Source organism: Dermacentor variabilis, chromosome 4 (assembly GCF_050947875.1).
Source record: "Dermacentor variabilis isolate Ectoservices chromosome 4, ASM5094787v1, whole genome shotgun sequence".
Lineage (NCBI taxonomy): Eukaryota > Metazoa > Arthropoda > Arachnida > Ixodida > Ixodidae > Dermacentor > Dermacentor variabilis.
In genome coordinates, this window is record NC_134571.1 from 142,839,599 (window position 1) to 142,911,687 (window position 72,089).

General features: G+C 45.2%; 1 protein-coding gene across 1 annotated transcript; it reads right to left on the reverse strand.

Annotated features, from left to right (window-relative positions):
* Nucleotides 1-3,669: 3,669 nt before the first annotated feature.
* On the reverse strand, nt 3,670-57,334 carry LOC142577994 (glutamate-gated chloride channel alpha-like). The gene is made up of 8 exons (XM_075687421.1): nt 57,276-57,334; nt 49,923-49,987; nt 44,337-44,474; nt 36,835-36,968; nt 29,252-29,334; nt 23,009-23,143; nt 10,100-10,332; nt 3,670-3,843 (listed from the first exon to the last, which is right to left on the reverse strand). The coding sequence occupies exons 2-8, from the start codon at nt 49,971-49,973 to the stop codon at nt 3,733-3,735; spliced, it is 885 nt and encodes a 294-aa protein (XP_075543536.1). The 5' UTR covers nt 49,974-49,987; nt 57,276-57,334; the 3' UTR covers nt 3,670-3,732.
* Nucleotides 57,335-72,089: the final 14,755 nt, after the last annotated feature.

Here is a 72,089-nt window from a genome sequence, read left to right on the forward strand (position 1 = left end):
GCAAGAACGACACAGCCACGCATCCCGCAGTCGGCCTGGCAAAGAGGCCGACTGCATCCTCGTATACGGTACGTGTAGGAAAGGGACGAGTACAGTGCACGAGTGAAGCGTGCTGTGGTGCATGTCAGGCTCGCCGTATCAGTCCATCGGTAATGTAAAGAAATTTTCACGAATTCGTCACCATGCACTTCGTTGTGTGCGCATCTGGGACACTGATTCGCGACTACGACGACAGCCACGGCATGACGTTGTCGTTGGTCTTCATCGGAGACTTTAACGTCGGCATACGAAAGCCGGAGAATGGCTGGTTACCCACTTTTATGAGAAAAGTCTTATATAGGGGTGCGTCTGTGCCTCTTTCCCCAGACTTCACGCGCAAAGAGACAAGGTAGCTTCACTGTCTGTTGAAAAGGCCACCTCAGAATCCATGGTTGTTCGACCATAGCAGTTGAACGTCTAAAGTCACAGTGCGAGACATAAATTCGTTTAATCGCCTTCAGTCCGCGCAGCACTTAAAAGTCGAAATGGTGAGTGTTAAATGATGGTGTAGTTGAAGTCACATCTACGATTACGAACGATGACGCGAAATACGAAGGAACTGTGTTTTGCGAGTGGTGGTAGCGATATGCAGCGAAAAAGAGCAGGAGACGCGTGCGTTACATCTAAGGTATTTAAAACGTACATTAGTTTGTATCGCGTTAGAACGGACGCCTCACCTACATCGAAACGTATGCATCATTCTGTTACATTCGCGTCATCGCGTTGCACATGCAGAAACGTTGTATTGCATTTGTCTCGTCCTGTGGAAAACATTTGCGTCTTTATCGTTATGTTTCCACAATATTGTTATGGGTGGCGATCCTGTGGTTGCTGCTTGAATGATGACGACCACGACGATGTGGCTATCTGGTCTCCACGCCCTATAGCCCTATCATTGCTGCAGCGTTGTGCGCCTTGCCTTGTAAATATATCCTAGTTTCTCCCCTTAACATTTTTCGCGTAACATCGACGACATTCTTCGTTCCTGCTCGACCAATCACAAGTTCATTGCAGAGAAACGAGTTTACAGATCGCCTTAACCGTACAGTCACAGACGTGCTCGCTTTGTACGTGTGTGAGGACGACCGGGACTGGGGCAGCAACGTGCTTTTCGTGACGTTCGCCTACCACGCTTCCCGTCACAACACAGCTTGCCACTCACTCTGTCTTTGCTGCAGCCTGAAGCAACCTTGCCTTGTACACATATATTTTTGTGAAGAGGTTTATTGGCCGCGGACTGAGAGCGGCGAATGCGGCGGCCATGCAGCAGCAAGAGTCCCAGCACGAGTGGTGAACCCCGTGCCAAACGCTGGTGATGATGATTGGCCAGCGTTCCTCATCTTCACTAAAATTGGTGGAAAGTGCTGGGTATTTTGAAAACGACCACGCTGGATCTACGTTCCCGCGCGCTGCTGTCTACCACGCCTGACGACGCATTTCTGCAGCTGCCTTCTCCCCCATCAGGCTCAGGAAACTGCTGCAGTGCTTACTACATCAGCCGGACGGTTATTCAGTTTGCGGGAGCATTTGAGTGACTAGCAGAGAAGCAGGTGAGTGCTCCGAAAATATCTTGAAGCAAACGGCAGGCGCCCTGGAACAACATCTAGATACACACACCGATGACAGCACGTTGATGGGGAAGCGCACGATGCTGTATTAGGTGGAGCGTCGATCTGCAGATGAACATGCAGAAAAGTAAACGTTGGGATGATAATGCACAACTGCTCATGTGCGTGCCTTTTGGTCTGCGATGGTGCACGGACCGTAATTGTACAGCTGTCACCATCTGTTGTTATCGTGCGGGAGGATCAAATGGGGTCAGACGCTGGGGTATTTGCCCTCTGATGTTGAAGAGAGAAAGAAGGATGGATTTATTGCTGCATGCAACACGGGAGGTTCGGAAGTTCCTGATGCACGTGTGGCTGGAAGTCCGACGTTTACCTACACACGATATTATTTGGGCTAATAGTCCGGGCGGTCGGTACTCTGTCACATGAAAAGATCGGTCAACACAAACATCGTAAAGCGGAGGTGTGATTTGGGAGAAATAGAGAAAATAGGTGCCATGATCGATACGGATGGGTTACGAGGTTGAAATGTTCTGGAGCGGAAAATGTGGGCCCGACAGTCGCCGCCCTTCACCAACAGGCTTAGCGTCTATGTGTGACTGGTTACCGGGTGCGAACCCGCGTCACATTTCATACACGGTGTTCGTTGCTGCGGACCTCTCAAGAGTTCAACGCGACTTGAATGAAGTGCCCTGAATGATAAATATACGCATTCGTACCACATAACTTTCTGCGCTCTTAGAGCAGTATCTCTCCACAAAAGCTAACGTTTTATGAGAGAGGTTCGCTGTCCCCAAATGATTTGCCGCCAAAAGTGGCGCCAAGATGTAAATTTCGCACTACAATGAGCGTCCGTCACTATCAAACCCAGACCAGAAAACGACGATATTTTATGGAGCGGTGTTCCCAAATGGTTCACGGATATCACATTACATCTGAAGATGTTCGAGAAAATTTGATGGATATTTAGAAAATCAGATGTGCGGGGTGGCATTGAACGGTGGTTATAGCCCGATGCAAATATATAGGGTGATGGAATGGGGTAGCTCGGTTGTGCTATTTCTTAAGTAGTCGTATCTCCCGAAGTCCTGACAAGAGAAGCTAAATATTAGTAACGTGCGTTTCTGCTGTGAAACGTGCAATGAACGAAGTGCTCTTCGCACAAATCATGACGGATCACGGAAAATATTTGAAATCCGGGAATTGAATTTCAAGTTGTATCTTGTGGTATAAGGAACCCGATGAATATTTTTCTAAGAATCGAGTAATCAGGCTTCGGATGATCAATGCACGCAAAAATATACGAGTATGTTTATCATGTTGTGCAAGAAACGCCAATTGATTTGTTGCTATCACAATAAGTATAAAATGTTTGATACCCGGAAAATGACCTGCCGACCGGAGAATATTTGCTGGCCATGACGCCGTGGCGTAGTGCCGCGCTAGACGTGCCCTGTGGCGACGATCGCTACGAGATGGCGCCAGAGTAGCGCGCCTCGTCGGTTCTCCGATGACGCCTCGAAAAGGCATACGGTGAGCGAGTTCACCGATACCATATATGAAAACAAAGCGCTTCATGAGAGGAGCTTTCTCTGCGGCGGTTGCTCTGAATCGCGCGCACGCGTCACCCACGAGCTGCCTCTCGTCATCTCCCGATAGCGAGGCAGTCGCACGAAACAGGTTGTCCACGCCAGCCAATATATCATGAAATTAGAGTACGTGAAGAGCTGCGCTCAAATTTCGCATTAGAGAGAATCTTAATCGCCGGTGATCTTTTTTTTTTGGAGAAAGAATGCTGTGGGTACTTTTCACAGCAAATTCTGCGGTTGTTCGTGCCTCGGCGAAACTTCTTAAGCTTTCTAATTTGATATAGTTGTCGGCAGTTTTCGGAATTTCAGTTTTTCCGTCCGCATTGATATGCACATGCAAAAGCCCTGAAAGTAAGGAAAGGAAAATCGCCTTCGCAGGGTCCTTCTTGCTTCCTTATTGCTTTCATGAGTATTTTGGTGCTTCAAGCAATTTTTGAGATCGCGCAGAGGAACGTCACCTTTATTGTGTGCCAACTCATGATTTTTGCTTTTTTTCTGTTGATCTTTTCTTCGGTGATGTAAAATGCCTAAAGACCTTAAAAGCTCCGTCGCCTTGCTGCTCTTTCGGTTATGTGATGAACCACGGTAGACTCGACGAGAGACCCGAATACGAAACTGAAGCAGCCAAACATCCATACGTCTCCTCCCTGCAGAAAATAAACATAACAACATAGAGTTGGAAGATCCTCGACAGGGCCAGCAAATACAGCAATGCCTATCTGTTTGACGCTGCCCGTAAAGGAATGCCTGTATTAGCATTTTCATGTGCAGATGTTTCGGTCAGGATGCGAGGACAATCAAATTATGTTGGTTCGCTGTAAATCTAAGCACATATGAACATTTGCGCAAGTGCTAGCTTCGCGATCTCCAAAGAAAACGCGACATTAGGTTTACTTTGGTAAATTTTATGACAGGGCAATTTGTTACGCATGGAGTATAGGCTGGTCGACGTAAGTGGCAAGAAATTGCGTACGAAAGTGCGGTATACCACATGTTTTCTACACACACACACATATATATATATACCAGAACAAAAAGCAGTACTGGGTCCGGGTAAATATTCACAGTGAAGTTGACGCGCGTATGAAGCGGTTTATTGACGTTTTGGCCAGGGTCTGGCCAATGTATTCTGATGAAGGCCGGACCCTGGCCGAAACGTCAATAAACCGCTTCATACGCGCGTCTACTTCACTGCATATATATATATATATATATATATATATATATATATATATATACATACATATATCATCATCATCATCAGCCTAGTTACGCCCACTGCAGGGCAAAGGCCTCTCCCATACTTCTCCAACTACCCCGGTCATGTACTAATTGTGGCCATGTTGTCCCTGCAAACGTCTTAATGTCATCCGCCCACCTAACTTTCTGCCGCCCCCTGCTACGCTTCCCTTCCCTTGGAATCCAGTCCGTAACCCTTAATGACCCTCGGTGATCTTCCCTGCTCATTGCATGTCCGGCCCATGCCCATTTCTTTTTCTTGATTTCAACTAAGATGTCATTTACCCGCGTTTGTTGTCTCACCCAATCTGCTCTTTTCTTATCCCTTAACGTTACACCCATCATTCTTCTTTCCATAGCTCGTTGCGTCGTCCTCAATTTCAGCAGAACCCTTTTCGTAAGCCTCCAGGTTTCTGCCCAATATGTGAGTACTGGTAACACACAGCTGTTATACACTTTCCTTTTGAGGGATAGTGGCAACCTGCTGTTCATGATTTGAGAATGCCTGCCAAAAGCACCACAGCCCATTCTTATTCTTCTGGTTATTTCAGTCTCATGATCCGGATCCGTGGTCACTACCTGCCCTAAGTAGATGTATTCCCTTACCACTTCCAGTGCCTCGCTACCTATCGTAAACTGCTGTTCTCTTCCGAGACTGTTAAACATTACTTTAGTTTTCTGCAGACTAATTTTCAGACCCACCCTTCTGCTTTGCCTCTCCAGGTCAGTGAGCATGCATTGCAGTTGGTCTCCTGAGTTACTAAGCAAGGCAACATCATCAGCGAATCGCAAGTTGCTAAGATATTCTCCATCAACTTTTATCCCCAATTCTTCCCACTCCAGGTCTCTGAATACCTCCTGTAAACATGCTGTGAATAGCATTGGAGAGATCGTATCTCCCTGTCTGGCGCCTTTCTTTATTGGGATTTTGTTGCTTTCTTTGTGGAGGACTACGGTGGCTGTGGAGCCGCTATAGATATCTTCCAGTATTTTTACATATGGCTCATCTACACCCTGATTCCGTAATGCCTCCATGACTGCTGAGGTTTCGACTAAATCAAACGCTTTCTCGTAATCAATGAAAGCTATATATAAGGGTTGGTTATATTCTGCACATTTCTCGATCACTTGATTGATAGTGTGAATATGGTCTATTGTTGAGTAGCCTTTATGGAATCCTGCCTGGTCCTTTGGTTGACAGAAGTCTAAGGTGTTCCTGATTCTATTTGCGATTACCTTAGTAAATACTTTGTAGGCAACGGACAGTAAGCTGATCGGTCTATAATTTTTCAAGTCTTTGGCGTCCCCTTTCTTAAGGATTAGGATTATGTTAGCGTTCTTCCAAGATTCCGGTACGCTCGAGGTTATGAGGCATTGCGCATACAGGGCGGCCAGTTTCTCTAGAACAATCTGACCACCATCCTTCAACAAATCTGCTGTTACCTGATCCTCCCCAGCTGCCTTCCCCCTTTGCATAGCTCCTAAGGCTTTCTTTACTTCTTCTGGCGTTACCTGAGGGATTTCGAATTCCTCTAGGCTAGTCTCTCTTCCACTATCGTCGTGGGTGCCATTGGTACTGTATAAATCTCTATAGAACTCCTCAGCCACTTGAACTATCTCATCCATATTAGTAACGATATTGCCGGCTTTGTCTCTTAATGCACACATCTGATTCTTGCCTATTCCTAGTTTCTTCTTCACTGTTTTTAGGCTTCCTCCGTTCCTGAGAGCCTGTTCAATTCTATCCATATTATAGTTCCTGATGTCCGCAGTCTTACGCTTGTTGATTAGCTTAGAAATTTCTGCCAGTTCTATTCTGGCTGTAGGGTTAGAGGCTTTCATACATTGGCGTTTCTTGATCAGATCTTTCGTCTCCTGCGATAGCTTACTGGTTTCCTGTCTAACGGAGTTACCACCGACTTCTATTGCGCACTCCTTAATGGTTCCCACGAGATAGTCGTTCATTGCTTCAACACTAAGGTCCTCTTCCTGAGTTAAAGCCGAATACCTGTTCTGTAGCTTGATCCGGAATTCCTCTAGTTTTCCTTTTAGCGCTAACTCATTGATTGGCTTCTTGTATACGAGTTTCTTCCGTTCCCTCCTCAAGTCTAGGCTAATTCGAGTTCTTACCATCCTATGGTCACTGCAGCGTACCTTGCCGAGCACGTCTACATCTTGTATAATGCCAGGGTTCGCGCAGTGTATGAAGTCGATTTCATTTATAGTCGCACCATTCGGGCTCCTCCACGTCCACTTTTCGCTAACCCGCTTGCGGAAAAAGGTATTCATTATCCGCATATTATTCTGTTCTGCAAACTCTACTAATAACTCTCCTCTGCTATTCCTAGAGCCTATGCCATATTCCCCCACTGACTCGTCTCCAGCCTGCTTCTTGCCTACCCTGGCATTGAAGTCGCCCATCAGTATAGTGTATTTTGTTTTGACTTTACCCATCGCCGATTCCACGTCTTCATAAAAGCTTTCGACTTCCTGGTCATCATGACTGCATGTAGGGGCATAGACTTGTACCACCTTCAATTTGTACCTCTTATTAAGTTTCACAACAAGACCTGCCACCTTCTCGTTAATCCTATAGAATTCCTGTACGTTACCAGCTATTTCCTTATTAATCAGGAATCCGACTCCTGGTTCTCGTCTCTCCGCTAAGCCCCGGTAGCACAGTACGTGCCCGCTTTTTAGCAGTGTATATGCTTCTTTTGTCCTCCTAACCTCACTGAGCCCTATTATATCCCATTTACTACCCTCTAATTCCTCCAATAACACTGCTAGACTGGCCTCACTAGATAACGTTCTAACGTTAAACGTTGCCAGGTTCAGATTCCAATGGCGGCCTGTCCGGAGCCAGGTATTCTTAGCACCCTCTGCAGCGTCACAGATCTGACCGCCGCCGTGGTAAGTTGCTTCGCGGCTGCTGGGGACTGAGGGCCGGGGTTTGATTGTTGTATTCATATAGGAGGTTGTGGCCAAGTACTGCACCAGGGTGGCCAATCTTGCTCTGGTGAGAGAGTGCGTTACCGGTTCTGGTCACCGGGATCAGGCCGCACTCCAGGCCTGTTTGTGCAATTTTCTCAACACACGGTTTTTTTTTGTATTTTCCGGTGGAGAATCGCGCGGCACCGGGATTTGAACCATGGTCCTCTTGCACGGGAGGCGGATACTCTACCGCCCCCGCAGGAGTTAAAAAATTAAATTATGGGGTTTTACGTGACAAAACCACTTTCTGATTATGAGGCACGCCGTAGTGGAGGACTCCGGAAATTTTGACCACCTGGGGTTCTTTAACGTGCACCAAATTCTAAGTACACGGGTGTTTTCGCATTTCGCCCCCATCGGAATGCGGCCGCCGTGGCCGGGATTCGATCCCGCGACCTCGTGCTCAGCAGTCTAACACCACGGCGGGTCCCACAGGAGTTGTGCGCCTCATTTCACCTACAGTAGTGCCCTATTTGATCAGTCAAGGTGGACCAATCGGAGCTCGGTTATACCGCACGGATGGCACTCGGCTAGAGAACCTGGTATTTATGACCTGCAGATGTGTGGCCATATATAATTGACCATACATATCTTTTTTTTTGAAGGAGGGTTCCCGTACAGTGATAAAATAAAGGAAAAGACATTAAAAAGAAAAAAAGAAAAAAATTTTTTGGGAAAAGAAAGGAACATAAGAGGTGATTTGAACTCGTGACCCTTGGATGTTGCCCGGAAAGATAGCTCATTCGGTTGGTTTGTCAGGCCCCAGGCTACTTTCAAGCGCCATAACTCCTGCTCCGAGCCTCATACTTACTTGAGAAGGGACTGATGTTGTCCGCGAAGGTCGATTTTTGGTTGGAAGGTATGCTTTCTTGGAGAAATGGCCGCCCGAGGAGAAGAGCGAACTTGAGCGGCTTTAGAGACCAAGAAAACTGCCTTAAAATATTTAGGCTTGAGGGAAAGCTTCGTTAACAAACTATAACACGGCAATCAGCACTCGAATACGACGAGAGAAATTATTGAGACGTGGAAAACTCCCTTGAAGTAAATATGGTTTGCGAGACAAATGCGTGTAAGTATTGAACCTCTTAAAAAATGAGGGGAAATATGCGCTCACCGAGAGGTCATCGTCCGCACGAGACCACCACCAGGCACCTTACTGAGACGTGGAGGGCCTTGCGGCCGGAAACAAAGCCCCCCATTCCCGTCGGCCAAGAGCAGAAAACGTGTTTTTCCGATCGCTCAAGGTTGCGCGTACATAGTGTAACTCTAGCGTCTAGGAAAAGCTTAAACAGGTGCGAGGGCGGCACGCATAGCGTGGGAAGCTAGCCGCCAGAATAACTATCTCAGGGACTGCTGCTGACGAGAGCGAAATACCTTCGTGTAATTATAATACCCCTAATAGGACTATTTCCGAAAAAAAAAGGAAACGGCCCAGAGGGCTATACTACGAGAGCTATGACTGATAATTATATATATATATATATATATATATATATATATATATATATATATATATATATATATATATATGGGAGCGCATGCGCGCGCTGTTGCTTTGTCTCTGCGTGTAGTAGTTAAGAGAGCCAGTTTAAGGGCGGAGAAGAAGGAAGGAAAGGAAAGTCTCTGAAGCAAAATTGCAGCGCCGTGGTTTTAAAGCGCACCCGGGGTAGAGAAACGGAAGGCGATATAAGCGTGCGTGGCCATAATACGCACACAACAAACTGCCTTAACATATTTAGACTTGAGAGAAAGCTTCGTTAACAAACTATAACACGGGAATCAGCACTCGAATACCATACGCAAATCTATATACGCAAATCTGGATGGCCAGATGGCTTATTAAAATCATGTACTAATAACTTCTCTCTTAAGTATTCGCTTCATTTACCATGTTGCAATTGCAAAAGTAAAGCCGAGCAGTAGCTAAGTCGTACTTTCTAGGCAGGAACTGTAGCATATCTTTTAGCGACCTGAAAGTATGCTACGAAATACGTTGGCATTCCAGTTAAACAGTCTACCAAAAGCGTACGCCAAGCTGGTTGGGGTGATTTTACTCGTAACGCCCATGCATGTTTTAGCATAACGAATGAATTCTGGGGTTTTACGTTCCAAATCCACGATTTGATAACGAGAAACGCCGTAGTGCGGGACTCCGGATTAATTTTGACCAACAGGGCATCTTCAACGTGGCCCCAATGCACAGGACACGGGCGTTTTTGCATTTCGCCGTCTATGAAAATGCAGCCGCCGCGGCCGGGATTTCATCCCGTGACCTCGTGCTTAGCAGCGCCACACCATAACCACTACGTCACAGCGGCGAGTCTTTAGCAGAATTTTGGGACGAATATCTCGAAAGTGTCGCTAGACTTGCGATTTATGCTACGCAAACTTGGCTTCACTGATACACCCAGGCTACTACTTCACGATGAGGATCTGCGCCCTAAAGTGAATAATTAGTAGGTAAGTTAACGTATCCTTCTTATTTAGCCACGAGAACATTGCGATCACTCGCGAAAGTGACGTTCGAATCTTCAGGTAATCCACCTGAGCAAGCCTAAAATCTCCATCTGTCGCAAGAGATTTCTTTTTTTTTTCAATGGAGCCAGAAAAAAACACACGGGGTATTGGTGCTATAGATGGAGTTTCAATAGGCGATCAGCGTGCGCTTACGGTTAGGTAGTTGCTGGGCGGCAGAGACTGTCTCACAGCGGACATCTGGGCGTAGAGGGCGAGCAGCAGCATGAGGGTGAGGGAGATCCTCTCCGGAAGGTGTCGAGGCCGCATCCACAAGACGCACCAGGAGAGGCAGACGAGCAGCGCGCTCGGCAGAAACGTCGACAGCAGAGGCGGCGCGAGCCTCCGCAAAAGTCGCAGCTGCAAGTGCACGCCGGTGAAAGGGGCGGCTGCGAAAGAAAAAAAAAACAGAAAAGAAAAATGCTGACGTGTAGTTGGTGTTCAAAGTAGGGAAGAGACCGACGAGTGTATAACTGCGGTTCGGTGTCTTTCTATATAAGATTTGTGACGTCACAGTAAGGGCGGACCTTTATTGAGCCCGAGAGACGCGGCGAAGGAACTTCGGCACAGTTCACTATGAAAATGCGACTAGCCGCACGATGAAGAAGGAGGGCACACACATGATGATGATTATATACAGATGATGAAGAAGTGCACAATAAATGCCCACAGACTCAAGGAAGACGAGGTCAGGCGATGCCACGAGCAGCGAGGGACGTGACTTCTTATGCCGTTCGAGCTGCCGAACGCGCTGCTAGCCTCGACAGAGCGACCGTGTCGTTGACCTGCAGTGGTGTTTTGGCTAATTATCGGGTGGTTTCAGGTGTCTCACTAATGTTAGTTTAGCTCCTGGTTTATTGACATTCCTTGCGTCAGCCGTCTTGGACTGATGTCGATCCGCTCTCCTGGGCAGGCGCGATCCGCCTAGTCAGCGTCCCTGCCACGTTATGAATTGCCTATAGATTTATTTTTTTCGCAGTGGCGTCAGCACCGTTCCTGTGGCGCTTGTGCCTACCAATGGAGGTTCTATCAGGATCACGAATCCACAAGCTGTCCAGGATGCGCTTAAGATTACGTCCAAATACTTCCAGACCATCACTGACGTTCCAGCCTACGGACGGGGAGGTATAGTGTGTCGTTCACCCGACCAAAACTGTGTTGAAGACCTCTTGAAATGCACTTCATTCGCTTCCACGCCGGTGAGGGCTTTTATTCCGCCTCACCTTGCGTGCACCAAGGGTCCTGTACGTAGCGTAGACTCCCGATTAAGTCCTACTGAAACCCTGGACAAGCTCTCCGCAGCAGGCGTGATTGCTATCTACCGTTGCAATCGACTGGCAAATAACGAGAGGGTTCCGACGGAATCTGTAATTGCAACATTTGTGGGCACATCATGTCCATCTAGAATAAAGGTATGGCCTCTTGTGTTCCGTGTAGAGCCACTTGCGTCACGTCCACTCCAGTGTCAGAATTGTTGGAGATTCGGGCACAGCGCAGGAGGATGTAAGTCAAGCTTGCATTGCCGCACCTGTGGGGATAGTCATTCTTCAAGTGAATGCTCTGCTCAATCTCAAAAGTGCTGCCTCTGCGGGGGAGCACACCTAGCAGACTATTCGAACTGCTCAGCTCGCGCTTAAGAAATACAAATTCTTGAAATAATCGACCGCCGTCGCTGTTCCAAAGAAATGCAGTTTCAGTTATCAAAGACAGGGCCTTCGGATACTCTGGTGTTACAGCGCGCAACACTCCAAGCATGGATCTTAATCTCTCAGAAGCAATTGACTCAGCTGTGGAAAAAGCAATGGCTAAAACTAGGGATAAATTGATATCCAGTCTCTCTGATTGCTTAGCGCAAATCATTTCGAGTGTCATAATGCAAATAATGCAGACCAGTAAGACACCAATGTAGTCCCCAGTATCTAACGCCGCACCTCGAATGCCTAGCAACCAGTTAGAGACGCCTTCCACAGTTGCAGAAAATTCCACAAACACTACTCCGCTAGCCCAACCAGGCGAGGATGAGCCCTCTTATTAAGACACTGTTAGTGTCACAGATATGAAACTTGACACTCGAGCTCCCAAACGTATGTGATCCCCAATTTCAGAAACTATGAAGCCAATATATAAAAAAGAGTCAACTATCTCCTATGCTTACAGAAAGTATTCTAAAGGTGGCAGTTGCCGCTGCTGTGCGTTCAACACCATTGGACAGTAGAAGGTACTGCAGTCGAACTGTCGCTCCATATTTTCAGTTTTAACAGATTTATCTTGCCTATCTATTCAATTCCATCCAGATATCTGACTTCAAGAAACTTGGCTTTCACCACAGAAAAATTTTCACTTAAAAGGTTTTCGGTCTTTCCGATGAGATTGAGACTCGCGAGGTGGAGGATTAATACTTGTTTCCAGTAAAATTTGTCACAAGGCAAAATTTTTTTTTCAAATCATGGACTCCGACTGCGAAATTTCGGCCATAGATTTGTGTCTCCCAGGTTACCATCCATTTTCAATTCTAAGTGCTTATTTCCCCACCAGTCTGCAAAGTACACGTCAACTTGATAGGGCTCTGGCTGCCTGTAGAGAAGAAATTTTGTTTGTAGGGGATTTTAATCCGCATCAAGTGTCGTGGGGGCTAAAACAGATTTGCTTGGTAAGCGGCTATGGGAGTGGACTATGGATAGCCAGCTTTCAAGTCAGAACCCAGGACAAGTAACGTTTGCTAGATGTCCCTTTCATTCGATTTTAGATTTAAAATTTTGTAGCGCTGGCATCAAGGTTTTGTCGTGGGTAGCGGTTGACTCAGCAACCAACAGTGATAATCTTCCTGTGTCATTTGAAATAAATTGTCCAATAACATCTTTAGAATACCAGGCATGCACATTTGTGGACCATATGAAATTCAAGACTTTCTACCCTTAAGCCGTTTCGAAACTTGCCAATGCCAATGATAAGGAAATCGCTTCAACCACTTGCACAATTCTAGCGGATTACCGGAAGTAAGGTGAATTTGTCATCCCTTCGGCTAAATGCACCAATTGTCGTTGGTGGAATAATGAGTGTACGCGGGACTATAGAAAAAGAAAGGGCGCTTGGAAAATGCTTCTGCATAATCAGTGCCCGACAAAGGGGAAAAGTTATCACTTTCACGCTGGTGTACTTAAACGTACTGTTAATCGAGCCAAAGAGGAATACGATATTAGGCCATTACGATTATCTATCTAATTCAAAACATAAGCGTGCTTTATTTGCATTCCTTCGTGCTAGGAAGGTGCTACCAACACCCTTAACATTACACTCAATTGTTTTGACCCCGCAAGAACTCAGCGCCTGCCTAGAAGGGATAGCCAAAGGTTTAGAAAATCGATTTACGGCCCGGCTTCCGGCTATTATTTCTACATTAGATCCTTCGGATGGCTTTACTCTAATTTCCTTATCTGAGCTAAATGAGACTGCACTATGTTTACTGAATTCCGCCCCTGGCCCTGACGGTGTCACAAATGCCATGTTAAAAATATTGTTACAGGAATCGCCTAACGTTCTTTTAGACCTAGTGAATTATTCAATTAAATATGCTTGGATTCCGTTGCAATGCAAGCTCGCCAAAGTAATATTGATGCTTAAGAAACAAGAAGGAAGTTATGTATTGGAGAACATTAGGCCCATTGCGCTTACATCAAACGTAGTAAAATTCATTGAGAGGCTTCTTCACCTTCGTATCATGAAATTTATTAATGATAATTCCATTCTTAGTCCCTGTCAGATTGGTTTCAGGGCCGGCTGCTCCATCTGGCATGCCCACGTCGACTTAGAAAGCCGAATACAACTTGCTCGACGTCATAAGCAATACGCTGCCTTAGTGATGCTCGATATCGCTAAAGCATACGACACTGTGGAGCACACTGTATTGACCAATCAGTTAACATCCTGTGGTGTTCCTGGGTATATAGTAGCACGGATTCAGTCATTATTAGGTGACAGATAATTCTATTGCTACGAAAGCGGCGTTTCTTCTTCTAAGCACAAACAAGCGAGAGCCGTACTGCAAGGCTCATTCCTTTCCCCGGTGCTCTATAATATTCTCATGAGCATTCTACCGTTTCATCTAGAAATAACTACTTTCGTTTATGTAGACGATATTGCGTTTTTTGCATCTTCAAACGACATCCACACGCTATACCAATGACTGCAAACTTACCTCTATGATCTGGAGAGGTGGTTAGATGTTAGTCACTTCACACTCAATGCCAGCAAATGTGCTGTTCTCGTTTTTCCGATACGTCACATAGTGCACATTTCATTGTCTTACCACCTTCAAGACATACCACAGGTGGAATCCGTTAAATACCTCGGAATTATTTATAACACCTCTCTCAACTGGCGCTCACACATAGATCATGTGACTGGGAAAGGTACCCGTGGAATTGCCATATTGCGTAGGCTGAGCAGTCGTCGAATAGGATTGAGAAGAGATACACTTCTAATGATATATTGTATATAAGTTCGCGTGGTATTATAATTTGGTTGCATGCTCTTCTCTGGAGCTCCAGCCTATATGTCCCGTCCTCTAATCCTATTATAAAGAGAAGCATTAGGTCTGTGTTTAGCTCTTCCTAAATTTCTTGCAAATTCTATTCTTTATCTAGAATCCCGTGTACCTCCCCTTCCGTGCAGGTTCCGGCTTTTGACAGTGCAGACGTTCTTAAGGATTTATGGATCACCACTGGGTCATCCCCAAACAATCTTTATTTCACAACCTGCATTGTTTTTCGGTGTCATCTGGCCGCGACTACATACTCCGCAAATTATATTCGTGCAAAAATTACTTGACTCTTTGGGCGTGCGCATATGCGATGTACTTCCTATTACCGACAGAGCTGTTGGAACGGATATTCAATTCGATGACATTTTTCCTAATGCAAAATTACTTCCATACCGTATTCTAGACGGTATATTACAAGATCATCTGAAAGACCTTCAAACAAATATTGTAATTGCGACAGATGCTTCACACTGTGAAGAAAAGTCAGGTGTAGGAACAGCTTCCCCGATTCTCGATTGGACATTTTCTCTTCGGCTGCCAGATTCCATACCGACCTTTTTAGCCGAATTCATGGCCGTGGTGCTGGCATTACGCAAATTAGGACCATCAATTACGTCAGCCGTAATAGTCACTGATTCGTGATCATTGTGCTCATCCCTTACTGCTTGTAGTAATTCTCGCGTGATGATGTTTCAGTCATTGGTACCTAGCTACTTGAGTTACGTGCGTTTGATTTGGGTGCCTGGCCGTAAAGGACTAATCATAAATGAAATTGCAGACTCTCTAGCCAAGGCATCGATAAGTGGCCCGATTCTCCCTTGCTGCACTTTGACTGCTCATGCTACTGTTGCTAGATTTCGCAGGAGTATCATTATGCAGGCAGTATCAGGCTCCGCAATTACCAAGTCTGTGGATTGCCGCCATCTAGTATACCCTTGGCACAGAGATTTTTGCCGAACACGCAAAATTGAAGTGTCCATCTCGAGGCTGCGCTGCTGTATACCTGCCTTGAACTTCTACCTCCACAGGTCTGGTCTGGTCCCCTCACCATTACGCTCATTCTGTGGCGAAGCGGAGACAAGAGACCATTTCTTGTTGTCTTGCAGAGGTTTTTCTATTATAAGAAAACTACTACTCGAAATCCCGCTTCGCTTTATTGTTCTAAATTTATCAGTGCCTGTGATCTTATCTTTTGGAGCCTCCATTATTGGGTTCAGTCACAGAAATGTTTGCTTAGCAATCCAAAATTACCTAATTGAAACCAATCAATTTCCATGTTAGACTAATCGTTCTCCCTCCCAACTATAGCTTTCTTTTATTTCTGATCTATTATTATTATTATTATTATTATTATTTACTTATCTTACAATACTGCAGCTGTCAGCCGAGAGCCTAGCAGACGGGCATGAACACTTTCTTTTCCGTACATAAATACACGTGCGAGCTACACAAAGAATGAAAAAGCAACGATATTCAACAAAATACAAAAGATAAGGTAGACAAGGTATACAAATAGAACACTAAACAACGCAGAGTAAAATGAACAACAACCGGGGCACATCATAGACAAAGCAAAATCGTGAAATATTTGGGAACAAGCAAGTGTATACAATTTTTTTTCTAAGTACTGTCAGTTTAACATAAAGAGAGTAGGGAACAAACATTAGAAGTCGTTAATAATCTCTTGTGATGAGCTCCAGCTCTGAAACGGACAGGGATAAAGAGTTTATTGCTGTTAATGACGAGTTAAGTTCATTCCATTCTCTGATTACGCGAGGAAAGAATGAGCTCCTGAATGCGTCATTAGAAAAGGAATACTCGGTTAGCGTATGCTCGTGTTGATGCCGTGTTATTCTAGATTGCGAATATGAAATGTACTGGGTGATATCAATTTTATACTGATGATGCAGAACTTGAAACAGGAATTTTAGCCGACCTTGTTTTGCTCTCGTCGATAATGTGTTGTGGCCTGAGGAAGCTAAGAGACGTGAAGGTGAGTCAGTAGAACGATATTTGCTCTGAATGAACCTTGCGGCTTTTCTCTGTACGGCTTCAAGTTTAGCTATGTTAGTTGCAGTGTAAGGAAACCAAATTGTGTTAGCGTTTCTAAAATGGGTCTCACAAATTTTTTGTAGGCCAGAAGCTTAATGTTCGTTGGAGCGATCTTTAGGCGTCTTTTTAGATAAAATAGCTTTCGCAGTGCAGTAGTTGTAATATTAGTTATGTGTGTTTCCCAATTGGAGGTTTGATGTAAGCGTTATTCCTAAATATTTCTGTTGCTCAACCTTCGAAAGAGGCGTGCCATTGACGATATAGGTGAAATGAGAGGGTTGCTTTTTTCTTGTTATTGTCATTGCCACTAATTTATTGATGTTAATAGACATTTACCACTGGGAGCACCACTCAACTAGTGTGTTAAGGGAATCAGAAAAATCGAGATGGTCGTTATGGCTGTTAATTTCTTTATATATCACGCAATTATCCGCGGAGAGTTTGATTTTGACGCTATATTATTGGTTATATTGTTAATAAAAATCAGAAATAACAGCGGCTCGTGTACCGAGCCTTGTGGTACTCCAGATGTGACAGGAACGACATCAGATGGCATATGGTCAAACATAACAAATTTGGAGCGGTGCGTTAGAAAAGCTGTTATCCAAGCAGAAACTTCTCCCTTCCCGATAGCGTGCTCCACTTTTGCAATTGGCTTAGTGTGACTCACGCAATCAAAAGCTTTAGATAAGTCAAGTAAAATCATGTCAATTTGAGAAGGATTATTAATACTAAAAGCAAGGTCATGAACTACCTCTGTTAGTTAAGTGAGGGTTGATAAGCCAGATCGAAAACCGTGCTGGGGAGGCGATAGGATATTTTCGCGCTCTAGAAACACTGTCATGTGTTTTAGAATGATGTGTTCTAGTATTTTGCATCAAGTGCTTGTTGGAGATATGGGTCTGAAATTAGCAACATTATTTTTGTCTCCCTTCTTGTGAATAGGTATTATTTTAGCCCTTTTCCAGTCGTGTGGTAGATTAGCAGTTAATGACTTACGAAAAACCTGTCCCAGATATCTACTGAACCACTCAGCATATTTTTTTAGGAATTCGTTTGGGATTTAATCAGGGCCGTTTGCTTTCATAGGGTCGATGTTGAGGAGAAGATTCTGGATTCCGGTGTCCGTTATTATTAAGGGATCAAGCACTGAGGTACAGGATGGTGGAAGAGGGGGAAGTGTACCATTGTCTTCCGTGAAGACTGACTTGAAGAAATCGTTATATTTATTTGCCGTTGCATTTTTTCCCTCTTCAGTTAGTTTGGTTGTTGTCTTCTCGGTACTGCGAAGATGTTTCCAGAATCTTTGTGGGCTATTTTTTAGGAAGCTAGCAAGAGTGACACTGTAGTAGTATTGTTTCGAATCTTTCAGTTTCTGCTTGAAATGCATAACTGCAGATTTTATTTCACGGTTTCTAGATAGTTTTCGGTTATTCGTGTTTGCCTTACGAAGCCGATTTGCGCGCCGTTTAGCATGGATGACTTCGCGTGTGATCCATGGATTCTTAAGGGGCTGTTTTTTCTTTTGCATTGGAATATAATTAGTTATACAGTGCAGGACAATGCTTTTAAAATGTAGCCACAATGCATCTACATCAGTAGATTCCTGAGATGCTTTTTCCAAGAAAGGATTCATGCGACAGATAAGTTAGTTGTAGCCAGGCCAGCAGTTGGGCGAACAATGAGCTTATTACGGTTGCGCAAGTTACATATATAGAGAAGCCAGTGTGACGTAACAGATCACGGGATTACTGGTGCGCCGTGACGACTGCAGATTCAGCCGTGCTACATCTCCCCTTTACTGGGAGACAAATTAATGATGCCTTTCAGGCTGCGGGTATCGAGAGGGCTTGTGGCGAGTCCTCGCGCTTCTGCGTACCTCTTGGGACGCGTGGTATTTAGTGGAACCTTCTCCGGGAGCCTTTGCTGGACTATCTTCGCGATGGATCGCAAAGTGCCGCAGGTGTGTTCTCTTGTGCGTCTGATTTCTCGACCATCTTCCGTTCTCAGGATCGCTGAACGGGGCGCGTTGGCTGGCCTCAAAAGAATAGCAGGAGACCAGGTTCGCTGGAGGGTGTCGTATGTAGGGACTGGCTGACCTGGAGAGAGGGGTGGTAGCTGCCTCGTTCCGTGGTTATAATAGACCTTCTGGCGTTGACGGATCTCCTGGAGCCGGCTGTGAACGGCTTTGCTTGATACTGCCTCTGGTACTAGGTGGCTGGTGGGCACAGGCAGCAAGGTCCTGGTTTGCCGTCCCATGGTCTCTGCACAGGTGACTTTAGAATATCATCTCTGGGGGTGTTGCGCCATTCGAGCAACGCCATATGAAAGTCAATTCGGTTATGTGAACATTTCTTTAGAAGCTTTTTGGCCTTTTGTACTGCTCTTTCCGTCATACCATTAGAGCGGGGATGATACAGACTTGACGTAACATGGACAACGCCTAGCTGCTGCAGGAAATCTTTGAAAAGCCGGCTGGTGAACGGTGGTCCGTTATCACTGCAGAGCTTAAGCGGTAAGCCATGTGTGGAGAACAGCTCTGCGCACCATGACGCCAGAGCACTAGCAGTGCTCTGACGGAGTTCGCGGATCTCAAAAAAGAAAGAATAAAAGTCCACAATTACGGCAAATTCACGACCCTCATGGAAGAACAGGTCCATGCCAACGAATTCCCAGGCCAGCTTTGTGATGTCGTGGCAGTAAAGAGGCATTTTCGCGTTTCGCGGCAGGTATTTCTGGCAGACAGCGCAATTTTTGCAAAACTGCTGTATCTCATGCGACATATTTGGCCAGTACGTGACGTCTCTTGCCCGTGCCTTCATCTTTTCCGCTCCCGGGTGCGCAGTGTGAAGCAGCAGCATAATTTCTCGCTTTTTCGAAGATGGTATGACTACCTTGTTGCTGCGAAAAACAAGGCCGTCTTGCGCGTGCAGCTCTTCTTTGTAGTACCAGTACCGACGCACATTTTCGGGTACCTCGCTTCTTTCTGGCCAACTTGTTACGGCGTAACCTCGAAGCGTGACGAGAGCAGGATCTTCTTTGGTGGCCGCAAGAATATCTCTCAGGCACTGTTGCGAAGCTAAATGTAATCAAGCACGTTTACTTGAAATTGCTCAGTTTCCTATTGCAAGAATTGCTTGCTAGGGAATCTAGATAAGGCTTCAGACGAAAACAGCCCTTTTCCTGGCTTGTAGATCAGCTTAATAGGATATCGCTGCAAAGTCGAACGCATGCGCTGCAGGCGAAGTGGACACTGATACAGTGGTTTGCTGAATATCGGCACCAAGGGGCGGTGATAAGTTTCGGCAGTTACGCTTTCCTGGCCGACGATGTCGTCGTGAAACTTGATGCAGCCATGCACAATTTCCGATGTTTTTTTCTCAATTTGTGCGTAGCGTTGCTGCGCCTCTGTTAGTGAACGTGACGGGAAAGCGACGGGGTGGCCGTCTTGAATAAGCACTGCACCAACTCCCATTTGGCTCGCGTCGACCGAAAGGGTGACCGGCTTAGTTGCATCGAAAAAGGAAAGGATTGGTGCGTTAACTAAGCTCTCACGCAACATTTGATAACTTCGTTGCTGAGCCTTGGTCCAAACCCAGGCAATGTCCTTGCGCAGCAATGTTCCCATTGCTGGCGTCATCTGCTTTATGAAAGTTAAAAAAAAACTTTTACTGTATACAGGGTAGTAATACAATGATCAAACTGGAATGTGCACATAGGTATACTGTGATCAGATATCCCTTCAATAATTTCCATTTGTACTTGACTTGTACAAAAATGGCTGCTAAGAATTATGAGGTCGAGGATATTTTTCGTTGAGCCTTGAACGCAAGTAGGACGAGTGATAAGTTGATGTAGGTTAAAATTTGGCATTAAGTCTATTATCACTTCTGAGGCTTCTGATGCGTGATGCATTGTGGGCCAGTTTATGTCAGCAAGGTTAAAGTCGCCCGAAAGAATAATCCTGGATTGATGGACATGACGCTGCATATATTCTTGAATTGCTGAAAGGCACGCAATGTCAGAGGAAGGGCTCCGATAAACGCAAACGGTTACAATTGACGTCCCGTCGCATAAAAGTTTGCAGAAAACGGCTTCAGCGTTGTCCACCTCGGGAACAAGGACAAAGCGGAGACAGTTTTTTTATCAGTTAGGCCACTCCTCCTCCCCGTGAAGGTCGGTCTTTTCGGATGATTGTGTAGTTTGGCGGAGCAATCTCGTGGTCGAATATAGCGGGTGATAGCCATGTTTCCGTGATGACTACAATATCGGGCTCGTAGTCGACTAGAAGGCTTTCCAAGGCTTCTGTTTTATGCAGGATACTGCGGGCGTTTATATTTATCAGTTTTAATCTTTTGATTTTGTGGCTTTGAAAAATTAAATTATGGGGTTTATGGGTAATTATGGGTAATTATGGGTATATATATATATATAGATTATTTTATACTCGGTTTTCTTCTGAATGTTTCTTTTTTCTCCAAATAGAAAACGTTTACTCTTAAACTCCAACGCTCAAATTGCTAACTCCCTTGTTATTATTATTATTCTTATGCACCTAACTGAACCACCCGATTCATGCCCAATCCCCCGCTTCTATGTGCCGTGGCCACTCAGGACAACAACAACAACAACAACAACAACAACAACAACAACAACAACAACAACAACAACAACAACAACAACAACAACAACAACAACAACAACAACAACAACAACAACAACAACAACAACAACAACAACAACAACAAAGAGTTGTGGAGCCCGCCCGAATAGATTACGACACTCATTTCTTTAAAAAAATGATGTGATACAAAACAGGACGTTTATTACTTGTGGTCCCTTTTTCGCCCTCAATACCTACTATGAACAAATCGAGGAGCGCTTCTAAAAAAAGGGAAATAAAAACACTCCGGCAGCATGGCTCTCCTGTAGACAAGGTGAATCAAGCTTCTTAAATAAACGACGCTCACATTGAGGAGCTAAAAGACCGTTTTCATAATTATGAAGCCACCATTCGTGCGAGGCAGTTTCCTTAACTAATGGGGAAGTAGAGCAAGTAGTAATTTTTTGCAGGAAGGAGCGTGTACAGGCACAGTTTGCTCGTATTGTAACATCATGGAAAGAAGTAGTCGTGACTTTCGTGACGAAACCGCGCGCAAAACACAAGCCCCAAAATGTGCAGCTAGGACTCCACATTCATTTGTAGAATCACCACCGCCGCCATCAGCTGGGCAAAGGTGCGATGCAAGGAAATGCATCTGCGAATTATGAAAAGGGCCCCATACTGCTTTCCATAGTCAAGGCTCACAACTCGTAGCTAAAGAAGTGCGAATATAGCTGTAAAAATGATAGCGGTATTTAAATGTAAATGTAGAATTATCTGTGTTTCACATTCTCAGCGCCATCGCAATTATTCTGCTGAAGCGATAGCAGGCAATAGCATAAGCTAAACAAACATAAGCTAATAATATATGTGGCTACAATCTTGTGCAATTATATTAGAGCGCTGCAATGCAATATTATCAACATATTTCGTATTTATGCTGCTTTTTAGAACTTGACTTCTGCGAATGTTCATTCAGGCTGCTTGCGTGACCGAAGGCGGGTGAGAAAGTGTATTATGCAGCATGCAGCAATAATTGTTGCTTCTGTGGTTCTTTCATGCTTGCTTTGTAGCCGGCATAGTTCGATATCAACTGTCGATAAACGTGAATATGCCATCGATGGTTCTATCGGGAATTAAATCAGGGAAACATTAGGTTTTATTGGCATGACAATTACATGTGGCCAACCTGCCCGAGTCCTGGTTGACCTCCCTGCCTTTCGTTTATCATTTTCTCTTTCTCTTCTCAAGAACACTTTCGCCAGCGGCGCTGGCGTTGACATGGAGCCTCGCACATATTTAGGTATATGTATGCTATATATTTATGACTGCTATATATACCGTATATGAATGTCACATTGTTCAGCCGCCAAGTTGCTCTAATCGGGTCGTACCTTCTTGACTACACTACTCCTCAGAATTTTCAGAATGGCAGCCCGTAAGGAAATAAGAGCAGACATACAATTCACATCACTTGATCCTTTATCTTAAACCTTTTCAGCCAAATGAAAATTGAGAGCGCAAATAACATTAGTTCGCAAACCTGAAAACAATGTAATTTTACAGGTGCGGCTCCTTACGGGCGGCGTAGCGGCGCTTGTGTGGCGTCATTACAGGCGCTACACGGCGAGTTAAAGGTTTCGAGGGTGCCAGAAATTTTGGCTTACTCGCGTATGTCGCGACCGCGTTAGTCGAATCTTCGATCCCTAGACATTTTTGCCAATTTTTATTCACCATAGAGCTAGACTGTTTCGACAATATCTCGATCTGTGACTTGATATTGAAACTGATGAGGTATTTGGCCATTTTGATTCTGGCATCTTTTCCGAAATGACAAGTTCGTCACTGTTTGCTGAAGCAGTGGACTCACATTCCGCGTTCCAGTTGCGCTTGTACTTTCGGGTGAGTGGCTGCACGTCGTACTCGTGGATCTGCATGGTGGGTTTCATCCGGATCGCGCCTACGTTATTCCATGTAAATCTCGAGTTCGGCTCCAGTTGGAAGTCTGTTCAGAAAACGAAAGCAGTACCTTTACACACACACACGCCCGGCGCTTTGTTGTAACACGAAGCGCAAGTCCAAGGAGGATCTAAGAATTATTGCACAGGGTGATTTTATGTGATACAACTCGGAGATGTTATACTGCTTCATGGCCGATTTTCGTTCGAAATTCTCCATTTTTTTACGATCCAAATCCAACCCGCGTAGTGGCTCATCATGGCAGCATCAGAGGCGTGGTAGTACTGTATCTCAACTAGAAGCCCGAAAACAGCGAAAAACTAAACAAAGTGGTACTACGGCTCTAGGTGCTGAAATTAAAGGCGAAGGCTTCCACTTTGACATGCTAATAATATGAATGAACGTGATGATTTGTCGGGATCCGAATTATAAGAATAGTAATAGCATGCGGAACTGCTGCAATCATTTATATACTTATTTATCTTTTTACTTATTATTGCGATAAGCATCCTTTGCCAACATTAGGCACTTTAGTGTGTCTGTCTGTCTGTCTGTCTGTCTGAGTGAGTGAGTGAGTGAGTGAGTGAATAAACTTTTATTTGGTCCAGCAAAACGAGATAAAACGCGCACCCGGCTAATCCCAGGACGGGATTGACAGATCTAGCCTGCTGGCCCGATCGCGGGCGCACTGGACGGCCAGGATTAGGTCCTCAAAGACGGGACTTCGCAGGAGCGCGTCCCACTCTTCCTTGGTGAACTTCGGGCCCACCGACCCGCACTCCCAGAGCATAAGAGGCAAAGTAGCAACCTCACCACAGACCACGCAAGAACAATTCGAATAAATCTCTTGATATATGCTGTTAAGGGACGCCGGACTTGGGTAGGAGCTTGTTTGCAAGAGTCTGAGCCAGACCGCCTGCGGCCTGCTTAGCTTGGAGTGAGGCGGAGGGAAAACCCTTTTTTCCAAGTAAAACAATTTAGTAAGTTCATTGTGCGTGACAGGAGCGTCTCTGTGTCCGGGGAGAGAGTCGCCCGATCCGAGAGCAGCGCGGTCGGTAAAGTCACGCGGAGCCTCGTGGGCAGACTCGTTGAGGTTCAGACGAACCCCCTCAATCGCCCCGACGTGGGCAGGAAACCAAAGGATGGAGTGTATGGAGGTGTCGCCGTGTTTGGCGCCTTTAAGAATTGGAATTACCTGCCGGGCTACCCGGCCTTTCTGGAATGCCCTGACGGTCACTTTCGAATCGCTGTACACCCTCTCCGACCGTCTTGCATGGCGAGTACAATGGCCACTTGCTCGTCCACCTCGGGTTTCGTCGTCCGGACGGAAGCACAGTTTACGACTTTGCCCAGTGTGTCCACAACGGAAACCGCAAAACCTTGCCGTCTCGGTATGCAGCTGCGTCCACGAAGCTTGCTTTGATCTTGTCCTTGTTTGTTTGCTTCAGTTAATTCAATGCTCTTGCCTTGCGACGACCTGTGTTGTGAACGAGATGAACGTTGCGGGGCAAAGGGCAACCCCGATCTTCTCCCCTATTTCTCTGGGGATTTGGGTGTTTTCAGCCAAGTTCTTGGTGGGTGCGAGTCCGATCTCCTCGAGGATACGCCTGCCGGCCGGCGTGGTGGACAGCCGAGTTAGCTGGGCCCGTTCTTGAGCCTCGGCTATCTTCTCCATGGTGTTTTGTATGCCGAGTCGAAGGAGGTCCTCGGTATGCGTTCTGACGGGCAGCCCGAGGGATCTTTTGACGAAGTTTCTAATTAGGGCATTAAGCTTTTGCCACTCGATTCTAAGCCAGTTGTGCATGGCCACCGTGTAGGTGAAGTGACACAGCACAAAGGCGTTGATGAGCCGAATCAGGTTGTCCTCCTTGAGGCCACGTTGTATGTTCGTGACCATTCGCACGAGGCGATAAGCATTGTCAGTCTTCGCAGTTATCTTGCGCAACGCAGTGCCGTTGCCGCCACGTGATTCGCTGAACATACCCAGGAATCTGATGGCGTCGACCCTGCGTATCGCGTCTATCGCGTCACCGCTCCGAGTGAACAGGTGAATGTCACTTTCCGAGACCGGTTTCCAGCCCTTCGGTCTGCCGCCTTTTTCTTTCCTATAAAGCAGAAGCTCAGATTTTTGTCGGGGCGCATCTGAGTCCGGTGGGTAGCAGGTACTGCTCCGCGACGTCTACCGCCTCTTGCATGGCGCTTTCCACTTGCCCTTCGCTACTGCCGGTGCACCAGATCGTGATGTCTTCGGTGTAGATGGCGTGTTTGCTACCTTCAACTTGGGCCAGATTCCCCGATAGGCCGACCATATAGATGTTGAAGAGAGCAGGCGAAATGACCGAGCCTTGCAGCGTGCCCCGTGGGCGCAGGAGTACCTCGTCGGAGACAAAGTCGCCGATCCGCAGCTTCGCTTTCCTCCCCGTCAGGAACGAACTGATGTAGTTATATGGTCTGGGGCCAAGCTCGAGGTCTGCGACGGAGGCCAGAATGTATTCGTGGAGAACGTTGCCAAACGCTTTCTCGAGGTCGAGTCCGAGCTGGGCCCTGGTGTCCCTGGTGCTGCCGTCGATGATTTGATGTTTGATCATCTGCATGGCGTCCTGCGACGAGAGGCCGGCACGGAAGCCAATCATATTGTGCATATACATGTTGTTCTCTTCGAGATATCTGTTTAGTGTGTTGACGACGACGTGCTCCGCCACTTTCGCGACGCAGGTGGTGAGAGAGATGGGTCGGAGGTTGTCCACGTTCGGAGCCTTGCCGGGTTTGGGGATCAGGACGACATTGGCGGTCTTCCATTGCTCTGGGACGCTGCCGTTTTTCCACGTCTCGTTGATCTTCTCGGTGAGGTATCCGATCGAACGGTCGTCAAAATTTCGCAGCATCTTGTTTTTTGATTTTGTCGGCACCTGGCGCACACTTGCCGTTGAGCTGTCTGTCTATTTATCTTACGCGGACCTAGTGGGCCAAGTTTTCTATTACTTTGAGCCAGTTCGTAATTTGCTCGTGAGAATGATACCGGTCGTGGTTTTTCTGTCATCCTTTCAGCTTCGTCATCCCAACCTCGTCATCTGTTGTCATCACGCTTTTCAAGTTGACCCAGTAGCTCAAGTTGTCTAATAAGTTGGACCATTCAGTCTGTCATGCTGATTGTGATGCCCTCGTGGTGTGGTCGTCATTTTAGCGTCGTCATCCAATTCTCACCATGCCGTTGCCGTCACGCCATCGTCGTCAAACATTCGTCATGCATTTGTTATATTGTCGTCGTTGTGCCATTGTGTTCGTTCCATCGTCGTCACTTGAGCTTCGTCATCCGATTCTCGTCATGCCATCGTCGTCACTTGTCGTCATCCGGTTGTCCTCATTCCGTTATCATAATGTCGTCCTGATGTCGTTGTCTCGTCGATTTGCCGTCGTCATTCTAACTTCGTCATGCGACTCTTAGCATGCCGTCGTCGTTGTGGCGCCGTTGTCGTCATGCCAATGTCATCATGCTTACGTCACCGTGCTGTCGTCTTACCATCGTCACCATTTCGGTAACGCCATCCCATTGTCATCATGCCGTCGTCGTAATACCGCCTCCGTCGTCCCGTCGACCTCATATATTCTTCATCAGTGCATATTAATCATGCTGTCTTCATTCAGTCGTGACTATACCCCTCTTCCCGAAAGCTCTCGTGGCCTGCAGGACCTTGAATAAAGTTGATTTCTTTCCGTCCTTCCATACGCCTCTTGTTAGGTCATCGTCGTCTTTATGTCCTTGTGATGCACTCGTTGTCATACTGTCTTCATGATGCCATTGTGTTGTTCCATCGTCGTGATTCTAACTTCGTCATCCGACTCTCGTCATGCTGTCGTCATACCATTGTCGTCACACATTCGCTGTCATGCCATTGTACTCATGCCGCCGTCGTTACGTTGCCTTCGTTATGCCGTAGTCATTTTTTCAGAATCGTCCTTTCAGTGTCTTAGCGCCGTCGTCATCGTAACGCGTGTCACACAATCATACCGTGATGTCGTCGTCATTCCATCAGCGTCACTGCATAGTCGTCATAGGTTCGCATCATGTAATATTGCTCATAATGACTTCGGCAAGCGAGTGTCATAGAAAAGTGGGTCGATATTGGAGTCAGGGTATTTTTCTAAAAGCCGAAGCAACAGAAACTTAAGAATGACAACAACAGATTCTTAAAAATAATAACCTGTCTGTGGTGTGTCGCTACCTTTCATAAATGCTAATCGCGTATTCATTCCCATTCATCGCAAGGTCGGTTTTGCAGGAAGTTTTTTCGCATTTCTATTTTCGTCTTACGGAACCGCAGTAACCGGATGACTGCAACATAAATACTTCGTCGCACTTAAACAGCACACAGAATAACATAGAGGTCATGTCACAATACATTCAACATCACTGAAAACGAAAAGAATAGTTCATGGCTTAAACATCGTCAATGCATATGCTCCTTTCTACGTAACAGATTCTGCAGGTATATTCGATAGTTTTCTGAAACAATTTGCGTGTTTGAGCGTCGCTTTCAGCAATTCTATACACTAGCTTCGGGGACGACTTTCAAGCAATTGAGTTCGACAGTAGATTCATAATTCTTTCATTCATCGGTCTTTCCAGAAGTTATTTTTTCTTTGCGTTGGTTATAAGAGTAAAATTTCCGTAAAACCAATAATTATGCTGCCATTTTATCCCATATGCTGAACGCGGCATGGTGTATCGCAGCTCAGTACCAGTGGTTAAGTGTTCTCACGTTTAGTTCTTAAACTCACAAATGTAGTGTAACTTCTTCTTTGTAGATTCGGAAATCGGAAGTAGATTTACAGCTTAAGCTAAGTGGTCGTTCATTAGGCGAAAACGTGAGGAAGGCGGGAGTTGGAAATTCAAGACGATGAGCAGAATGAGAACAAGGTAAAAGTGGTAGCCAACGTTTCGGCATGGGAATTTATCTTTTTCAAGGCGATATATGCCTTCTTCGGCGCAGTACATAAGACCTTTGCCTCGCCCACACGCCTTACCCCCTCCCCCATTTAGAAGAACACTACCCTTATGTACTGCGCCGAGAAAAGCATATGTCACCTTGAAAAATTCACGTTCAATTGCCGAAACGTTGGCTCCCACTTTTACCTTGTTCTCCTTATTCTCATGGTCGTTTCTTAACAGCATCCTCGCAGTTCTTTTTTTTTTTCGTTTCTTTTGAAAATTATAGGAGACTTACGCGTACGTCTGCCATAACATTGTGCGTAGGGAAAGCGAACGGAAAAATGGTAGGCAACCATAATCGGTGACTTAGGTGCCTCTTAGTGGCGCTCGCTCCTCCGCCTTGGTGTTCTTTAGGTTAAGCAAGCGAATGTATTTCCCCTGGCTCGATATGCGGGTGAGGAGCGAGGGAGGGGGAAGAGGAAACGCAGCGTGCGCCATCTGGCAGGGCGTAGCCCCCTAACGAGCGACGCACGAAGCGCACTTTACGCGCCCTCTCCGGTGCTGACGTCAGAGCGTGTAACGAGCTCGCGCATTCAGGTGTTGCGAGCGAGTGAGCGAGCGCCGGGAGAGAAGAAGCGACAGTGGAGGAAGGGACGTCACAACCGCTCTATTAGACAGGTATTCAATCCATGCCATTCAACTGTTTTCCAATAATTAGCCGGTTGAATATCACGCCACCTTCTTGTGTGCGACCTCATTAATGACGTTATTACTTCCGCTTTCTGCATCAAGGGTTCCAGGAATTTCGCCAAAATCGTGCTCACGTGGCAGGTCTTAAAGTTTACGATTTTGTGTTTTGGTTTGTGGTAATCAGTGATTTCTAACTAATTTTTATTATTCCAGACATTACTTGTGACTAAACTTACGCTCTGATATCATATCTATAATGAAACCCATGAATTTTCTACTGAACTATTTTTTTCTATTTTTTTTTCTGATTTATATTGAATTTCGTCCCCGGTAGTCTAAGGAGGTGAACTGGAACTGCTGCGCAAGAAACTTAGAGTGTCACTCGATACTCGGGCCACTAATAATAACTTCTGACTCGGTCACATACTGTTCACAGACCAGTTTAACTCACGTAACTGCAACACAGAGGTACTCGCAAGATTTGCTGTGTGTACGTGCCTGCATTGCTACAGGGTCATGGCTCTGTGTACTCACGGCTGCGGATGAATAAGCTGCAAAGTTGAACGTCCAACGGGTACAATCCAAAGTGCATAGCACAAGGGAGCTGTAGAATGTAGCTGTAATGGTAAAAGGTTGCTGAATTTTATTGGCGTTACATATTTCGTTGTAACATATCAAATACTGTTAAAGGGCCACAGCGAGAAATGCGCGGGCCGGTAACATACAAGTGAAATCATCATCATCAGCCCAATTTTAGGTCCACAACAGGACGAAGACCTCGCCCTGTGGTCTCCAATTGCGCTTGTGCAGCGCCAATCGATTACAACTTGCGCCCGCAAATTTCCTAATTTCATCACCCCACCTAGTTTTCTGTCGTCATCGACTGCGCTTCCCGTTTCTTGGCACCCATTCTGTAACCCTGATGGTCCACCGGTTATCTACCCTACGCATTACATGGCCTGCCCAACTCCATTTTTTTCTCTTAATGTCAATTCGAATATCAGCTATCCCTGTTTGCTCTCCGATACACACCGCAGTCTTCTTATCTATTAACATTGCGAGTAACGTTCTGCGTTCAATCGCTCTTTGTGTGGTCTTTAACCTCTCTTCAAGCTTCCTTGTCAACCTCCAAGTTTCTGCCCCATATGTTAGCACCGGTAGAATGCATTGACTGTGCACCTTTCTTTTCAATGATGGTGGAAGCTTCCACTCAGAATGTGGCAATGTCTGCCGTATACACTCTAACCTTTTTTTTTAAATTCTTCTGTAGATTTCCTTCCCATGATCAGGGTCCCCTGTGAGTAACTAACCTAGATAAACGTACTCCTTCACAGAGAGGCTGACTGGCGATGATGAACTCGTGTTCTCTTGCCTGGCTATTGAGCATTATCTTTGTCTTCTGCATGTTAATCTTCAGCCCCACTTTTACACTTTCTCTGTTAAGGTCCACAATCCTTTGTAGTAACTCGTCCCCACTGTTGCTGAACAGGACAAAGTCATCGGCAAACCGAAGGTTGTCGATATACTCGCCGTTGATCCTCACTCCTAAGCCTTCACAGTTTAATCGCTTGAATTCTTCTTCCAAGCATGCAGTGAATAGCATTCGAGAGATTGTGTCTCTTTGCCTGGCTCCTTTCTTTATAGTTATTCTTCTACTTGTGGGGAGTCAAGGTAGCTGTGGAATCTTTCTAAATATTTTCCAAAATACGCGTAAGCCTTCTGTACTCCTTTTATTAATTTTAATTTTATTTATACATACTGCAGTCTCAATGAGGCTATTGCCGGACTGGGATGAACAACAAACATACAAACATTTATAAACAAGCTTGCGTGAATTGTTTAGTGGAAGTGAATGGATGTTGCCCGGTAGTGAATTCCCGACTTCAATTGCTGATGGAAAGAAAATAACTCTGTGTAAAGGAATCAGTGCGGACAAAAAAGGTTGAGATACTTAAAGCATATTGACTGCTTTGACTGCATATTGGCCGCCATTGGAATATGAACCTGGCAACGTTTAACGCTAGAACGTTATCTGGTGATGGGAGTCTAGCAGTGCTATTGGAGGAATTAGAGGGCAGTAAATGGGATATAATAGGGCTCAGTGAAGTTAGGAGGCCAAAAGAAGCCTATACAGCGCTAAAAAGCGGGCACGTCCTGTGCTACCGGGGCTTAGCGGAGAGACGAGAACTAGGAGTCGGATTCCTGATTAATAAGAATATAGCTGGTAACATACACGAATTCTATAGCATTAACGAGAGGGTGGCAGGTCTTGTTGTGAAACTTAATAAGAGGTAAAAAATGAAGATTGAACAGGTCTAGGCCCCTACATCCAGTCATGATGACCAGGAAGTCGAAAGCTTCTATGAAGACGTGGAATCAGCGATGGGTAGAGTGAAAACTAAATACACTATACTACTGGGCGACTTTAATGCCAAGGTAGGCAAGAAGCAGGCTGGAGACAAGGCAGTGGGGGAATATGGCATAGGCACTAGGAATAGCAGGGGACAGTTATTAGTAGAGTTTGCGGAACAGAATAATATGAGGATAATGAATACCTTCTTCCGCAAGCGGGACAGCCGAAAGTGGACCTGGAGGAGCCCGAACGGCGAGACTAGAAATGAAATAGACTTCATACTTTGCGCTAACCCTGGCATCATACAAGATGTGGACGTGCTCGGCAAGGTGCGCTGCAGTGACCACAGGATGGTAAGAACTCGAATTAGCCTAGACCTGAGGAGGGAACGGAAGAAATTGGTACATAAGAAGCCGATTAATGAGTTAGCGGTGAGAGGGAAAATAGAGGAAATCCAGATCAAGCTACAGAACAGGTAGTCGGCTTTAACTCCGGAAGAGCACCTTAGTGTTGAAGCAATGAACGACAATCTTGTGGGCATCATTAAGGAGTGTGCAGTGGAAGTCGGTGGTAACTCCGTTAGGCAGGATACCAGCAAACTATCGCAGGAGACGAAAGATCTGATCAAGAAACGCCAATGTATGAAAGCATCTAACCCTACAGCTAGAATAGAACTGGCCGAACTTTCGAAGTTAATCAACAAGCGTTAGACAGCTGACATAAAGAAGTATAATATGGATAGAATTGAACATGCTCTCAGGAACGGAGGAAGCCTAAAAACAGTGAAGAAGAAACTAGGAATCGGCAAGAATCAGATGTATGCGTTAAGAGACAAAGCCGGCAATATCATTACTAATATGGATGAGATAGTTCAAGTGGCTGAGGATTTCTATAGAGATTTATACAGTACCAGTGGCACCCTCGACGATAATGGAAGAGAAATTAGTCCAGAGGAATTCGAAATCCCAAAGGTAACGCTGGAAGAAGTAAAGAAAGCCTTGGGAGATATGCAAAGGGGGAAGGCAGCTGGGGAGGATCAGGTAACAACAGATTTGTTGAAGGATGGTGGACAGATTGTTCTAGAGAAACTGGCCACCCTGTATACGCAATGCCTCATGACCTCTTGCGTACCGGAATCTTGGAAGAACGCTAACATAATCCTAACCCATAAGAAAGGGGACGCCAAAGACTTGAAAAATTATAGACCGATCAGCTTACTGTCCTTTGCCTACAAACTATTTACTAATGTAATCGCAAGTAGAATCTGGAGCACCTTAGACTTCTGTCAAGCAAAGGACCAGGCAGGATTCCGTAAAGGCTACTCAACAATAGATGATATTCACACTATCTATTAGGTGACAGAGAAATGTGCGGAATATAACCAACCCTGATATATAGCTTTCATTGATTACGAGAAAGCGTTTGATTCTGTCGAAACGACAGCAGTCATAGAGGCATTACGGAATCAGGGTGTAGACCAGCCGTATGTAAAAATACTGAAAGATATCTATAGCGGCTCCACAGCCACCGTAGTCCTCCATAAAGCAAGCAACAAAATCCCAATAAAGAAAGGCGTCAGGCAGGGAGATACGATATCTCCAATGCTATTCACAGCGTGATTACAGAACGTATTCAGAGACCTGGATTGGGAAGAATTGGGGATAAAAGTTAATGGAGAATACCTTAGTAACTTGCCATTCGCTGATGATATTGCCTTGCTTAGTAACTCAGGGGATCAATTGCAATGCATGCTCACTGACCTGGAGAGGCAAAACAGAAGAGTGGGTCTAAAAATTAATCTGCAGGAAACTAAAGTAATGCTTAACAGTCTCGGAAGAGAACAGCAATTTACAATAGGCAGCGAGGCACTGGAAGTCGTAAGGGAATACATCTACTTAGGGCAGGTAGTGACGGCGGATCCGGATCATGAGACGGAAATAATCAGAAGAATAAGAATGGGCTGGGATGCGTTTGGCAGGCATTCTCAGATCATGAACAGCAGGTTGCCATTATCCCTCAAGAGAAAAGTATATAATAGCTGTGTCTTACCAGTACTCACCTACGGGGCAGAAACCTGGAGGCTTACGAAAAGGGTTCTACTCAAATTGAGGACGACGCAACGAGCTATGGAAAGAAGAATGATAGGTGTAACGTTAAGGGATAAGAAAAGAGCAGATTGGGTGAGGGAACAAACGCGAGTTAATGACATCTTAGTTGAAATCAAGAAAAAGAAATGGGCATGGGCAGGACATGTAATGAGTAGGGAAGATAACCGATGGTCCTTAAGGGTTACGGACTGGATCCCAAGGGAAGGGAAGCGTAGCAGGGGGCGGCAGAAAGTTAGGTGGGCGGATGAGATTAAGTTTGCAGGCATGGCACGGCCACAATTAGTACATGACCGGGGTTGTTGGAGAAGTATGGGAGAGGCCTTTGCCCTGCAGTGGGCGTAACCAGGCTGATGATGATGATGATGACTGCTCGTACATGAGGGTTTGGAAAAACCGAAATAGTTATCAAGAGAGGAGAGGCGAGGTGAATTGATCAACGTGGGAAGGAATTATAGGCATTCAAGTTTGCGACGCTCTGCGAGAGGAGTGGGACCAAGTAGGGGAAGAGAGTTAGACGGTGAAAATTCCTTGTCATATCCTACAAACAAAATGTACTGCCTTTTTTTGCACTGATTATAGTTTTTTGACGGCACACCATTTGTATGGATTGCATAAAACGCAGCCATGTCAGCCCTTGATTATGCAGTGCCTCTATGACGCCTGGTATCTCTAATGAACCAAATGCCTTTTCAGAATCTACAAAAGCCATATAGAGAGGTTGATTGTACTATGCCGACTTCTCAATTACCTGATTGATGGCACTGATGTGATCCATTACAGAGTGTCACTTCGTGAAGCCAGCCTTTTCTCTTGGTTGACTGAAGTCAGGTGTTGTCCTTATTCTATTGGAAATTATCTTGGTGAATGTTTTTATACAAAACTGAAAGTCAGCTAAAGGGCCTGTAATTTTCAATTCTTTAACACCTCCCTTTTTGGTGGATTAGTCTAATATTAGCATTCTTCCGGTTATCTGGAGTACTTGAAGTCATGAGAAATTTCGTATAAAGGGCCAAAAGTTCCACAAGCATGAAATCTCCCCCATCTTTCATGAAATGAACTGTTATTCCATCTCTCGCTGTTTTTCCCCGGTTCATATTTCGTAAGGCCCTTCAAACTTCATCGCTAGTTATAGAAGGAGCCTCTGTATCCTGTTCATTACTACTTCAAATGGAGGTAGCGTGGCTGCTCGGGGTACTGTACATGTCAGTTTTGATTTCTTCAGCTGTTTTTACTATATCTTCGAAACTGCTGATGATCTTTCTCTGCTTATCTTTGAGTGCAATATCTTGGCTTGTCTTACGCCAAGTTTTCTTCTCACTGATATTATGCTGCGCCCATTTTTTATTGCTTCCTCAGGCGTTATAATTTAGAATATCCCTTGCTTTTTCTTGTGGATCGATTTTGACAGTTCAGTGAATTTTATCTGATCTCTTCAACTAGACGCTTTAATACTTTGTGGTTTATTTATTAGGTCATTCGATATTTGGGAGAGCTTACCTACTGGCAGCCTTGGTACATTACCTCCCACTTCAATCCGGGCTTCTGAATATAGCATAGCAGGTAATAACCCTCAAAGGATACAACCTCCGTAGACTACAACGACTCCTCATAATGCCTGCATTTGCTACCAAAAATTTAGTTGGCCACAAATGAAGTAAAACGCTAATAAGCAGGTCGGCAGGGATGGCCAATCGAATGGAACAATAAGATCGTACTTGGAATTCGCTGTACAAGAATAAACTGTTTCTCAGCAGACATTGCGGTTTAAAAGAAATTAGCCACGCAATGAGCAGAGCAACAGATTTGTCAGATGTCTCAGTTTGAATAACCTCCACTCCCTCCACTGACACCCGTGACCAAAAGGTATAGCTTCAAAAGATGAAGTGCCCACAGAGACAGCACGCTAATGAAGAACAGTGGCAGGACAAGGAGCCTGTCTGTCTCTGTTGGCGTTTCATCTTTTGAATACTATAAACCAATTAGCCCCACAGCGTGTTATACTGCAAAATGCATCATCATCATCATCATCATCATCATCATCATCATCATCATCATCATCATCATCATCATCATCATCATCATCATCATCATCATCATCATCATCATCAGCAGCAGCAGCCTGGTTACGCCCACTGCAGGGCAAAGGCCTCTCCCATACTTCTCCAACAACCCCGGTCATGTACTAATTGTGGCCGTGCCATGCCTGCAAACTTCTTAATCTCATCCGCCCACCTAACTTTCTGCCGCCCCCTGCTACGCTTCCCTTCCCTTGGGATCCAGTCCGTAACCCTTAATGACCATCGGTTATCTTCCCTACTCATTACATGTCCTGCCCATGCCCATTTCTTTTTCTTGATTTCAACTAAGATGTCATTAACTCGCGTTTGTTCCCTCACCCAATCTGCTCTTTTCTTATCCCTTAACGTTACACCTATCATTCTTCTTTCCATAGCTCGTTGCGTCGTCCTCAATTTGAGTAGAACCCTTTTCGTAAGCCTCCAGGTTTCTGCCCCGTAGGTGAGTACTGGTAAGACACAGCTATTATATACTTTTCTCTTGAGGGATAATGGCAACCTGCTGTTCATGATCTGAGAATGCCTGCCAAACGCATCCCAGCCCATTCTTATTCTTCTGATTATTTCCGTCTCATGATCCGGATCCGCCGTCACTACCTGCCCTAAGTAGATGTATTCCCTTACGACTTCCAGTGCCTCGCTGCCTATTGTAAATTGCTGTTCTCTTCCGAGACTGTTAAGCATTACTTTAGTTTTCTGCAGATTAATTTTTAGACCCACTCTTTTGCTTTGCCTCTCCAGGTCATCGGAGAGGCATAGTACGTCACAAACCGGAAACAAGATGATTCACTAGTGGTACATTCGATAGCCGAATCGACAGGTTCCTACAGCGCTACTAGTCTGTAGCGATGCGGAGTCCTCTCAGGATTGCAGTCAGAGAAAGCTTCCTCAGCCGAACGCGCTAGCTGCTCCCAGAACAATCAGGTTAACCACGTGTTTTTGCCGGGTCTCGGTCGCGCGCCCGGCTCGAAGGTGAGAGCTTGAGCACGGCGCTTTGAATGAACCAGGGGATTGTGTCCCATGCTTTCGGTGACACGTCGACATACGTAAACCGGAACTCGAGAGCGCTTTAGAGCCCGCGAAAGCAATAAGTCGAATGTACCATGACAATACGAGATTTGGGCCAAGCTTAGCTCCCAAAGTAATAGTTGTATAAAAGGAAGAAGCTTCCAATTAAAACGTTGCAGATAAAACGAAACCAACAGGCTTCAGTCGTTCCTCCAATTCAGAATTCATTTTACTGCGATATGAACAGGCTGGCGCTGCAGACACCGCGTTATTCTCAAAGTCTAACACCACAGATCGATACTACGGCTATGAGAAACGCCGTAGTGGAGGCCTCCGAGCAACTGCTACCCCGTGCGGCGCTCTACCGCGTGCCTAAATCTAAGTGCAGGAACAGTTTTGCATCTCGGCTCCGTTAAAACCGGTCCGCGTGGCAAATCACAATCACAAAATTGTGCCCAGAAGAACGCCATAACCTTGCCGTCGTGACAGCTATACCAATTTTTTCAATGCACACGGCGTCGTTCGCCTCCGTTACAGTATTGTCTGCCCCTGACTGTGGGCTGTATTCCTTACCTTCCAGTAAAATAAATGAAGCATGTTTGATTTTCATCATCCTTTTGGAATTTCACCGCTTGACTGTACTTGCCTAATTTGGAGGCAAGTGTAGGTCCTTGGAAATAAATGTCAGGATAGTAGATGCCACGAAGCTAAAACAAAAAAGAAAGGCACTTTTTTAGGGAGATTTATCGGCACGCGAACTATGAACACTTGATCGTAAACAACCTGTAGCCACCACATAGGCTAAAGGATCGCCAGAATTCCTGGGTGTAAGAAAAGATTTTTTTTTGAAAATTTGGTAATAAAATAGAGACATTGATTTGGCTAGACAACCACGAAAGCGGTTCCTTAAGAGCTTTCAGACATTATACAGAAACCTACATCAACGCTAGTCAGTGGCGCCATGAACATCGGATCCAAATGCTATTCCTACTCGCGTCACATGATTTACAACAATGAAAACGTTAAAGGAAAAACGAAACTGACAGAAAATACGCAGATGTATTTATGGTGCTGCTTATGCGTTGCTTAACCTTTTATTTACTGCCGGAAAACATTGTGCGTTATTCGGTCAAACCACTAGCATGACTTGCAGTCATAAGTGCTTTTCTTATTTATTTATTTATTTATTTATTTATTTTACCCTCAGGGCCGAAGCATTACAGAGGGGAGTGGGTATAGAATAAACACAGTGCATAGTAACATAACAAAATAATAATGAACATAATAAACATAATATCACAAAGCATTCCAAGGTATGGTAAATCCTAATTATACAATGTTAGCTAAGGCATGTTTAAATCGGGTATTATCATTAATGGAAACAATGTCGGAAGAAAGGTGATTCCAATCTTGTGAGGTTCGAGGTAAAAAAGAGTAAAGAAAGGTTTTAGTATGACATGGCTCGATACCAACCTTAAAGCGATGGTCAAGACGGTTAGATATATAATGTGGCTGAAGAATGAATTCGTCACGGAGGGTAGGGTGATAGTAAAGCCGATGGAAAAAGTTCAAGCGAAAATTTTTTCGCCGGGATGCTAGGGATCGAAGAGATATATCAGATTTCATAGAAGTTATACTAGCAGTGCGGTTATAACAGGAACAGATGAAGCGAGTAGAGCGATTCTGCACCATTTCTAGTGAGGCAACCAAATTGTTAATGCTTGGATCCCAGACTGGAGTGGCGTATTCTAATTTAGATCGAATGAGTGTTTTATATAATAAGAGCTTTAAAGACGAAGGGGCTGCAGAAAAGTTACGGCGTAAGTAACCTAACATGCGGTTAGCGTTGTTAATTATCTTCTCAATATGCAGAGACCAACTTAGATTAGAAGTGATATGAACGCCTAAATACTTATAGGAGGAAACCGCGGCAAAAGGAGAGTTGTTCAGGTTATATGGACCAGGACTGCTGGATGCGCGAGAGATACGCATCACTTTACATTTGTTAATATTTAATTCCATTAGCCAAGTATTGCACCACTGAGATATAGAATTTAAATCTGACTGGAGAATGTTAGCATCGTTATCAGTAACTATTTCACGGAAAATAACGCAGTCGTCAGCGAAAAGATGAATATTAGAAGAAACTAAAGAAGGAAGGTCGTTAATGAAAATGAGAAAAAGAAGGGGGCCTAATACTGATCCTTGTGGGACTCCAGATTGAACAGGACATTGGTTAGAAAAAAGTTCGTTGGCTACAACAAATTGGGAACGGTTTGAAAGGAAATCTTTGATCCACAAATAAAGACTATTATCGATATTAAGTTGACTAAGTTTATGAAAAAGAAGTATGTGGGAGACCTTGTCGAATGCTTTAGAAAAATCTAAGTAAATACAGTCAGCTAACGTAGAACGATCAAGAATACGGTGCAGTTTATGAGTAAATGATATGAGCTGCGTTTCACACGAAAATGATTTCCGGAAGCCATGTTGAGCTGGTGAGAAAAAGGAGTTAGATTCGAGAAAGGCGACAAGGTTCGAGTATATAATATGTTCTAAGAGTTTGCAGCATGTGCTAGTAATGGAAATGGGTCGATAATTACATGGTGAACTTTTGTTGCCTGATTTGAATATTGGAATCACCTTCCCAATTTTCCATTGGGTTGGAAGAGTTGATGTGTCAAGCGATTGCTGAAATATTTTTGTTAGTATGATTGAGCTGTAGACACAAGTATTTTTAAGAAATTTGCAATCAATAGAATCATAACCAGGGGAGGAATGGTGCTCTAAGTTATTGATGAGTTTCGTAATTCCAGCCGTGTCAACACTAATGGGAGGCATGAATGGGTAACTGTAACGAAAAGTGTCTGGAAGATTAGTATTTGTAGCGACGGAGAAATTTTTGGAGAAGGTGTCATTAAGGATAGTAGCACATTGGTTAGGTGGGACGGGGTTGCCGGCTGTGTCTACCAAGGCAATGGAGTTATCAAGACAGGGGTTAATCATACGCCAAAACTTTCGAACATTAGAATTGAGAAGTTGGGGTAAGGTATTCGACATGAAGTTATCTTTAGCTTCCTTTAATGCTGCAATGTAAGTATCAGATGCAGTTTTATAGGCCGTCCAGCGTGAGTTTGAGGATGATAATTTGGCCAAGCGATACAGACGTTTCTTTCGATTAGAAAGCCGTTTGATATGGGAGTTATACCATGGTGTTCGAGGATTAGATGTGATAATACGAACAGGGATGTATTTTTCAATTAATTTGTTTACTTTAGTTGAAAACATGTCCCCGTTATGTTGAATAGAACGTTCATCAAAGTTAGTCAAAAATGTGTTAGTGAAATCTGCTAATTCTTTGTTGATTGCCTCAAAATTAGCTCTAGCATAGTCACGAATTGTCTTGCGTATTTTGCTGTTTTTTGGAACGTGTGCATCAATATAAAAGGAAAGTAACGAGTGGTCGCTTATGCCTGGTAAATAAGAAATACTAGAAACAAGGTCAGGTCTAGTTGTAAGGATTAGATCAAGGGTGTTGGCTGAGACAGGCGTGATTCTAGTAGCTTGAGTGGTTAACTGCGATAATGAAAACGTAGAGCATAGTTCTAAAAAATCGTGGGCTTGAGAGGAAAATGGTGACACAGCAGCTGGTTCTGTGTTCCGCATTATGTTAGGAAAGTTAAAGTCGCCGAATAAAAATATGGGAGATAAAGGAAAACGTGAGAAAATGTCATTAATACTGTCATGAAGTTCCGGGAGAAAAGAATCAGTGTATGTGGGAGGACGGTAACAAATGCCAATGACTATATTTTGATGGTCAATTATTAAAGACACCCAGATGATTTCCAGGTTACTGTTGACGTCAATGCGCGATGATAAAAAATCTTTAGAGACAGCGACGAGCACACCGCCACCACGGCGCGCATCTATTCCTGCAGAAGCAGTAGAAGGAACCTTTGCATGTACTTGAACACGGATTTTTCTTTCTTCGTCAATTTACTGATAGCTCGATCACTTCTTCTATATATTGCTAAGGCTTTATAACTCTAATAGCGATGTACCACGGCGGATTTCTTATGTGTCATGATGGGTCAGTGCTGCTGGCATAGGTGAAGACAAACTCATTTTATTGTTAACAAGGCTGTGGCGGAGAAGCAGATAAAGAGGGCCTCCAGTTCCATTTAGAAGACTAACTTTAGCTGTAGGAATTGATGTTCAAGAGAAGACCAATATAACCGATGAAGTGATAGCACGTCTGAACCTCACGCTTAGCAACACGCTCTTTGTGTCATTGCATGTCAAGTGGATTCGAAAGCGAGTCTTTCATTTCTATGCGTAGCTTTATTTTTTGGCGTGATACATTGCGCCAAAAATACAAACAACAGCAACCAGCAGCTTTCACTAGTAAGGGCTGTGTGTGTCCTTTACTGTATTATTTTGTTCCAGTTTCTATCATTGCTATTAATTAGACCACTCGAGACTACTAAAAACGCGTCCTGCGACATTGGTTATGCCCGAAGTCCTGCTGAGCGGTAATCTTGAATACTTCCTCAGAGGATAAAATAAGTGCTCGCCTTCGAGCTAAGTCTTCATGAAGTGTATCTACTAGTGGTTTTCGCTTCGACTCATGGTCGGTAGCACGCAGCTCATCTCCTCCTTGATCACCGTGACGCCTTTCTTTATTATTATTATGGGAGCCTAGCGCTATAGTAAAAGATAAGCAAATTATAGGACGTGGTATAAGCAAAGGGTAACATAAGAAAGGAACCGCGAAATATAGAGTAAAAAAATGTATTTGAAAAGTGTACGCCGTAGGCTTTCGTGCTTTATTCCTGGGCTTTTTCTCTGCTCACATCTGCAGAATGGTTGCTCCGCACTTGCCGGCGAATCGTGCGTGTCCCGTACACAGAAATTGTGGTGGCACCTTGTCTCCTCGTGAACTGTCGTGTGAATGCGGGAATGGCCAGAGCGTTGAAGCAGGCTAGCGGGTGCATGTCGGAGTCGAAACAGTGCGAAAGGACGGGAAAAGGCAAAGGTATGCCTTAGCACGCCTTCGACTGCAATCTATTTGACAAATAGCTCTATTTGACAAATAGGACAAATGAGTGCATCCATGCACGCGGCTTCGTTGGCGATATTTGATGAGAAATGATATGTAAGCGCCTTGTCAAGCTTCCTGCTGGGTTTGGCTCACTTTCTAATGTATCTATATTCCGTGTGCCGCACACCATAAACGCTAGTCTCTGGTCCGCGCTTTGTGTTCTTGCAGTGTCCTGTTACTTCGCGCTCTTGGACACCGAATGAATGACGACTAGTGACTTTCTTTATACCGTAACTCTTGTGGCACTGCTCCTATCGCATTGCCAAACTTGGTGTTGAATTCGTTCTTTTGGTCGGAACTTTTGCTATAATTTTCCAACCGGAGCTACAGAGCTCATTAAATCTTTCGTCACGGACGCCCTTCTTGTCTCGCTTTCAGCTGCGGCCATTTCATTTGGACTGACCGTTTCTCGTTTTCCAAATGAAAAGTTCACTCCGTTCACTCGTTTTGTAGAGGTGTCGAGACACCTTTTTTTTTTGTTTGAGAATAGGTGAACGGCCAGGTTTTCCTGCAGCGGCTTAGCACTGGTACGCGGGCGCAAACTCTCGTTTAAACATGTGTACACGCTCAAAATCTGAAAATGTTGTTGGCTATATTAACAGCGAGTGGAACTTAGAGGTTCGCACACCGTAAGAGGGTATTGTGCAGCCAGGAGTGAAACAGACAGCGGCAGTGGTGACACAAACACGGATTCTTACGTGGGGTAGCTCATTGCGTGAACAATTGCATAGAAAAACACCTGAACAAAACGCGTTTTGCCTTGCTTACATGCCTGACAGAGAGCTCCATCCACGCCAGCGTCTTGTTGTTCTTCGTGTGCGCACGAGGTATGGCAGGCGTATTTTCGAATACTACATCCCGATCCTTCTTAATGATTAGCCTGTGGATGGCCGCAAAGCTGTCAAGCGTATTGCATGTCTCCAGCTGCCGGCAATTGCCCCTCAAGCCATCCTTTGCCTTTGGCAGGCCAGCTTTTGTGTACTGCTTGAGATATATATAATAAAAAAATTTGTTACCGTTAAAGCAGGCCTGTCCAGAAGGTGGGCGGGTCTGGTTGCAGCTGCGCTTCTGCCCAGATCGGTAAAATCAAGACGGCCTTTCGATTTTCCCCCGCATTCAGCTGCGGGGGAAGCTGGGTTTCCCACTTTATGCCGAGGCTGTCGCCTCCGAATGCAAAAAATAAAAATAATGATATAGCGTAATTGGGCTCAAATTTCATAAGGCATGCCTTGGAACACTGGAGCTCTAGAAAAATAAAACAAACTGGAGTTGTCTTCCACTACAATTGTCTTCAAGTTTTTAATGTTAACGCATACTAAGATCGCGACATAAAATATTGAGCTATTGACTTGAATTGTTCGCAAAAGTTGAGTTCGCAAAAGTGTATAAAGCACCTGTTGAAGACAGTATAGCCTTTTTATTAAAATTTCTCATACTTTAACTTTCCGTATTACAACTTACAGTATAACTTACAATATACTGAAGACAACAACCTTTTCTACGCGAAGCAGCACGGTTTTCGGAAACGCTTGCCAACTGCTACCGAGATTTTTGAAACAATCCACACCTTCACCACTGCAATTAATTGTAGAGAACAAATTGATATAATCGCAATAGACTTGCCAAACGCACTTGAGACGCTTTGCCATGTTAAACTTTTTGAAAACATGCGAGAGCTTGGTGTTCATTTGGAGATTATCAATTAGGTTGAAGCCTATTTGCGCAACAGGCATCAGTTTGTACAGTTTTCTGGTGCAATTTCACTTACGTCGCCTGTGACGACCGGAGTACTACAGGGTTCGGTCTTGGGACCTATTTTTTTCTGCTACATATTAACAATATTGCAAAAGATGTTCATTCTTCTGTTGATGTAGTACTGTTCGCGAACGACCATGTTCTATTTACTCGCGTGAAAAGCGTCACTCACAAGGTGTTGCTAAATTCTTCCTTGAGAGCTATTGAGGAGTGGCGTGAAAAATGAGAAATGAAAATTAATTTTGATGAAACCGCATGTATATCTGTATCAAAGAAGAAAGAGCCACGGGTATTTACATATAAAATCAAAAATAAAGCAGTTAGGCGATCTTGTCAGCTAAAATATCTCGGTGTCACAATTACGTCGAAATTAAATTGAAGCAAACACACTGAAAATTGTTGTGGCTCAGCTGGACGCAAGCTGGCCGTTTTAAGGCGAAAACTAAGAGATGCCACGCCTGAAATAGAACCGATAGATCATAAAGGAATAGCACGTCCAACCATAGATTGTGCTAGCATAATCTGGGATCCGCACAGTCAAAAGTAAGTTGATGAGTTGGAAGGGATTCAGCGATTAGCAGCCAGGTTTATTTACTCATGTTACCATGGGACTCAGTCAGTGACCGCGTTACTCCACAGGGCTAAGCTCCAAAAACTGTCTATTCGTAGACAAATCGCACGCTTGAAGTTTTTCTACCAGCTGTATAATAAAACACTAAGCTTAGATTCTAGTTTGTATTTGCGCTCTCCGGCACGATTGTCAACGCGTATTAATTACCCTTAGGCTATCTTACCCTACACTACAAGAGTAGATGTGTTCAACTTTTCTGACACGTACAATTTCCTATTGGAATAAACTCGATTGTGGTGTGTTTGTGGACTGCCAAATACCTGACGCATTTCAGCGACGTTTAGAGCTACTTTATACATAATATTGCATAATGTTTTCCCCACTCCTGTAGCAGCCCCCAAGGGCTTGCAGTATTGTAAACAAATATTAATAAATAAAATAAATACCCTGCATATCAGGGTTCCAGTTTGTTCTGACTTTGGATGAAAGAGAAGAAGGGGAAGAAGAAATGCAAAAGAAAGAAAGATGTGCAGTTCAAAGATAGTAGTACACTTCAGAGGCCACTATCAATCAGGATTGCACTCTAGAAATTCTGTAAGTGGAGGAACGCATTTCTAATAGGCTACTCACAATAGGCGGTACACTTACCAGATACACCGATGTGTAGATAGTATTTTCATTGTAAACTAATAGAGTTCGTCGCTGGGTCCATAATGTGTACTCCTCTAAGCATTGAGTGTAATTAATATGTGAGTCCATGTTCACAGTCAAAGCAACTTCAAGCATCTGTGAAATGATAGAGAGAATGCGATTTCTTTAGAAGAACTGAAGTTGAATTGAAAACGACCTCTCTCTGTACAGCTGCCCTATTATTACCCTACGGCTCAATGGTGTAAAACCATGCATTCATTAATGCTAAGCAATCTGCGTTGCCAGAATGCCCCTACACATTATTTTCACAATAATGAGCTGGTAGCCCGGATCAGTGAAGTGCCTGATCTTTCTCGCGCATAAACTTTTTTTATGTTCACAAGTAATCTAAAGCAGGCAAAAAAAATTTATGGGGCCCAGGTTCCACGGCACACAGAAACTTCGACTGTACTAAAGCGTGACCCGTCTATTTCAATGTGTTACTGTGCAACTCGCAAGAACTACCACCGATTGAAGCACTGAATCCAAACCTACGCGCCATATACTTGTGCAGGAATTCAGGTTTTCTCGCAATTCCCAATGCCCCGTAAAGTTTCATGGCCGACTCCAGATATTTCAGTATTATGCCGACCGTGGCCATGTGCACGCGCATAGCTGGCACCAATGGCGACGCGAAATTGTAGAACGCAGGGTCGGGACAATGTATCAACGAATTAAATGAAATTATCGTGTATCACGCGCCAAAACCGCGAATTCATTCATGGGGCACCCCGTAGTGGGATTGCTGCGGAATAATTTTGATCACCTGGAGTTCTTGAACCTGCACGTAAATCTAAGTATATACTAGAATTTTTTTTTTGTTGCATTTATCCCCTATACAAATGCGGCTGCCTCGGTCACGATCGAAACCGCGACTTCGCGCTCAGCAGCGCAGTGCCGGAGCTACTGAGCTACCGCGTCGATAAATGTAGCGATTTATTCCAGATTGCCTAGAGGCTTAGCGCACGCAGGAACAGGAAACATGACGACATGGGAGGGCCCGCACAACGCCGTGCCTGTCGTTTCGTGCCTTCACGCGCCCCTGTGTGGGATGCACCTGTAGGCACTTGTGAATTACCAGCAAGCCAATCTCGCCACCCTGGTTGACTTCCTTTTCCTTGCTATTCCCTTTTTCGCGGAAACCCACCTTCACTGACATGGGCCGGTCGTGAACGGTGGTTGTATAAAGAAACGAAAGGAATCCCTTTCGACAGCCTGGGATTTCTTAACGCACAACGAAAGCCTGCTACACAACCGTCGTTGCGTTCTCACGGGTGCACTGGTGTACTTACGTCATCGAGGCAAGGCGAGATATAATATGCCTGTAGAAAAGCCCTGTAATGATTTGTTTATTATTTTATTTACAGGTATACCGCGGTCTTAAATAAGACCAAGCAGGTGGGATACTTTGCAGACAATATTAGTTTTTCACTGCCCAAACATATCAACGACAGGAGGACACCCGTATAGAACGAGACGCATAGACGTATTTCAATAACAAGGTAGAAACACTATAATAACGAGGTAGAGCAGACGCGACACCACAGTTAAAGCGCGGACACAGCTTTCCTATGTGCGCTGACCGTATCCGATAAGAAGACACTGGCAGGCAAGGCAATCTACTCCTGGATTGTGCGTAGAACTAATGAATGTTTAAAAATGTTTGTGCGAGACGAATCGGGAAGTTGCGAGAATGACGGTAACGAGGTGTGCAAGCTGCAAACAGCTGAGTATACCTTCGCGTGTTGACCTAGGCGCAATGACCCTTCACATAGGTTGAACAGGAATTTTAATCCTATGATTTGTCTTCGATGCTCCAGTGTCGGAATGTTGTTCACGAGCATAGTTTGGATGGCTAATCATTTGACCAATATTTATTTAAAATGAAACGAACAGCACGCCTTTTCACCATTTCCAATTTATGTTTATGTTCATTGTAAAAAGAATCCCATGCAATGGCTCCATATTATAATTTTGGTAAAATCAAAGTACTGAAAGCTAGAAGTTTTAGCTGTACATTTATTGCGTGGGCAGAAATGAGCGCCTGTGGAAACGTCGGTGGCAGATGTGTATCTGCAGTGGCCTAGACGCTAAGTGCAAACCTTCAGCTTCCTTGGCCTGAGGTCCAGCAGCAGAATTACCCATTGAACTGTCCAAAGTGTGCTGTTCCAGATTCTCCAGTGGACCTTCACCTGTAGTGGCTTTGCCCAGAAGCGAGGACTCTTCGCAAGAGGATATCTCTTCCACCCTCCCCCCCCACCCCCTATGCCCAAACAATCCTCGACTCGAAGCTCTTATTTCTTTCCATCGAGTTTAGTGCAACGCCACTCCTCGACTGGCTTGAAGAATGCGCTACGCTTCTTCAGAATTATCATGGCGTCCCATTGGGGCCTCTGCGCTTGGGATGATACAGTAACAGTTCCGACTTAAGCGGTGAGCACCGAAGGCCTGTGGGTTCGAGCTACCTATGGGCAGCATCAATCGCTTCTTGCAGGGCTGTCCCTACCTCTCTGTCGCTACCTCCCGTAAACCAGATGGTGACGGCGTCTGCGTACATCGTGTGACTGATACCACTGGTATCAGAGAGTCCGCGCCCTAAAGGACCGCGATAAAGTCCATCCATCCATCCATCCATCCATCCATCCATCCATCCCAATGAAGCGCAGTGACCACTTCTGCTGAGAGGTGGTGCTGTGCCGTCTGCTTTCTTAAAGGGGTTGAGACACCAAATTTTGAGGCTATAAAAAGCATGTTGTAGGCTGCTTCCGTATGCAAGGACACCCAGAACGAGGTATTGGACGCTGCAAACATTTCAAAATAATTTTAATTGAGCTCCAAAGAGTCATTAAAAACTCCTTCTCGTAGTCGAGACCCATCGCTAGCGCGGCAGTTACTACGTCACAGAGGAGGAACGAAAATAGTGACGTCATAGCACACCAGCACAAAAACGTGACGTATGATGAGTAGCGATGAAATGCCGATTACGGAGCCTGCTGAGCCGCGCAACCGAGCATAGCCTCCACTACGACCGAGCTACAGGCATATAGAAATCATTTCTTAATGCAAAGAAGGGGTAAGGCGTCCAGACACGGACACAAGAGGAGAGAAGTGGACAACACGAACGCCGCACGCCGGCCCGCGAACGGCAAACTGCGTGCGGCGAGTTGCCCTGCGAACGGGCCTTTACACGTTTGAGTGTAACACTAGCCGGCCGACTCCGAAAGGGCAGGATATGCGGCGTTCGTGTTGTCTGCTTCTCTCCTCGCATAGTCGCGTAGTTCGGCAGCTCGGAGCGGACTCTCCTTCGCTTGGCCTTTCCACGTTACCGGCCCGTCCACGTTACCGGCCCGTCCACGTTACCGGCACGGAAACTCGCCGCACTCCGTTTGCCGTTCGCGGGCCCCCGTGCGACAGCGGTTTTGCTCGCGAACGGCGAGATTTCCTTGCCGTAGAGAGGACGGGCCCGGGACCCATTTGTGCGGCAGCCGTACGGCGAAGCGGCCAATCAGCGACCGAGGAGTGGTCGCTCTGGCATCGACGGCAGCTTCACCGCCTCGGATCGTTCGGCGCCGCCGATATCGTCGCTAGGCCTTTTCCGGTTCACTTCAAAGCTAAAGCTTACGGCGCTTCGGAATGAATCACCGACTCTCACAAGCCGCAATATTTTCTTACCGTTGTTGTCGCTCTTCGCAATAATTGTAATAATCGCGACATGCACTTCGAATCGCTAGTGGTTGACCTCTGCTGGCAGAGCACGCGTATGCACGAGCAGACGACGCAGCATAGTTTTACGTCACTATTTTTTTGTGGGCCACGTGACCAAGCCATGTTGCGTTTCCTCCTCTGTGACGTCATAGCATCCCCTGGAGCCCAGAAACCGAAACCGAAATCGCTCGGTATAATAATGCTATTATTAAATTATTTATCGGATATATATGAATCCCGCTGTGTGTATCGTGCTCCCTGAAGCAGGACGCAACGTTTGAATCAACAAACGCATGAACGAAAATTTTGATGTCTCCACCCCTTTAAATTTATGTGGGGTATTGAGCAAAGCAATGTTTTACAATGCGAGTGTAATCCCCGCTTTCTCAAACGATCCCAGTGTCGAACGTCTTTTCCACTCTACCGAGTTGAGCACAGCGCTACCTTTCGGTTGAAAAAGACGCTGCGCTCCAATGCAATTACCATGGAATACCAATGAAGCGCAGTGCGATCAACACTTTTGCTTCGAGGCGCAGTGCTGAGAGGGGGGAGGTTCTGGAGCATGGGGAAGAGCTGCCAAGCTGCAAACGGATCAGATATATTGTTATAGGCGTTTTCTCCTTAACGGCAAGTTTGCCATGCTACTGCTGCAAATTCTACATGGCGAGGGCCTCCACAATTTCATGGAAACACATGTGTATGCCACAGGGCCACCTCTTAAACCACAAACTAAGACAATGGCTCAAACGAAGAAAAAAGATGAAAATAAATCACACGACAAGTTCATGAATGCAACAAGCAGTAAATTACGCGGGATTAACGAACGTGGAAGCACTGCAACTCGGTTTTGGTAACGGATGCGATACGCGTGAAAAGGCTCTTTATTGCCTGCATGAAATTTAATTCTTGTAGATTCCTGAACCGAAAGCGGTTTGATAGGGGCCGCTGCTCAGATCTTTTTCTGTAAATGTCGATTTTCTGAAAGTGCCGTCCCGAGCACACTTGTAAGAAGAAATCGCTTTATGCTAGGACAGCCTCGTGTAAAACGCACCATTTTTCTTTCTTGCTTTGACCACGGAGCTATCATTCTGTACAATGCTAATCCTTCGTCTATTAAGGAATAGAAATTTTTCGGAAGCTTGCGATGTCTTTGATGAGAAGCGTAGGACGAAATACATCGTCTGCATATGAATTGAGCGACATATGCGCCTCACGATGCTCGCAGCTTAGAGTTTGTGGCGAGCGCACTATCACCCCGGTGCTCGTGGCACAGGCAACCGTAGCGTGCGGCCGGACCTGTCCGGGGACCTGCAGCACCCAGCCGTGGCAGTTGGCACCCGAACACGATCGAAGAAGGCCCTGCTGCCTGCTTGTCTGCCTACTGTCCGTCTCTGGAAGCGTGAGCTGGCCACGTGGCTCAGAAGCCACGGCCCTGAACATACAAGCTTCACATGGTGGTACTCAATTATGAACCATCGGCTTCATCGGGGCGCGCCATTGGTTCTGTGATGCGTGGCATTGTCGATAAAAGACGCTAGTTTTTTTTGCTTGCCTGAGTTAAATAGCACTAAATACCTTACCAATTTTATTGTCCGAGTTAGGTTGACTCTTGACTAGTACATACACTTGAATTTTTTTCAACGCAATCGCATTAGCGTTGTGAAAGCGTGTACTGTGATGTTGAAACGTTTTTCTGAATAGACTGAGCATCTGGTCCCATAATACACCGAGATGGATCACTAAGGTTTTCGATGCTGTTCCTGTGCCAGCCTTTCATGCCGTCTTGGAAAATTAAGACAAAATTAAAGAAGCATTACATTTGCAGCAAAGCTATCTTACCTGTCTTTTTTCGGACACAAGTATGTCTTCCAGTACAACCCGAATACTCATGACGTCTTGATTATCTGAAAATAGTCGTTCATTAGCGACAAAGGGAATGTTTTTTTTTGCGGTGAGAGAAAACAAAGAAGTAAGGAGTATAAACTTTTGGGCTTACGGAGAACACCCTAAAGATTCACTCGTATTGTGTGGGACGCGTCTCTCTGATTCTTTTGTAGAAATTCGCCATTTCCCCCAGAATCACAACATAGATTTGGTCGCAGAGAGAAGCGACCGGAACCATATTTATGGAATACTTTAGGGTTGTCGAGGCTGTGGGTGATTTAAGTAAACCAGAAGGCATCCTGTAGCGCTCACTTTTGACAGTTAAGGAATGTTGGGAAACGCTGTGCTTGAAGAAATGGAGGGAAAAATTCTGAACGAAATCCGCTATCCTCTTGAAAAAGAAAACGAAGTTTGCAGTGTCTGCTTATTACTCAGAACAATTCCATGTGGAAGGTCACCACGTGCTCGCCACTATAGAGCGAAATGTGATCTACTCAAGCCTCTCCGCACATTCCTCCACACCACGTTTCATTGCGTGCTGTAACTTTGTGAAATGAGTTTTATTTATTGCATATGGTGTATCGGCGCCCATTAATGAGAGGCGAATTCTGTTCTTAATGCACTAAAATATGTTTAACGTATACGGGAGCGAGGACACTAGACAGAGATCTCCAATTGGTCAAAAAGAACTAAGTTAGAGATTTCAAAACTTAGAAGCCCGGTATCAGTTGTTTCGAATAACTTATTGACATATATATGATATACAGGATGTCCCAGCCAACTTCACTGAGTGTTTGAAAATATGCAAGGGCCGCGTAGCTGGACAGGACAAAGGTAACGCTGTCTGCCGTTTCTTGGAGATACTGAAACTATACTTTTTATTCCGCCTTATTAGATATATAGTGGTACTCTACATGATAAAACAGCACAAATATGATACACGTCGCCATTAGCCACTTCTTTATTTTTTCCTCTTCTCCGCTCCATTCCGTGCTTCCATCTTCTCCTCCGCTAGGTTGCTTCACTCCCCACAACATTGCTTGCAACCCTCCTAGGATAACACTTGACGACGTTGGCTATGGAGGCGGACTCGAGAGCGTCATTGGGGCCGATGTACCAAACAGTCATTAACTGTCCCTGTTGGCTAGCCGTTTTCGCGACCTGATATGGTCCTTTGTGTATGGAGTTTGACCCAGAGTCCTTTTCTCACCAGCACCCATTCCCCCACCTGCAGTTCAGGTAGCGCAGGATCTTGCCTTTTGCCGGAGTTTCACTTGATTTTTGTGCGGTACATCGCTTGACTTTTCTCATTTCTTTTGGCTTCTGTAAGCCGTACCATCTTGTACACTCCCAGTGCCGCGTCAGCTGGAAGATATGTACGTTTCCCAGTAGCGGCAAACATTAGCGCACATCCTAGGCCCGTTGTGCAGGATCGGTTGTGATGGGATACCGCAGCCTCGAGGCAACATTTCCATCCATCTGGAAATGCCGGATACATGCTCATGTATGGCTTTAGATCACGAATGGCTCTCTCAGCAAAGTAGTTAGCTGCTGAATTATGTGGTGCAGTGAGCCTCAGCACGATTCCGCGCTGTTCCGCCCCTTCTCGCAATCGACGGCTCCAAATAGTGGCCCGTTGTCGGATGCTATTACTTTCACATTATAAAAATTTTTTCGGCTCATGAAAGCAATAACGTGGTTAGCGTCCTCTCCTCCCGGCTTAGCAACCACCATACTGGTGCACTCGTCAATGCATACCGGAAACGCTTGGGTTTTCTTCACACCTTAGGATTTTTTCCGGCGCTCAGGGAAGTCCAAGTGCACAACCTCAAATGGCGTTTTCGAGTAGTTAGGCAAGGTCATCTGCTGAGTAGGTTGTCTAAACTTCACTGTATTTGTTTGGCATTCATGGTATGATTGTACAAATCTTTTGGTGTCTTCTTTCATTTTTGGCAATGTGAATCGTTTTCTAAGCTTCATGTATGTTCTCCAAAAGCCATCATGGCCACCTGTATGAGGGCTGTTATGATGCAGATCTAACACGTGTGGGGCCAATGTTGGAGGCGCTGCAATTCTTCCCTTCTTAGTGGGCTGCAATATTTCGGTTCCCTCCCATACATTGCTGACGTTCATTGTTGGCTGATGAGCGTCCTCTTGCATGACTGCAAACCTGGATAGGGCATCAGCATCTTTCATCGAACCACGCGGGCGGTGATTGACTTCGAAGTGGAACTGCTGAAGTTCGCCTCTCCAACGTGCAATGTTACCCTTAGATCTTTGAAATGCGCGCCTTTCCAGTAGGAACGAAAATATTGAATGGCTTTCAGAACATCTAGTGCTTCTTTTTCTGTTGCGGTGCAATGTACTTCTGTTTTCGTGAATGTGTAACTGTGGTAGCCAACCTCACGAAGTTGTTGATTTCTTGCTCGGCTGCAGTGTCGCTGGTACAGGACTGCTCCAGTTCCATATTGAGTAGCATTTGTACTAAGTTCGAAAGGAAGGGTGAAGTCATGAAGGCAGAGTGTGGGATCAGAGGAGATCACTTGAATCAGATGTTTGTAGTCCGCCTCAGATTCCTCCGTTCAGCAGAAGGGTACGTCCTTTTGCGTCATCCTTGTCAAACGTCGTGTTTTCAAGAGTGAGAGGATTTCATATGGTTTCACTAGCTTTGTAATACGTGTCACTGGCTCTTCTTTTGTGTTTTTGGTGGTTCCGTCCAGTACTCTACCCAGAAAAGTCCTTCTATTCTTGAAGAATTCACTCTTCCTAAAGCTGATTTTTAGAGCAGCCTCTCAGAGAGCTGTGAGCACATGTGTCAGGTGTTCTCTATGTAAATGCTCATTCTTGGAGTATACAATGATGTGGTCCACGTAAACGTTACAAAAACGGCCAATTTAGGGTTTCAGAACAGCGTTCATCATCTTTTGAAATCAGCTTGGCGAATCCTTCCAGCCGAGTGGCAGGCGATCGCAATCATATATATATCAAAAGGGGTAATAAAATGAGTGCACTGTTTTGTCTCTTCTTCAAGTGGAATCTGCCAAAACCATTTGCAGAGATCGATTCTAGAAAAACACATTAAGCCGCCAGTTTCATCGATAATGTTACCTATATTGTGCCTTGGAAAAGGGATCAGGCGTGTTAATTATGCTATAGTCCGTACACAGTCGCAGGGTACCATTTCTTTCGGAGCTATTGTTATCGGTGATGCAAACGCGGACACGGACGGCCGAATGATATTAGCATCCAACATCTTTTAGAGTTCTTCCAAGGTCGATTCAAATAGGTCGCGAAGCTTCGGGCGAAAAGCGGTTCAGTACATATTGTCACCGACATCAGCATGGGGGTTATGGGAGCAACGATTGAAGCGCGACTATGTTTGGAGGGAACAAACATTGGGAAAGAAAAACGCGTTTTTTAATTCAAACGAGACACAGTTACATTCATTCAACGAAAATAAAGTTCCTAGTCAATATTATATATTCGTGAAGAGTTAAGAAAATACAAGTTCATTTAATTTTATTATTATTCATAAATGCATTTCTTTTCAGCGCCCATCGCTACAGGGGGCGTTGACGCCACTATCACTCGCAATGCAATGCACGTCTTGAAATGGGCAGAAAGGCGCACTCGTAAAGATCACCTGTTGTAATACGCCCTCCTCACAGTTCGTGCTTTCTTGCTTGTCGAAGTTTGTCTGAATTTGGTGACGCGGGTAGCTTCATCGCTTCTTAATCTGTTCAGTCAAAAGTAGTGAGTTACGACCGCCAGATAATTGTGTAGTTGTTTTCGCGTGACTGCGCTGGCCGACGGCTTGGCATCCGACAATAGGATCATCACTCTACACCTAAAGCTTTCGTCGGCCACCAAAGAAAGTATGTTCTGGGCAGGGATGCGATTTCGACAAGCTTAAGGCTTGCCTTTTCCTGCATCGCTTTCCATGCTGAAAGCTCGAAACGCCAATCAAGTCGAATGGCAGGGCATTTGAATATATAGCTTCAAAGGCAGGACAACAAAACAAATTTCGCGCCTTCGAAAACATGACGTCGCTTCTGCTTTTAATGGGCATGGCGTCATATTATTTTTTCTTCCGCCGGAAGTGTTCCCACGACATACAGATGGCGCTAAGCCCCATGAACCGCCGATGAACCGCCATGTTTTGAACGTATGGGCTCCTATGGAAGCGTTTTTTTTTTAATATTTGGGGTTTTACGTGCCAAAACCACTTTCTGATTATGAGGCACGCCGTAGTGGAGGACTCCGGAAATTTTGACCACCTGGGGTTCTTTAACGTGCACCTAAATCTAAGCACACGGGTGTTTTCGCATTTCGCCCCCATCGAAATGCGGCCGCCGTGGCCGGGATTCGATCCCGCGACCTCGTGCTCAGCAGCCCAACACCATAGCCACTGAGCAACCACGGCGGGTTATGGAAGCTTCGCTACCAGGTATATTTACCTTGGTTCTTCTTTGAGCCACGCCTCCTTTTCCCTCGTCAGATTGTACGGCTTCTTTCGTACTACACTTACGTCGTTTAGCTTAAACGGGACTTGAAACTTGGTTGTCACTGGCGGATATCCTGCTAAACAGACCAGCTCTGAATAAACTTGGCGAATGTCGTCTCCATTCTTCGGTACTCGCAGTTGTTTCGAGCTGAGTTCTGCATTCGCTTTATCGACGCCAGGGTCGACCCACATAGCACCATCATAGTAAATATTCAGTTTTATCAGCCTCATGTCCGGAAGGGAGAGCAGTAAATTGTATTCCAGGTTCTCAGTAGCGGAAGCTGTTACTTCCGAAGTCTGTGACTGATATTTCAACTTAACACGTACCCATTCACAGCGTTTACATTCATTACCGTCATAGCTCCGTACAAGTATTTGCTTGCCAGGAAGTATATGTTAAGGGTTTGCTTCGCTTTTCTTAATTATGGACACTGAAGCAACACTGTCCATCAGAGCTCGCATGGGTTGTCCATTCACTTCTAGCTGAATATACAGGAGGCTTCACGACATAAGTAAGACGGTCTCCGTAGTCAATAAAGGCACACATTTAACATCTGTTGTTTCTTCTTGCTCACCCTTGCGAAATGTTTTACTACGTGTAGTATTAATGGGTCCTGAAACGTCCAAAGCAGGCTTAGAAGTTTCTTCCTGCGTCGCCTGTGAAAAGCGTTGGTCGATGGTGTGAAAGCTACGGCTTGATATTTCGCAAGAATCTTGGCGATGACTGTTGGCTCTCTCCATCCAGTAGTGCGGAAAACCTTGCAACAACTCTAGCACTGCTTCGAGCATTTTGGGACACGCTTGGCCGAAATGGAGGCTTCAGTCAAGACAATGCCGACGAACTCACCTGTGGTAACGTGTTCAGGAAGGCCGAGAGAATTTCCGTCTCGGACCAGGTATTTCTTGAAAACCAAGCGGCCACCACAGTCTTCAGCGATGAATGTCATCCATATCACGGTCTCTATTGGCGGCTGCGCCAAAATATGTAGTGGTATACTGTCCATAATAACACAGAACAAATATGATTCACGTCGCCATTAGTCACATCTTCACTTTGTCCCCTTTGCCGCTCGCATTTCTGTTTCTATCTTCTTGCTAAGGTTGATACAAGTTAATTAGTCTTAATTAATTTCTAATTAATTAATTGTTCGAATTAAGTGCCACGAGACTGACTGCTCGAGGCACTTTGGGTGTATTCGCGGGCTGCTTTCACGCTCGAAAAATCATTTTTTTGTAACACTTATTGAGAAAAAGAAACCTGTATCGGGAGTTCTTCATGTCGCTCTACAACTTTCTTATTGACACGTTTCATCTCATTATAATATCTGATAAGTTCATTAATTAAGACTAATTATCTAATTAGGTGGAATGAAAAAAATATAGTTTGAGTATCCTCAAGCGACGGCAAACATTACCTTTGTTTTGTCCAGCTACGTAGCATTTGCATATTTTTAAACTCCGGCTAAAGTTAGCTTGAACACCCTGTAGATCAGGCGGGGTAAAAACTGCATCTTTAACTATCGGCCATGTTTCAATTAGTACCGCTTCTGAATGTTCAAAAACTTCACCATTGCGCTTACATTGCGCTTACATATCGGTTACGTGGTCGTCGGCGCATTGTGCTTTACAGTTGCTCTTGTGACATTCTCGGCTCTACACCATTGTGCACTCATCTTGCATCATTGTGCAGCGCGTGTGGGAACAGGAAAGGTAGGTTATTTTTCAAGAAGACAAAAAAAAAATGCGGCGGAATCCGTCTCACGATGACTGTCGACGGTTTGCGTTAGCATTCAACCAATATTGCCGCACAAATATTGCCACCATCGAAACAAGCCATGCATGAGACATTTACGGCCCTAGCACTGGAATTTCGGACTTTTTGAGGAACATGGTGCCATCGATCGCGGCCACCGCAAAGCCAGCACACGACCTCCAAACTGCATTGCGCGCTGGAGCGCGTGAACGACGAGAAACGCGTCACATGCTTCTTTCTGGACACGCTGCGCCATCTAGTGGTACTGCCGAGAAGCCCACGTGTGGCTTCCGAGACGAGAAGCGTGGTGCGCCGGAGGCTTCGAGCGTTTAGGATTGTTCACTCGCTTGCCGCACACTCGGTGGCACATACTAAGTTGGGTAGGGGGTCATGGAAGAGCGGCACATAATAAGTGCATTTGTGGCGAGGCTTAATAGTGCGTCGGGTTGTTGTCCCTGAGAAACCCTTGTGACGGGTGCGATTCCTCTCGGCGTCGGAAAAAATTAAGGAACCATTCTCGCCTTTGTAAAGTCGGCACATTAACCGTGGCCCATATATAGTTACCGAAGTTGGCATCAGAAACATCGAATGAATAGCGGTACACACCTATGGGCACATACACAGTGACCCAATTGTCGGCATAAAAGATGTTCATTGAAGGCCAGCACAGGCAGAGTGGCACATATATTGTGCTTCAAATCAGCCTCAAGGGTTTTTTCGAACAGTGGTACCTACCCAGTACCCTTGTTGGCGTGAAAGAGGTTCGTTGAATAGCGGCACGCATGAACATATTAAGACATACTCAGTTACCCAAGTTAGTCAGTTGGTTGGATTCGAACCCTGTTCCTTCAGCACAGCAGTGCGGTGCGCTAGCTACCCATTCGACCACGGACTGTCAGATGACCCGGGAAGGCGGGAAAAGGGTTGGATACAAACATAGTTAGAAAGATAGGTGTTAGTCTCCAGAAAGTGCGTGATGTACTCATACAATGCTACCGCAATAGGCGTAAATTCATTTGGGAGCGGCGTGAGACAAAAGACGTAGACGTACCTTCTGCACTTGGAGGCACGTTCAGCTTACCCGTTGGAGTTAGAGTGATTGTTTCACCGTCTTCCTGCATGGTTTCGTTCATCATTGCATCGCTGTAATATTAAGGCGCTACTGTTACACATGTGCTCTTGATATAAGCATGCATGCCTATTAAAATATTTGTCCTAGGGATCAATATAGCATTCAAGTAGTATTGCTGCTTCGGCGCAAAACCCTCGGTCGTCATGGTTTGCTCTTCATAGTGGGCCACTGCCACACAATAAATTGTTTCTAATGCCTACTTTCTCAGCGTTATTGCAATAAGATCTTTAATTTGTACTAGAGCTTGAATTCATCGCCATATTTGAACACTACTACAAGTGGCGTCATCCTAGACTGCTTCTAGAACCTGTCGGCCATGGCTATGCGTAAATGTGTGCCTCTTTGACGGTAGACAGAACACAAAAAAGTATTGTTCATGAAAAACTTGGCTGCTCTATGTAGGTCTAAGACCCAACTCGTCCACACCCAACGCTGAATAGAGCCTTGGTTCTTGTATCGCCCAGAATTGGAAATTATGCACACGCCACAAGAAAAATAATGGTATGCTGGCGCGATATACGGTACTGTGCCTGCATTGAAAACGCTCTTGCGCAAGGCGGTTTCGTCATTGGAAAGCGTTTGAGCAACGAATTCACAATGGCGGCACGGCTGATAACGAGGCTGCCAGCGCTTCGATTACATTTGTACGCGGGGTTTGCGTAACAACAGTTTTCTGAATACAGGCCCTACACTGATGCGCAGGAAGACCCGAGTTTGGCAAAGTTTGGGATCTCCGCAAACTCTTGCGACATCCTGAGATGAATGAACTAATGGTATCAAGACTTAAACTTCAATCCATGGGCATGCCTCCAGTTTCACTGGCTTATCTACATTCACTCTTGGGCTATCGTCATTTGGACGTTACTCATGTGCAGCCGATGAAGGAGGAGACACGTGGTCTGACCATGGGGGTGGGGGGGGGTGGGGGGGGCGGGGCTTTCTTTAACTTGTTTATCGTTCCATCAGTGCTTTGCCTGTGCCAACAGGATATATGAAAAATGGTTCCTAGTGTAATTTAATTACTCACATTCTGGTAGTTTATAAGCATTCCAAGATGTGCAAGGTGTGCCGTGGATGTGCTTGAAATGACCTAAAGGTTATTACAATTTGAGTTGTACCATGAGGGAGTGGTGGATTGACTGCAGGTAATGATAGAGGAAATAATACCCTTACGAACATGCTTATAAATAATCCAAGAAGCTTCTGGAATGTAGTAAGGGCTAGTGAATCTAAAATCATTGCCCCCTGTGTTGTGGTTATGCGGACTTGGAGCATGTCCTGTGGGGCTGCGCTTCTGCCGGTCCCCCTTTCACCCAAGAGGAAATGATGAAGATCATTAGGGCCCAGGACCAGACCTCTCAAATCCTGGCAGTCCAGAGGGCCCGCGGGAGGGCCGTCAGGTTTCACCTGGTCGTCCCCGAGTGGGCGTAGCCAGGTGCCGTTGAGTTTACTCGCGTCTATTGTGGACAAAATAAAGTTGTTTCACTCACTCACTCACTCACTCACTCACTCACTCACTCACTCACTCACTCACTCACTCACTCACTCACTCACTCACTCACTCACTCACTCACTCACTCACTCACTCACTCACTCACTCACTCACTCACTCACTCACTCACTCACTCACTCACTCACTCACTCACTCACTCACTTAGCATGTCTTCCGGCGAGCCTATACCTCGGTAGCACTGCGCTAAGATTCGAAATAATGTCTTTTTAAAAGCTTTCACTCCTTCTGCTAGGAAGACGAAAAGCAACGAACCTGCGAGAGAGCAAGCGACAATAAAGATCTAAGACGAGCGGCGGTCACACGATCCCGGTTGTCGAGAAGATCCGAGTGCTGGGGACGCTGATTGAGCGCAAACGAGCCAACGGCGAGGCGGTCAACCGTCTTGCTGCTAAAGTCACCACGGCCATCCGCCTCATCAAGAGGGTGTCACACAGAACAGCAGGCATGAAGGAAGAAAGCCTCAACCGGCTAGTGGAATCCTTCGCTATAAGCCACATTACATACGTTGCTGCTTTCAACAACCGGAGGCAGTGCGAGCGAAATAAGATCAATGCGCTCATACGCAAAGCGTACAAGGCTGCACTAGGATTTCTCGACTGCACAAGCACCGACAAGTTCCTGGCCCTGGGAGTGCATAACACCCTGGAGGAAATCGCCCAGGCGCAGAGGACCGCTCAGCTCGCGCGGCTATCGGAAACAAGAACGGGCAGGCAAGTGCTGCGTGACCTAGGCCTGGGACCAAAGGAAATGGGACCCGAAAATACAGAGGTGCCTGTACCGGACGCAATTAGTAGACGGCTACGGGTATGTCCGGTGCCAAGAAACATGAACCCTGAGTTCCACAAAGAGTGGCGGGCGGCGAGGGCCAAGGCGCTCATCGATCTCCATGCCAAAGACAGGGGTGCCGTGTTTGTGGACGCAAACTTTCTGTCATGTGGAGTATCCACATGACAGAAAGGCATTCGCCGCTGCAGTCGTCGGGGCATCGACCGGTGCAACGAGAACAGCGGCGAGTGTGCGGACTCGCGCATCCAGCCGAGGAGGTGGCTATTGCCCTGGCCATCGCCGACCCCGAGTGCACGACTGTGCTCTGTGATTCTAGGACGGCATTGAGAAATTACGCCAGAGCAAGGGTGTGTGGTGAAGCCGCGCGTGTGTTGCGTGCGGTCGATCTCGCGAGTGAAAATCGATGCGTAGTGATAAAGTGGTTTCCGGCCCACATGGGCAGTGATGTGTCGGATCGCGGCAACGAAAACCACAACAAGACGGCGGACGCGGCGGCGCGAGGACTAACCAACTGTGCCGCTGCTACTGCGCTCGACCCGTCGTGGTGATGGGAAACCAAGAACAAAATGACTCCCTACAACGAAATTGTGAAGTGGTACAGGCTAGAGTGAAGGACTATGCCGCCACCTCATCCGGGCTTGACCCGTAAGGAAGGGGTTCTATATCGACAACTTCAAACGGGGTCGTTATTCACCCCAGTGCTGATGAGGCACGTGTGTCCAAGTGTTTTTGTAAGTGACCTGTGTCGTGTGTGCCAAAAGGAAAGAGCCACTGCAGCTCACATCCTTTGGGACTGTGCTAAGAATCCGCACGAAGCTGCAACGATAACAACGATCCCGCCGCGGCTCGAGGCCGCAACGAGGTGCTATGACCAGGATGTCCAAGCCTAGGCCGTCCAGCAGATCTCGGCGGACCTCGAAAGGCAACGACCCTGCGAAACCGGAGGGAGGCTGCCACTCCAAAAGAGGGGCAGGCGCGGTCGACCAAAGGGAATAGTGCGGCCGCGGCCGAAGTAGAGGCGCCACACGCCGCGAAGACGTCATGGCCGCGTCGCGGTAACGCCTCCCTAACAGGGGAAGGCTAACAGTTCTGCAGGCATTCATAACAAAGTTTCTTACTCACTCCTTCAGACTTCCAAGACTATCATGCTGCAATTTTTTACCTATGGATCCCGTAAATCTTAACTGTGCTGGCATAAAAAAAAATAATCGACACTCTTAAGCTTACGTCTTCTTGCGGAATAGACGAAATCACAACGAAATTTCTAAAACATACTAGTGAGTATTCCTCTATCATCTTAGCGAGCATTTTTTCACAGTGGCACCTAGCTGTCTTCATCCTTGCCTCATGACTGGAAAACAGCAAAGATTATTCCGATCCACAAATCTGGGGAAACTCAGGGTCCTTTTAACTAAAGGCCCATCTCGATTACCTCAGTACCGTGAAACATAATGGAGCGCATTTTATTTTCTAAACTTGTCAACTTCCTTGAAGAAAATAATTTATTCTCTAACAGCCAACATAGCTTTCGCAAATTCTTTTCCTGTGAGACTCAGCTGGTAACTTTCACTAATGACTTACATGTATATCTTGATAGCGGTTTTTTGACTGATTGTACATTTTTGGTTTTTTTCGAAAGCTTTTGACAAGTTCAAACATGTATTGCTACTACAAAAACTAAGCGCACTCAACATTGACCCGGGAGTACTTAGCTGGATACAATCGTTCCTTTCGTCTCGCACCCAATTTGTTAAAACTAATGACTCCACATCTAACGCGGCTCCATTTGAATCCGGTGTTCCACAAGGGTCTGTTCGTGGTCCTCTTTTATTTTTTATATATATTAACGATTTACCTGACAACATTTCCTCACAAATTTGTTTATTCGCTGATGACGGTGTTATATATCGAAAAATAACTAATGCCTCTGATATAACTACCCTTCAATCTGATTTAAATAGCATATCTAATTGGTGCTTCACTTGGTGCATGGAACTCAACATTAATAAATGCAAATTTATGCGTTTTTCTTGTTTTAACACAACTTGTCCTACCTACGGCCTCAATGACTGCCCCCTTCAATCCGTTACATGCTACCGTTATCTTGGCATTCATATAATTAGCGATCTTTCTTGGAAGCAGCATGTAAAATATGTAATATCTGAAGCAAACCGCTCCTTAGGATACTTGAAGAGAAATTTTTCGCTTGCGCCTGTTTTAATAAAACGACTGTTGTAGACAACATACGTCCGCCCCCAATTAGAATATGCCTCATCCGTTTGGGATCCTCATCAGATCACATTAATTAGCGAAATCGAATCAGTGCAAAATCGCTCTGTTCGTTTCATCTTAGCTAACTACCATCGCACTGCTAGTGTTACATTAATGAAGAGTACCCTTCTAATCCCATTATTATCTATTCGCAGAAGGAAATCACGCCATTTCCCTTTTTCATAAAATCTAATACCACAACGCATCTCTTCGCCCTGTTTGGATCCACCCTGCGCCTTATTATTCGGCTCGTCGTGATCACGTACATAAAGTTAACGTACCCCGTCATAACACCGTCGCGTGCTCACAATGATTCGTTCCTATAGTACTTCAGTCGACTGGAATAATCTACCTACATGATTAGTAAGCATCAGTGACCCCACTGTTTTTAATAATGCACTAATCAACATAAAATAATGTATGGTGGCAAATGGCAGATTACGTACTTATTCGTGAACACTGTCTGTTTGCTAAAGTGTACTCTTTCTGTATTTTCATAATATGTAACCCTCTGTTTTGGTTATGAATACATTACTGGTCTTTTCATATCGCTTTTGTTCCCTGCACTGTGAATTCCTAGAACTAATCCTGTATTCTTTACTCTTGGAATGTATTCTCGGCCCTCCCTTCTGCAATGTACAACTACGTACCTTGCGGGTATCACAAATAAATAAATAAATAAACAAGTAAATAAATAAATAAATAAATAAATAAATAAATAAATAAATAAATAAATGCCCGTGACGCGACCTAGGAAGGCGTGGCATGCGGTTGTGCAAAGTGTGTAAATGGACAGCGGGATTGTCGCGGCGTTGCGATATTGCGTTGATAACAATATCAGCACTGGCGCGTAACATTTGCATATCTACATTTGCCTTCTGCGTTTGCAACCAGGAAGCGTCGTGGGTCGAACTTGCTTCATGTTGACATAGGTGGCCTTATCTCGACATCGTATTGTATGCCGCCTTCGCGCGTTCATAGCTCCCTTCGTTCACTGACTGCTCTCGAAACTCGGGGCTTACTGCATAGAACCCCTGGTATTTATTTTCCTAACTTCTCAAATAGTTATGCAGCCCAAACTTTCTGGCTGTACAAAAAAATCTAATTCAGATATATCTCAAGGAAGACTGGATATTGACCGTTCTTACTTATACACAAGATACACAGTTGCAGCATAGTCACAGCTTTAAAGTTATGGCGTTTTACGTGCCAAAACCACTTTCTAAGTATGAGGCACGCCGCAGTGGAGGACTCCGGAAATTTAGACCACCTGGGGTTCTTTAACGTGCACCTAAGTCTAAGTACACGGGTGTTTTTCGTATTTCGCCCCCATCGAAATGCGGAAGCCGAGATTCGATCCCGCGACCTCTTGCTCAGCAGCCCAACACAATAGCCACTGAGCAACCACGGCGGGTCATAGTGACAGTGTACAATACATATGCCTTTGAAATGAATTAGAACTCCGGTGTTTTACATGCCACAACCGCGATTTGATTATGAGGCATGCGGTAGTGGGGGACTCCGGATTAATCCTGAATTAATTTTTAACGTGCCCCGACGCACGAGACACGGGCGTTTCTGCATGTATTCCCCACCAAAATGCAGCCGCTGAGGCCGGGATTTCATTCCTCGATCTCGTGATTAGCAGCGCAACACCACAGCCGCTAAGCCACCGCGGCGGGTAACACATATGCCAGACCTAGTGCTATGCGAGAAATCGAAACACCAATGGTTATTCTGAGAAACGTTCCGTGGTGCATTTGGCTATCATTCTTTTTTTTTCTGCTTAGATTGCCATGCAGCACAACTTCAGTACGGAACTAAACATTAGCACGCGGGTCCGTTTCCTAAAGATACTGCAGTAGTGACTTATAATATGTGTTGTCCACAATTCATCTTTTCTAGTCTTAGGTTGGTCGCTGTTTAATTTCACACCTTTAGGTATACTTTCGCGAACAGTATTTCTGGCAGGGCACGCCCAAAATAGATTGCGGGCATTCGCTGTAGACGCGGACGCTTCTGGCATAGGACAATGTCTTGTCACGTAGTCCGAAAAGAATAAAGCAAGCCATATAAACCACCTACGTTCAAACGATAGCTCTTGGGGTAAACCTTACGCTATCGTTCTAAGTGATTTCTATAGCTTGTTTTATTCTTTTCGGACTGCGTGAACACAAGCAGTTTGTCGCTTTTAAGTTTTCGATTGGGCTTACCTGTGTGTCAGACGGGCACAGTGCACAACTACCAAAGCGCAGTACATCAATAAGCGTCCTTTAGCCTGCCGACTTTTAGATCGTCCTGTGCAGAGCCGCGCAAAGCAGCCGAGCTGCGGGAAATATGTGCGCGCCATCTGAATTCCAGGAGAGGGCAGCTGCATACCGCCGGATTCTGTTTAAACTCCTTTGCGGAGTGCCTGCATAGTAACCAGGCTGTCGCATTGGGAGAACCAATGCATTTGCTGCAGCGGTTCGAATATCTTGGGTGGCGTGCTTGGTGGAGCAGACGCGTTGCCTAAATCGATTCCTTAAGTGGCACGCGCATTTATAAAAGCAGCGGAACAGTCAAAGTTAATGAAAAAGGAATGTCCACGTCTACTTCCTTCATGCTATAGTTTTGTCGTGATCACCGTCTTGAGCTATTTGTCTAAAGCAATGTGCACAGCAAAGCTAATCGATTAGGCGCGAGTGAGTCGCTTATGTGCCAATGCTGATGAGGAATTAGCATGACACGGTCCAACTTAGGAGACTTCGAACAATTTCTCTTCTTGGTGTTTTCACCTGTTTGTCTGAAAAAAATTTGATTTGAAAGAAAATTTTGTCTGACACACTGTGTCTGAGTGCTCACTATGCATTCGAAACGAAGGATGGATGGGATGTTCCTTCATTATTCTGTCAATGATGGCGTTCAAGATTCGTCGGATCAATGTTATCTAAATACGCCGATGATCTCTTATCAAGCTCTTTCAGCGTTTTCATAACACACGAGATTGCACAAAATAGCAAACTATTGCCACTGCACAGAACTGCTGTTTGCGAAGGTTTTCTTTTATAGTCTTTATTTATCAAATAGCGCATGTGGTCAGATGAAGCTTCTAGTGGAGAATGGTCTTTCCTAAAATCAGTATATTTCCAGTGTACAACCATGCGCCGCGTTTGTTCTGGTTGAATAACCTTAGTGAACAATATTCAATACAGATTGCGAATGAAGAAACTAAAATTTGCGCACAAGCACTGTCTCGCTGCTTAAACTTTATTGAGAACGAAAGGTGAGATATATACTCTAGCCAATAGCTAAAAAAAGAACCACGGTCATACATCCGAAACGGGTCAGTTATAGAGAAGATCCCAAGGGCAGCTTGCAATCATTCGAGGAATGTTATTTACTGATTTGCCAGAGGGATAGAAGGCTATCCAGCACATGCACTTTGCTGTTTGACAATAGCGAACGCTTGAAAAATTTCCCGCGTGCGTTCGCCCTTGTGCTATGGATGGTGGCGCTACTGAAGGCCTGTGCGCATCCACGGTCACGACAATGACTGGCTAAATGGGAAGTCAATACATCTTTTCAAGTGTTCTGTTCTTCACTAAACGAATATTAGCACAGTGTCCCGTCCGTTCGGTATAAAAGGGGTTAAATGACGGAGTCATCTGGCACGCCAAGCCATACGACATTCGGAATATTACTGTGGTTAGCATTCTTTGTCTACTGCGTTTTGAGTCTATCCTATATGTATGTATGTATGTATGTATGTATGTATGTATGTATGTATGTATGTATGTATGTATGTATGTATGTATGTATGTATGTATGTATGTATGTATGTATGTATGTATGTATGTATGTATGTATGTATGTATGTATGTATGTATGTATGTATGTATGTATGTATGTATGTATGTATGTATGTATGTATGTATGCATGTATGTATCTATCTATCTATCTATCTATCTATCTATCTATCTATCTATCTATCTATCTATCTATCTATCTATCTATCTATCTATCTATCTATCTATCTATCTATCTGTCTGTCTGTCTGTCTGTCCGTCCTCTGACGCCGACTCAGTGACCAAAGTTGCCTGCCTGTCTTGGCCACTAGGTATGTTTGTGCTGGTGGTCGTGATGCTAGAGTGGCATTTACATGGTTGTCATTCCAGCATCTTAGCCTCTCATCATGCCGTCGCCATCATGAATTATTCCCCAGCCCAGTGTCTCAAGTTGTCTAATACCTTGGATTACTAGGTATGTTGTCCAAGCTATTAGACAACTTGGGGCATCACTAGGTCGGTATGCCGTAGTGGTCGTTGCATCGTCGTCCTTCCAGATTTGTCATGCCAATGTTGTCATGCCGTCATCGCCACATCATAAAATCTTGAGGCATTGGTTGTCACACCACCGTCGTGATGCTGTTAATGTCGTTGCCTTATCGCCATTCTAACTTCATCATTCGACTGTTGTCATGTCGTCGTCATCACACAGTCGTTGTCATACCATTGTTGTCATGTGCTCGCCATCAGGCTATCGTTTTACAATTGCCATCGCTCCTGTAGCGCTGGTCATTGCCCTCATGCCGTTGTTGTCATACCGCCTTAGCCGTTCTATCGACGTCAATTTTTCTGCGTGATTCCATTCTATTTATACTCTCGTCATTTAACCGCGATTCAACCGTCTTCGTCAGCCAGTCGCACTCAAGTATCCGCTGTCAGACCGTCGCCGTTATGTCGTCGTGGTCTTGCTATTGTCGTCACACCAGCTTCTTCTGGCTCTCGTCATGCACTCGTCACGTCATTGCCATCGTGCACTCAACTTCATGCCATTGTTGACATGCCCTCATGGTCACGCCACCTTCGTCTATCCATTGACGTCATCCCTTGTTCGTCATTCTATGGTAATCATGCTGTCGTCATTGAAAGGTGATTATTCCGCTGTTGACATGACATCGCCGTCTTTGTGTCGACGAACTCCTGTCGCTATCCTGCATCCACCGTCATACCATGGTCATCATGTTGTCGTGGTCGTACCATCCTGTTAATTTAAGCTTCGTTATCCGGTTTCGTCATACTGTCATCATACGTTTGTCATCCTGTAATTGTCCTCATGTCGTCGCGCTGTCGTCATAATGACATCGTTATTATTCAAGGATCGACATCTCATTGTCGTCATGCGGTCATTGTGATGCCGCCTCTGTCGTTCCACGTCGTAATTCCATCGTTGTTATTGCATCGGGGTATATTGTCGTCATGCCGCCAAGCTCATGGACGACCTTGGCAAGCAAGTGCGACTATATCGATATATGTCGCATACAACAGAAGCAACTAGAGCCTTAATATGACATTTGTACATCTTAACTAAATGTGACTTCGGAAATACAATGGGTGGCCACTTTGCTGTAACGCTAATTTCATTACCTTCGCAATCATCGTGAGATAAGTTCTGCTGTACTAAATGCGTAAGCACTTCTATTGCCTACCCAACAAGGAAATCTGTCCTTCACTCCGTACATCCATCACGTAAGACAAATCACTCTAAAGATATTAACTTATAAAAATAAATTCGAAAGAAAAAGTGGTGGTGAGTTTCGAACCCTCGCTCAGGAGCCGAGTGTCTTATCCACAGGGCTAATTTTTTCTTTATTTCCAGCTGGGCTAGAAGCCTCAAAAGTGTTTGTGATCATAGATCACACTCGTTTTATATGTGTCAAAGTATCAAGCTTTGACACCACAGCTTCATCACAGTCATTCATCTTGTACACGTCACGTACCTTCACAACCATTTCCATAAAATATTCAGACACAGATCGGCCTTTAACATCACATCCAACAGACTACGCCAGACTGCGTGCAGTCAAAGTAAAAAAAATAACATCCATCTGTTCAAAATCGCGTTCAGGGGGTTAAAAACAAATGCCATGTGGATTGAGGGGTAGGTCTATCTTTAACGTTCTGTATAATATGTCCCAAACGAATATGGCATTATTACAATAAATGAAAACATGTTCAATCGTTTCAGCTTTGTTGCACAGAAAGCATCTGCTTCCCCATGGCACATAAATCCCTCTTTCCTCTAGCCACGTTTTAACAGGCAAGGTTCCCGTGTGAAGCTTGAAGAAGAATGTTTTAACGTTTGCCGGTATACACATATTTTTAACCCTTTTAAGTACGTCTTGCCCAGGCCCTTCGTGAAAAATTAACCGATACAATGGAACAGCGAACACACTTTCAATGAGATCCTTCATAAGACGCTTTCTTTTTACATTGGAGAGGTACTCAAGGGAAAATCTCGCCCTAAGGAAACGATAGGATGTTACAACTTCACGCAAGAACCTTGAAATTGTGTAGTGAGGGCCAATGGCTGAAGAAAAAAAAATCAAGCATACAAACTGTTAACATGGTTTGAAAAAAAAAACAACACAGAAACTGGTCTATTTCGTCCCTTATCAATATCAAACGTGATACAACTTTCTGAAGAAACAAGTGGCACACCGACAGACCATCTTTCTTTACTCGACGAAACAAATTTGTCCTTGATGTTCGCTCCCACGTAGAACACCAGATAAACGTGGCAAAGATTCGGTGAAATTTTTGAATATGCTTACGTGTACAATACAGTGCCTGCAGAGGATACACAATTTTCGCAACGAGAAAAACATTACAAATAGTGGCACGTGCAAAAATCGACAATTCACGTCCACCCCATGCTTCGGCCATCGCACGCATTTCATCAGTTTCTTTCGAGCCAGAGTGACTCGTTCTCACGATACCCATCCAAAGGTACTCCCAGGTAAGTGCTAGGTGTCGCGAGCCACCGAATATTTTCAAAAACACCGGGCGTGGCATTCCAATGGCCGTGCCAGAGACCAATACTATTTTGCTTATTGATTTCACTGCCGCTTTTCTCGCAAAACCTTTCAGTAATTCTTAATAATGCGCTAAAACTCTCCCTATCTGCAGCAAATAGGGCAACGTCATCGGCATAAGCTAGAACATGTACTTCACAGGACTGCATCTTAAACTTCCTGATTTCTGTACTATTAACTATTTTTCTACAGAGCGGCTCCAAAAATAAAGCAAAAAGTAAGGGACTTGACGGACAACCCTGTCAACGGAAGAGAATACTTGTATGCGTTGTGATAGCTCACCATTAACAATTAAATTCGTAAATGAGCTCTTATATGCCATTTTTATGCTTTTACACATGACGGAACCAAGCCCTACATAATTAATGAATAAAAAGAGAACACTATGTGGTACCATATCAAAAGCCTTAGCTAGATCTATTTGCAGCATCGCTACCTTAAGGAGAGCGCTATCGCAATATTCTAAAATGCTTCTAGCTGTATGAATATTTGTAAATATTTTAATACCTCTGATGCCGCATGTCTGATGCGGCACAACTAATTTCCGTATAACTCCCTGCAGCCTTGCTGCAAGCACTTTTATGAAAACCCTGTAGTCAACATTAGTCAACGTAATTGGCCTGTATCCAGTTACTTTACGTAGTATATTTTTATCTTTGCCTTTTGGGATTAGTACTGTGTGCGCACGATTGAACGATGGAGGTAAATTCCCCCGCCTGAGTGCCTCTGAAAATACTTCATGCAATGCTGGTGCCATGTCCGTCTTGAACGCCTTGTAAAATGCCGCGGTAATCCCATCCGGGCCAGGAGATTTGCCCGAGCTTAGTTCCTCAATAGCCCTCACAAACTCTTCCATACTAACATTCATCTATAAGAAATTCGTTTCCTCTTTGACTAGCGTCGGCATTTCTGCCAGAAAGTCATCCTCGTAGCCCAGCTCCTTTGGCTCACGACAAGCAAAGAAATCTCTACAGTAACTTTCAAATGCCGTCGGGATAACTTTCTGTTCTCTGAATATCTTACCATTATATTCTATTTCCAATATTTCATTTCCTCGAGCGTACGCCTTTTCATCTGACAAAGCTCACTTTGTAGGTACTTCCCCCACGAAATATTTTTCAGCTCGTGCAAGTATAATTGCACCTCTCTATTTATCCTCCTCTAAGCTTTCTAGTTTTCTTTTAATGACTTGCAGTTCTAGCATCACCAAACCCGGATTAGCTGTTTCGATTCGCACCAAGTCTTCGAGCTCCTGCAGTAGTTGATGTTTTTGAGCCTGATACTTCATATGCCCACCTCTTTCTATTGCGTTAATTTTTACCCTTTGTTTAAATAACTCCCATTTCTCTGCGGCACTGCGTAGTGTGTCATTAAAAAAATGATGTATTTCTTTTTTTGCTTTATCTATGAACACGTCATCCTTGATAAGCTTGGCGTTCAATTTCCATCTTTCCCATTCAAGTTTCCTTTTTTGCTTTTGGCCGATCTCGAAGGTCACTAAACAATGATCACTGAAAGAAACAGCATCAACATCGTAGTTCTTACACAAAAGCGCAATCTCCGAACACACATACACTCGATCTAGTCGTGCATGGCTGGTGCCTTGAAAGGTGGTGAAGTGCTGGTGACTTCCACCTCTTGCAAACTGTGCCACATCATTTAAAGAGAATTTGCTCACGCATTCTTTACTATGCGCAGCACTTTCATCATTTACACTAGCAGCGGTTGAACGGTCTTCCTGATTAACGACACAATTCTAGTCACCCAACACAATCAAACACCCTCTCACAATCAAAATACATACTCAATTCGCGAAAGAACAAACATCTTTCATGCGGCTTTGTAGGTGCATAGACACAAATAAATCTAAATTTCGCTTCCCCGTAAGAAAGATCGCACAAAAAAAAGCGTCCTTGCAAGCAACTTGTAAGCGTTTCAACGACAATGCCAATTGAATTTTTAACAAACAACATACACCCGGCTGATGTTCCCACCGCATAGTTCACGCATACATTGTACCTTAAAGAAAATTTTGCTACCAAGCCTTCGGTCGCCTCCTCTCTGCTAAACTTCGTCTCCTGGACTGCAAGCAAATCTGTCTCTTTCTTGCATTATGCGTTTGACTTGATATTGCTTGCGACTAGCCCCTAGACCCCGTACATTGAGCGTACCGACGCGTAATGGTGCAGGTATACTAATCATGGTGATTGTAAGCGCGAACCACCAGTACAACGCTTACCGTGGCTCTACCCTGCAGTGGGAATACCAGGGTTTTACTTATCGCGTCCCCGACCCCGAACCGGCGACGATGACGCCGACCGGACTCCGGGGACATATTTTTTACCCTTGGCGACAGCAACGCGATGCCACTGACGCTCCAGGCGTTTAACCTTGCATTCGGTGCTGTCCTCCGTCAACTTCGGAATGCCTGTTCTGAGACGCTTCCCGCATGCCGCAGTCGCCCCTGTAGCGTCTACTTGATCTTCGGCCGTAGTGATCCCGGTGCTGTCGCTCATGTCTTCCTCTTCACTTGCTTGACTTAAGGGCAGTGGCTCTTGCGTGCAGCCTATTTCGGCTCGTTCCTCAGTTGCCTTCGTCAAATCACGACTGTCAGGTGTCGTCCCTCCAGTTTTCTCGGCGTCAGTCTCCCGGGCATTGTCTTCGCGTTCCTTGGTGTTGCTGTTTGGGGCAGACCTTCCGGCCTCCTCCGCGTCCATTATGTTCTCTTGTACTTCTGTTGGGAGAACCTCTTTAGTTACTCTAGCAGAGCTCGTTGCATAGTCATTGCTTTCCTGTCCGAACGCCCGGCACACACCACAACGTGGCGTCTGGCAGTCCCAAACATAGCGGGGACCTGCCCGGGCCACAAGAAGGACGGTGCCACTTCCCAACTTGAAAAGATGAGGCAGGTCATCAAGCTCAACACCTTCCTTAAGTCTCATTTGCACGACTCCCGTCGTGGAAGTTGCATGTTCAAAACCGGCGACGGACCAGTTGTCGTTCGACAAGTCAAGGACGTCACCAAAGCTGCTGAACACTTTCCGAAAGCTCTAACTCTGGACAGCAAAGTTGGCCCAGTGCACTTTCACGGTGACGTCTTGTTGGACGGGGTCAATGACAGCGCACAAGCCGCCCTTGACCGGAAGTCCACCCGTTTTCACCAGAGCATCCTTGTCCGCCTTGCTGCGCAGCTTCACTAGCCAGATGTGATTCATCTGGAAGGCTCCTATACCCATGATGTTCTTGGTGATGCCAGCTTCCTCCAATGGCTCTCGAAAATCTTCCAGCCGATATGGTCTTCTTGCC

Bases quoted from the DNA above. Each gene is read 5' to 3' on its own strand.
- LOC142577994 (XM_075687421.1), bottom strand. From the start codon at position 49,973: ATGAGTATTCGGGTTGTACTGGAAGACATACTTGTGTCCGAAAAAAGA. The intron at 29,335-36,834 runs GTAAGGAATACA...TTACCATTACAG, and splicing joins TTCATTTATTTTACTGGAAG to CTACATTCTACAGCTCCCTT. The intron at 23,144-29,251 runs GTGAGTACACAG...TTTTCTGAACAG, and splicing joins CAGCTTATTCATCCGCAGCC to ACTTCCAACTGGAGCCGAAC.